The sequence below is a fragment of the Crinia signifera genome, chromosome 4 (genome assembly GCF_055691185.1).
Source record: "Crinia signifera chromosome 4, ASM5569118v1, whole genome shotgun sequence".
Classification (NCBI taxonomy): Eukaryota; Metazoa; Chordata; class Amphibia; order Anura; family Myobatrachidae; genus Crinia; species Crinia signifera.
The window spans coordinates 237874832-237945611 of record NC_139220.1 but is presented as its reverse complement, the minus strand read 5'-3'; the positions used below and the strand labels follow the sequence as shown (position 1 = coordinate 237945611).

The following is a 70780-nucleotide window of genomic DNA, read 5'->3' as shown; positions in this document are numbered from 1 at the left end:
GGGACATTGTGCAGACAGAAACAACTTGTGCCACAGACTAGTCACTCTAGAAGTCCAGGCAGAGGGTTTGTACCGCAATGGGCAGAGGTGTGTTCCTTTACCTCGCAACCATGTAAGGGGAGTCTATGTCCATTTTGGTCAGGCATGTCCAACCTTTGCCCACTAGCTGTTGTGAAAGTACACGACCCATCATGCCTTGTGTTAGGATCCACCTCCAGCGGATCTGTGTTATGCGCAGATTCACATATTCTGTGTGTAGTTTCATGTTCTCCCTGGGTTTATCTCAGCCTGTGTGTGTTTACTCGCTAGTGGCATCCAGTGGTCAGCCTGGGCCATTGCAGGTTACTTTCAGTACTGTGTGTTCTGGACTCAGGTGTCTTGATTAGGCTCCTAGCCTGCAGTGCACACCTTTAGGCAATGTGTAATCAGCACCACATTGTGCTCACTATATAAACCCTCTGGTTATTCAGGCCCATGCCGGTTATAGCTTTTGTACCTCAGGGTCTCTAGTGTTCCTGGTTCCAAGTCTCCGTTATTCCTGGTTCCTGTTCCCAGTCATCCTGCATCCTGTCGTTGTTTCCCAGCTGTGTCCTCCGTTCAGTCTCCTGTCCTCCCGGTGTCCGTGTGTCGTCCTTTATCCGTCTCCCGGTCCCTGCAGCTTCTGTTGGTCTGTGTGGGATCCCTTCTCCAGCGTGGTGCTTCCTTCGGCTGGTTCCCTGCCTTGTCCGCAGCATCTCAGCTCCAGCTAAGTTGACTAATCATTTGCTTATTGTGTCAGCGTATAGTGTATTGTTACACCTGTCAGCAGTACTCATTGTGTCAGCGTATCGTGTATTGTTACACCTGTCAGCAGTACTTATTGTGTCAGCATATAGTGTATTGTTACACCCGTCAGCAGTTCTTAGTGTGTCAGCATATCGTGTATTGTTACACCCGTCAGCAGTTCTTAGTGTGTCAGCATACTGTGTATGGTTACACCTGTTAAGCATTAGCACAGCGGGTTCCTGTTTAGAGTGCTATCCACTGGCACCCCTCTCCGCAGGGCAGGGTGGTCCTCGCCTCTTTGTTTGTTAGATAGGTTTCCCCTTGTTCATCACTGGCCTTGGCGTGTGTGTTGTCCTTAACATAAGACCAGGTGGCATCGAGGTGGGAGCCTGACTAACGGGCTCCCACGAACGCGGCTATTATTGGTGAAGCCTAGCACCCCGCACACACACGTCAACTCCATCTGAGTACAACGGAGGTAGGGCAGGCGAGGTTACTCCACTCCTAACATTATAACCGGCCATAACAGATAATTCTGGAGCTGAGTTCTGCCCTCTCAGTCCTGCAGTTTTCCTGTCTTGTCACAGTATCTGTTTTGTCACTGTCCTTGTCGAGCCACTTTTTGTCGTGTCATTGTTTGTTGTGTCTGGTCTGTAACCTTGCACGGCTATATCATGCAGGCCATGCAAGAAACTTTAGCGGCTCTAAATTTGGCATTTACTGCCTTTAAACCTGGGCGGTTAGAGGTTTTGCAGCAGTCCTTACTGCAGTTGCAAAAACTCCTCACAGAAATTTTTCTGATCCTCCCAGAGGTCACAGGGGTTCATTCAGCCCCTAATGGGACCCTGCCTAAGGAGGTATAAGGCAGCAAGTCCTCAGACCCAGAGGTTCAGGTAATGCATAGAAGTGTTCTACGGCCGAAGCTCCCATCGGAGGAGCGTCAGCGGCGTAGAGACTTTAATCTATGCTTATACTGTGGAGATTCAGGCCACTTTGTGCAAACTTGTGTTTTGCGCAACTCCAGTGGTGGCAACAGGGTGTTACCTCTGGCCAAGTCGGGGCAGGTTGTCAGATCTATGCCTGTCTACACTGTGGCAGAGGAGCGCTCTACTGAGTCTCCCAGCAAAAGCGCTCTGATTAATACGGTTGGTCCAAGTGCTGGGAGTCCCCATTTTGGGTTTAATAATCAGCAGAGGAGGTGCTCCCCGCATGATGGGATTTCTGTTCATATTAAGTCAGAGTTGCAAACCCTTAAAGGGAAAACCCAGGTGATTGACTCAGATGCCGGGGGCCCGGAGAGCCGGTCTGACGCCGGGGGCCCGCCGAGCCGGTCAGATGCCGGGGGCCCGCCGAGCAAGTCTGACGCCGGGGGCCCGCCGAGCAAGTCTGACGCCGGGGGCCCGCCGAGCAAGTCTGACGCCGGGGGCCCGCCGAGCAAGTCTGACGCCGGGGGCCCGCCGAGCAAGTCTGACGCCGGGGGCCCGCCGAGTTGGCCTGACGCCGGGGGCCCGCCGAGTTGGCCTGACGCCGGGGGCCCGCCGAGTTGGCCTGACGCCGGGGGCCCGCCGAGTTGGCCTGACGCCGGGGGCCCGCCGAGTTGGTCTGACGCCGGGGGCCCGCCGAGCCGGTCTGATGCCGGGGGCCCGGAGAGCCGGTCAGATGCCGGGGGCCCGGAGGCCGCAGCCCCGAGTGGGGGCCCGGAGGCCGCAGCCCCGAGTGGGGGCCCGAAGCCTCAGTTTGCAGCCCCAAGTGGGGGCCCGAAGCCTCAGTTTGCAGCCCCAAGTGGGGGCCCGAAGCCTCAGTTTGCAGCCCCAAGTGGGGGCCCGAAGCCTCAGTTTGCAGCCCCAAGTGGGGGCCCGAAGCCTCAGTTTGTAGCCCCAAGTGGGGGCCCGAAGCCTCAGTTTGTAGCCCCGAGTGGGGGCCCACAGCCACAGTTTGTAGCCCCGAGTGGGGGCCCGGAGGCCGCAGCCCCGAGTGGGGGCCCGGAGGCCGCAGCCCCGAGTGGGGGCCCGGAGGCCGCAGCCCCGAGTGGGGGCCCGGAGGCCGCAGCCCCGAGTGGGGGCCCGGAGGCCGCAGCCCCAGAAGGGGTTCAAGTTGGTGTTGCCCCAGAAGGGGTTCAAGTTGGTGTTGCCCCAGAAGGGGTTCAAGTTGGTGTTGCCCCAGAAGGGGTTCAAGTTGGTGTTGCCCCAGAAGGGGTTCAAGTTGGTGTTGCCCCAGAAGGGGTTCAAGTTGGTGTTGCCCCAGAAGGGGTTCAAGCCGGTGTCGCCCCAGAGGGGGTTCAAGCCGGTGTCGCCCCAGAGGGGGTTCAAGCCGGTGTCGCCCCAGAGGGGGTTCAAGCCGGTGTCGCCCCAGAGGGGGTTCAAGCCGGTGTCGCCCCAGAGGGGGTTCAAGCCGGTGTCGCCCCAGAGGGGGTTCAAGCCGGTGTCGCCCCAGAGGGGATTCAAGCCGGTGTCGCCCCAGATGGGGACTCTGTCCATCTAGTCCCTAAGAGGGATTCTGATTGTCCTGTCTCTGAGCAGAGTTCCAGCCATGTCGGTAACATGGAGGGACCATCTGTTGGTCTTTTTGTTGCTGCCCAGCCAAAGTTTCACTATAGTGCTGCCCACTTAGAAGTACGTCACAGTGGTGATCAGCCAGAGACTCATCATAGTGCTGCCCAACCAGAAAGACCATCAGACTTGGAAGAGGTCATAACCTCTAAGGGGGTCCCTAAAGTCTCAGCCTCAAGGGCCATAATTCCAGCTATACAGACCAGTCAGTTAGCTGATAATGAACTTACTGTTGATTCTTTGAACGATATCTCTACATCTCTAGTCTTTGATGGGGACTTAGCCCAATTTGTTGCACTCGCGAACCACTATGTCTCCATTATGGAGTCCAGACCATTTTTAGGTATCACTTCTGATAATATTGTGTCCTATATGATCTACTCCATCAGAGGGAAGCCTTCCAAATGGGCGTTCGAATTGATTAATTCTGAAGATCCCCTTCTTAAGGATTTCCGGGCATTTAGTGATGCTGTAGTGAAAAAATTTGGTCCCAATAAAAGTGGTTCAGATGCCTCTGGGCCGACCATCTTGTCTGCAGAGACTCCATGTTTAGGAGAGTCAATACAAAGGGCCCAGCCCATAGCTATTGCCTTGACTGCAGGATGTGCTTTTCTATCTTCCTTTCAGAGCCATTCAAAGAGAAGGAAAAAGAAGAATAAGCAATGACCTTTTGCTTTGTCCTGTTTGTCATATCTGTTTGTCTGGTTTTGTTGTGTCCGTAGGCCACCTTTGAGAGGGGGGCACTGTTACAAGCTGCAGTCACAGCTTGTTTCTGTTTGTTGGTTGATACCCCCATTCCAGGGTTTGGTATTCTCCATGTAGTGGAGAACCTGGTATTGGGGTCCCTTGACCCCTCTTCAAGGGGGGGGTACTGTTAGGATCCGCCTCCAGCGGATCTGTGTTATGCGCAGATTCACATATTCTGTGTGTAGTTTCATGTTCTCCCTGGGTTTATCTCAGCCTGTGTGTGTTTACTCGCTAGTGGCATCCAGTGGTCAGCCTGGGCCATTGCAGGTTACTTTCAGTACTGTGTGTTCTGGACTCAGGTGTCTTGATTAGGCTCCTAGCCTGCAGTGCACACCTTTAGGCAATGTGTAATCAGCACCACATTGTGCTCACTATATAAACCCTCTGGTTATTCAGGCCCATGCCGGTTATAGCTTTTGTACCTCAGGGTCTCTAGTGTTCCTGGTTCCCAGTCTCCGTTATTCCTGGTTCCTGTTCCCAGTCATCCTGCATCCTGTCGTTGTTTCCCAGCTGTGTCCTCCGTTCAGTCTCCTGTCCTCCCGGTGTCCGTGTGTCGTCCTTTATCCGTCTCCCGGTCCCTGCAGCTTCTGTTGGTCTGTGTGGGATCCCTTCTCCAGCGTGGTGCTTCCTTCGGCTGGTTCCCTGCCTTGTCCGCAGCATCTCAGCTCCAGCTAAGTTGACTAATCATTTGCTTATTGTGTCAGCGTATAGTGTATTGTTACACCTGTCAGCAGTACTCATTGTGTCAGCGTATCGTGTATTGTTACACCTGTCAGCAGTACTCATTGTGTCAGCGTATCGTGTATTGTTACACCTGTCAGCAGTACTCATTGTGTCAGCGTATCGTGTATTGTTACACCTGTCAGCAGTACTTATTGTGTCAGCATATAGTGTATTGTTACACCCGTCAGCAGTTCTTAGTGTGTCAGCATATCGTGTATTGTTACACCCGTCAGCAGTTCTTAGTGTGTCAGCATACTGTGTATGGGTACACCTGTTAAGCATTAGCACAGCGGGTTCCTGTTTAGAGTGCTATCCACTGGCACCCCTCTCCGCAGGGCAGGGTGGTCCTCGCCTCTTTGTTTGTTAGATAGGTTTCCCCTTGTTCATCACTGGCCTTGGCGTGTGTGTTGTCCTTAACATAAGACCAGGTGGCATCGAGGTGGGAGCCTGACTAACGGGCTCCCACGAACGCGGCTATTATTGGTGAAGCCAAGCACCCCGCACACACACGTCAACTCCATCTGAGTACAACGGAGGTAGGGCAGGCGAGGTTACTCCACTCCTAACACCTTGCCACAGTTTTGCGATTACAGAATGCTAAAATTATGGCAAGGCATGCTGGGATGTGTAGTTTCACAACAGCTGGAGGGCCAAGGTTGGGCATGCCTGATTTAGGTTATATTTGGAGGGGCCTCACTTGACTACTGGATTCATTTTCCGGCAAGACAGGGACAGTATCCACTATGGGAGTTGTGGGCTCATTTGGGGTATAAAAGGGACTGACATTGAATATCGTGTGGACCGGGACGTCTGGTGGTCTGGTCTCCGGATGCGGTAGAGTCTCTTTGCACGCTGGGTCCTCATGAATCTCCCATTCCAGGCTGCCAGAAGTCTCAGAGGCTGAACTGGCAGATCGTCTCAGTAGCATCTCACCGCTCCCAGGGGCGGCAGATGGGTCTGAGAGAGCGGAGGATGAGGAGAGTGGAGAGGCCCCCACGCCTGGAAGCAGGCGGCTCAGCAGAGGAAACGGGTGACCGATTCTTCGTTCATCTCCTCGATGTCCGAGAGGGGCTGGAACTGCATGTCTTCCTTAGCGAGCCTGCCACCAAAAAAAAGGAGTCCAGGTAGGATATGAGGTAAAATAAGAACATGTCCACGTCATCTCTACGTTCAGATTGAGTAATAAGTAGGTAATGAAGCGGAAATGCCCATAGCAACTGATTCTGAATGGTTGCTATGGGCACTGGTCTCTTTTTAAAGCTTTAAATAGTGGTGGTACTCACGCCATGTCAAATGTTGATCCCTGGAAGGAGGTTTGATGTTTCTGAAATAACGTGGCGTCGGTGTAGGGAGGACGGGGATCCGAATCATTCCAGTATCGATCCTTCACTAAGAGAGGGACATCCCCATACATCTCATCAACAGCCATCATGGACACCTAGAGGAAACGGGAAGCCGGAGTTACAGGTGCTCATGCGTGTGACTGCCATGTGTGGTAAGGGACACAATGGGCCATAATACAGTACAATATAATGCCAACACGAGAAACAAAAGAACGTGCAGAGTTGCTGCCATAGCTGGAGACCTATGGTGGAGGAAATGGAAAGCGGTGATGACCAGACCTTGCCTTGAATAGCACTATAGCAGTTACCATAGGTATCCCCAGAGCTTTCTCCACAGTACCGGAGCATGGATACAGGTATCAGTTAGTGCTGGGATGTAGCCTCTCCTGCACTTACCCCATCAGTCATGGTCCTATTACAGTGGTTCTAAAACTCGGTCCTCAGGACCCAACACAATTCACATTTTCCAGGTCATCCGACAGATGCATTCATAACCGACTGACACATTTTGAAAGATCCACAGGTGGAGCTAATTACATCACTTTATTCTGTGAGGAGACCTGCAAGACATGCGCTGTGTGGGGGGCCTGAGGACTGACTTTGAGAACATGTGTCCTATTAGAATACCAGCAGGATAGGGGCACATTTCGCATGGCTATTAATGACTATAGAGCTTGGACAGGGCAGTCCAAGCAGTGTGGGCCCCTGGGCAAAGCACTGGGGCCCTTACCCATTCTCCCCTCCTAGGGGTGGGGGGTGCTATCAGCAGCAGCTTTGATGTCCCACGGGTTGCAGTGGGTGCTCTATCTTCCATTCAACTTGTAGGACCTGGAGCAGTAACTTCTGCTAATTACTCCTTTACTGCACAGGTGGTGGGAGGGAGAACACTAACGTGTGGAAGGGGGCACTGCGCTGATTGAAGGGTCCCTTGTAAAATGACTTCCAGGGAGGTAAGGGGTGTTTTATACTCAGGGGAGGGTTGGATAATGGAGTGGGCTTAATAGTCGTCATTTTCCGGTGGAAGGGCAGCTTGTTTGACTGCAGATATCGCCATTATCTAGAAATATATTTCTTAGCCTTCAATAGTATAAAAACCTAGAGTCCCAACTTTCAGGAGGTGCTGGGAACTTGGGGATCAGAGATCAGGAGCCAGAACAATCCATTGACAAAATTATAAACTGTACACCAGACGTTTGGAGCTGGAGCAGGGACCGGCTGCTGGAAGGCTGATATCTCTGGTTCTGGGCATGATAGAGACAAGCCGTTAGTGTCGACAAAAAAGAGAAGAGTCCCAGTTTTCTAAGTCAGAGAGAACCTGAGAAATATGACTGGGAATTGCAATTAACAGGTGGGATGTGGACTGCTGCTTTGAAGTTGGATATCTCCAGTTCCCCAGGGTCGATTTTCAAAATTCTAGTATCCCTGGAAGAAGGGGGTCCTCAGTTATCAGCATAGGTCCCTTATACACCTGGGGCCCCTGGGCAAGTGCCCATTAAGCCCATATGAAAAGACGGCCCTGAGCGTGGAGACTTGGGTATGATGACATGAAAGGTTGGGGGTTGCTAAGAGCTACGTCATTATGAGGTGGGGTGCCTAGGACTGACCTAACTCCATTCACATGAATATTTTGGCACTAGATCCTGGGGCGAGTCCTCCAGTGACGGATGCAGGTTACACCGTGTTCTTGGGAAAAGTTCTTGCTACCTGGAAATTCCGGTCGATCAAGAAGTTGGTTTCAAAATCATCATCGTCGTCACCAAAGGGATTGATCAGCTGCTCAGCCACCTGGAGGGGGGAATATGGAGAACGGTCAATTGGATTTAGACATGGTGCACAACGGCCCCTTATGTAATTACCACCAGCTGCCGACACAGGTGTGATCCCGGTGACGTATCTTTATCGGCAATAAATTTAAAATGAAGATAAACAGTTTGGTCGTTCCAGAACATTTCTTTAATCGGCATGCGCAGAACTATTGCAAAGAACAGATTCATTATTACTCTGGAGCTTTAAACTGAACATTTAATTAATGGCAGCATAAAAAGTGTTGAAGGGTATCCAGGCACATTAACATCCCCACCTTGAGCCAGCCAGCATAGAAGAAGAACTGCAGCAGAGTGAATACAGGGACGTAGAGGTTCAGGTCGTGTCCGGTGTACCCCTTGGATGTATCCAGAAACTGCCGTCCAATCAGACAGGTGATAAAATAGCTGTACACCGCGATGGTCACCACCTAGTGGAGAGAGAAGAGATGACAACGCGACTCTGTGACCTGGTGTCAGAAAGGGAGTCTGCACTCTACAAACACACATGCCCACACACCCACTCCACAAGCAGGATCTCTGTGTTAGATGTATGAAGCAGTGAGAAGTAGGCGGGAGGAGAAGTTGGCCCATGGTGACCAATCAGCATTGAAGTAACATCTATAGTTTGCATAATATAAGATTATACAGAGCAGCTGATTGGTTGCCATGGGCTACTTCTCCCCTGGCTCACTTCTTTCTTATCACTGCTTCATACATCTACCCCCAAGTACTAATTATATATATATATATATATATATATATATATATATATATATATATATATATATATATATATATATAAATCTAAACAAAAGATTTGTAAAAGAGAAAGTTCTCTTTAGTGAGGGATCAGATAGAGGTAAGATTTATACAGCAAACATGACTGGAATCTCTGGGACAGGTGCTCATCTGACAGACTCTCTGTACAACCGCCGCCTGAGACCATCTTAGACCTCCTAAGGAGGAATCTCCAAATACATATCATTTTATAGTATCCTCCGAACCTTCCGAGATTAAAAAAAAAAAGGTACTTGTTTCCTAGCAGGGCGCCCACTAAGCTATTTCCTTAGTGGGTTATTCTGCGTAGTGAAATCGCATCGCACATCGCTTCGCATGGCTTTTTGTGGCTTGCGATGTGTGCGATGCGATCTCAGTAGTTAATTTAGTTCATTTATTCACTGCACCCTGAGTGAAATCACATCGCAGATGAGATGAGATCTCAGTAGTTCATATGGTAAAACACCTAAAACAGCACCGCTCTCCACATCACCCCGAAGCATGGCGAACGCAGCGGAACGCATCCTCCGACCTTTTCATACCCCCACTATCCACGTCGGCGTGGAGTTGATATTATATAGTGTGGCGAGACACCGAGCCCGAAGCATGGCGAGCGTATCGAGCCCCGCGGATTACTTTACATGTATTCCATGTCCCCTTGCTGCGCTCGCCACACTATATAAAATCAACTCACCGCTGATGTGGATAGTGGGTGTATGAAAATGTCGGAGGATGCGTTCCGCCGCCCCTCGCGGGGCTCGCCACGGGGTGACGTGGAGAGTGGTGCTGTTTTAGGTGTTTTACCATATGAACTACTGAGATCTCATCTCACGCCACAAAAAAGCGATGCGATTTCACTCCGGGTGCAGTGAATAAATTAACTAAATTAACTAGTGAGCGTACGTAGGAAATCTGGGCGCCCTGCTAGGAAACAAGTACCAAAAAAAAGTATAATATGCCCCGACACTGGACGCAATTATACATTGCTACCAACCACTAACTGTTCAGAGTCCTTACATAGAAGTTGAGTTCTGGGAATTGTTTTTTTATCCCAGCAACCTGTGTATAAGATTTCTATACGCTGACTGATAACACGCCCCCTTAGAAAAGCCAATCAGCTGCCGACCTGCTTGGCACTAGTGACGCCCTCCTTACCTGAGTGTAGACCAATGGGATGCTGATCCAGTCATAGTGGAAGAGCATGCTGCAGTTCCCCCGAAACGCTTTCAGTTCCTAGACACAGAGAGAGCAGCGGAGATAGGACATAACTGTAAATACGGTTCTCTTTAAGTCTCTGTAAATGGTCAGAAATACATCGAAAAGGAGAAATATTAACATTCATAAGCTGGGTTCACAGACCGTACACTAAACGCATGACCACCAGTAACCATATTATTGTGTATGCACTATATTAGATCGTTCGTGACCCCCATTGTTTTCTGTACATGTGGCTCATTCCGGACTATATTGACAATGACATTTACATTCCTGTATGTGGTCACTGAACGATATCATCTGTAAAAATCGTTTAGTGTGTAAGCACGATATTATTTGTCCTGGAGCTCTGGGGAGTTCAAGGGAAATTGTTAATGATATTATATCATTTACAACAGTGGTGAAACTTGTGAGTGGTTGGTGCAAAATAGCATTTGGGCTCCCACTCCAACCCAAGATTACAATATGCCACCCAGCAGTGGACGATCGGGAGAGGCAGAGGGTGACAGGGGGAGCAAGGTGGGTGACTGTTTAAAGGTGCGTACTGTTACCATATATAATTTTGTTTGCATAGAAATTGAATATTATTTTGATACTATAAAGTAATGTAGTGTAGCTATAAATTGAATATGTATATCATTCAAATGTTTACAGAATGTAGCAATATTTGTATTTAGGTAGTCTGTGCTGTAAGGCAGAATTGTGGGACAGTGTATATTAGACAGACTGTATTGACTCCAGCCATCTGGTTTCCTTTCTGGAGAATGTAGCTGCTAGTACATCATCCAAGTTACTTTGCAGGACAAACAAGACACTATTGTATTTTGACAACAGGAGTGTAAAATAGATTGATGCACAGGGAGAGACCAGAACAGGAGATCTCGCAAAGGAGATTACCACTAGAGTCCAGACAAGCAGGAGACCCTGTCACCATTAGCATCCATAAATTCAATAACGTCATGAGAACAGGGAACTTCAATTCATGTATTTGGGATATAAGGAGAGAGATAGAGTAGACATTCACTCTCACACACACTCACAGACACACACGGACAGTCAGCAAAAATCCAGTCAGAGAGTCAGGAGGAGAGATGTGAGAAAGAAGCAGGAGAAAGAATGGAATAAATAAGCAATGGGCAGGAGGTGAGGTGAATCATAGGTAGCTATACCCATGTAACTTGTAAGTATGTCATTTTATGTTAGTTTTGTAGCAATCTAAGTTTGTCAATTGTTTAATGTAATATAAGCAAGGAGGCGTGTATATATATAAATATATATATAATAGCATATACATCAATTACGGTGTTAATCTATTCTGTATGGTTTGTTTTGCCTATAAATAAAATCCTCCAATTGGAGCTAAAATTACAAGTCTCGAACTCTCATATTTGGGGAATCAAATTATGACAAGTACTCTGCATATTGTATTGTAAAGTCTATTAGAATATAATTGCAGATGTTAAATATATGTGTTATATCAATACAAGATATAATAAATATATTTTATATAATAATATCTCAATCTCAATAACTATTATTGGGCTAAGAGAGATATATGACCCCTAAAATAAAACTCTACAGTACACATTAGACGATAAAATCAACAATAAGCACAATAACGAGGAACGCTAATGATTTTTTCATGCAGACCATCTAAGATATATGTCCTACAATGCTAAAAATGTGCTCTCCCGAGGGTCCTGAGAGATGTCGTACATAGTCTGTATTGGAGGATATCGCTAGCGGGAGCCATGTTGCAGAATCCATCATGGGCGCTGCTCCACCTCCGCTCATCGCAGTTGGTATCAGCACGTGTGTATGCACTAGCCAATACAGACTACACAACACTTTTATTGGCAAGCTGCTCAATCAGAGGTAATGTCATTCAGGTGCCAACAGGGAGGGGTAAATCTGGTTAGGAAAAAAAACAGTTTGTATCCCAATTGCACACTGAATGAGAAATATACATATAATAATTAGAAAATACAGACTATCTCGCCAGGTCCCGTAACCAACAAGGTCGCTGGGTACACAGTATCGTCTATTACCCAGCTTAAGGCTGGGGGAAGCAGACGGTGACAATGGAAAGCAGAGGGAGCCAGTGGGTGACAGGGAGAGGCAGTGGGAAGGAGACTGACAGAAAACGGCAGGGAATAGGGTGGGGCACTGGGTGACAAGGAGAAGCAGAGGTTGATATACAGAGGAAGACCACAACAACGAAAGGAAAGAGGTAGAAGGTGAAGGCGGAGCAGTGGGTGACAAGTACAAGCACAATCTCCTGCATGGTGCGGAGAACAGGGTAAGGTAAGGTGCAGGTCCCTCAGACAGTGGGGTCCACCTCAAAATGGTCTGCGGAGGGCTCAGGGGTATAACTCATTGCTGGTCTGGGCAAAAGTGGGCCCCAATGCTATACACCTGCTACACCAATGGTAGTTCTGTCTCTGGTTTACAATTCATCTAATATGGACCCAACTATAGACTCCAAGGGTGCAGCACCCCCTTGTGGACAAATAGTAATTACCAAGTCACAGAGCTGAATATTTCTTTAATCGCTTGCTCTAGTAAAGTATATTCTGGAAAATGTAAATGTTGGTTGTAACACAGTTGGATGACACAGTTTTGTAACCTGTTTTATAATATTAGATCAGACTGCACGCACTATGGTTGATAAACTACAAGATGGCGCTATAGTACTGAATACCGGACACATGTTACTGCATAGTCACCAAGTATTAGTACATTCTCATTAGAGCAATGTGGAGCTTGTTGAACCTAAAAGGGAAAATGCTCTAATCCAGGGGTTCTCAACCCTAATCCTCAGGTACCACCAACAGGTCATGTTCTCAGGATGTCTTAGCGCTATCCACTCTACCTAAAGCGCAATTACCAAGTCCTTCAGCGAATACAAAATACAGTAGGTATCTCTTTGCGCTAATGAACAGATGCAGCAGGTTTATGACATAAAGGAAGGTCCACCAACCCTCCAAGATAAAAGACAATAGTAAATAGGGGGGGATATGTCAAAAGTCCAGCGCTTCTGAGATTTTAGACTTACACTAAAATTGTATAGGAAGTCCTCGAAATGTATAATTCTTATTGAAGGGGAAATTCAGACCAGCCGATGGAACTTCAAAAAAATCAGAGACCTCGAAATTCACACACACTTCCTGACTCAAATTCTCAAGTGGTCTAGGAAGAGATAAACAATCGTGCAACACCTTTTTTCAAAGGGGGGAACAATTTATTGGTACACTCACATTTTCCAGATAAAAACAAGCATAAAGTCACCAGCCGGTGACAATTGATGGGGAGGTTACACCCAGAGCTGTCCTTCTAACAATGGCAAAGAGGGTTCCGGAAACCTTTCAGCAAAGTACAGAAGCAGCAACAGGTATAGGGATTTACCAGACCTCCAGTACGCATAGACAGTGGTATTTCATCCAGCCACGGGAACACCAGCTTAATGCATTTCAGACCTTTGGGTCCTTCATCAGAAGCATGGTGTTTCCCGTGGCTGGCATAGTTTAAATAGCAAAAAACGGCGCGAAACGGAGCAGTTACGCTCCGCTACGTCTATCCCGGAAGCGGAAGTAACCGGGATTGTTTTAGTAATGGAACGCACGCTTTCTGCGTTCCATTTCATCTTCTGTGTGACGGATGTCCGGAGCGTCACTTCCGGCATCCGTCTGCGCAGCGTCAGGAATGGACACGCAGCTCCTGCGTTCCACCTGATTATTATTTGGCCTCGAAGTTATTGTTCCCACTTGGCGAAATAAGAATATTGAAACTCGCCTTGCCCAGTCCGAGATGAAATGGATTTTTAAACTCAATACTTTGGTGCCAAATGGTCTTAATAGTGATTTTGAACTTAAATGGTTTTTATAATTGTCTCTTTTTATATGAACTTGTTTTTAATTGTTTTAATTGTAATTTTATCAATTATACACTCTTCTTATCATTATTTATTTATATACTTTTATTTGATGATTGCACATATATACCCTGCTGATGGATTGTTCTTCTGCTCTGTTTTTTCATATATGGACGTTAAAACTTGGGACTATTGATACTTTGGAAAAACCCCATCAAAATGAAGGACGTTAATACTGGCAAAAAGATGTCAGGAATCCATCAAGAAAAGAAGAAATTTGTATTACAGTTTTCTGTTTTTACCTGTCTGAAGTAAAGGGCAAAGTGCAATATATTTATCCCTGAACAGGAAGTACTATTCCGGTGAATGGAGCGCAAATAATAATCAGGTGGAACGCAGGAGCTGCGTGTCCATTCCTGACGCTGCGCAGACGGATGCCGGAAGTGACGCTCCGGACATCCGTCACACAGAAGATGAAATGGAACGCAGAAAGCGTGCGTTCCATTACTAAAACAATCCTGGTTACTTCCGCTTCCGGGATAGACGTAGCGGAGCGTAACTGCTCCGTTTCGCGCCGTTTTTTGCTATTTAAACTATGCCAGCCACGGGAAACACCATGCTTCTGATGAAGGACCCAAAGGTCTGAAATGCATTAAGCTGGTGTTCCCGTGGCTGGATGAAATACCACTGTCTATGCGTACTGGAGGTCTGGTAAATCCCTATACCTGTTGCTGCTTCTGTACTTTGCTGAAAGGTTTCCGGAACCCTCTTTGCCATTGTTAGAAGGACAGCTCTGGGTGTAACCTCCCCATCAATTGTCACCGGCTGGTGACTTTATGCTTGTTTTTATCTGGAAAATGTGAGTGTACCAATAAATTGTTCCCCCCTTTGAAAAAAGGTGTTGCACGATTGTTTATCTCTTCCTAGACCACTTGAGAATTTGAGTCAGGAAGTGTGTGTGAATTTCGAGGTCTCTGATTTTTTTGAAGTTCCATCGGCTGGTCTGAATTTCCCCTTCAATAAGAATTATACATTTCGAGGACTTCCTATACAATTTTAGTGTAAGTCTAAAATCTCAGAAGCGCTGGACTTTTGACATATCCCCCCCTACCCAAGTCCTTCAGCGATAACAAGTTCTGGCCAATGCGGTTGAGAGGGAGGACCAATCAGAAGCTTCACTCAGAGACAGTGGCATCTGGTTGTCAACCTGCTCACACAAATCATCTGCAGGCAGATCAGAAGTGAGTAATGCATTGGGGTTTCCGGATTTGGCTATAATGAAGCATTTAGCCAGGTATAGCAGCCCTGGGTGTACCCAATGGTTGGACCTTACAGCTACACACTACAGAAATAAAAGGGAGAATGTATCATTATGTTACCACTAGATGGCAGTCTCTCACCTGTATGAGCATTTGATATGCGTGGTCATCGTGTACAAGAGGAGAAGGCAGGTGAGCCAGGGGGAGAGAAAAAGATGAGAGGAGTCTATTACTTGCTAATTTACATATTAAAACAGGCCGCTCTCCCCCCCTGGCATGGCTGCGGGACCTCAGCGGTATTTAGATTTTTTTCCCCAAAAGCAAGATGGTGAGGCTGTGAGCGGCGGGGGAGGCAGCGGCTAATTACAGATCAGTAGCCTGTCTGTCACTAGTACACAGACCACAAGACAAGAGTAGGTGAGCGCCGAGTGTCCGACAGCGATCAGCCTGGCGAGAGGGGAGGGGCGAGATGCGGCTGGAAGAGCAGACACGCTGCTGAACTCAGAACAGCGTGTCTGCTCTTCCAGCCATATCCCGCCCCCCGCCGCACTGATAGGCCTAGGCTGCAGGTTAGGGATGAACATCGGAAGCCAACCATCAAATGATGGCAGTGCTTCCACCATTGAAACTTTCAATGCGATGGTAACTAACCATCGCATCAAAAGTATTCGATGGTGAAAACTAGTTATATGACTAGCGCATGCGCAAAAGCCTGTATTGCCATTTGTAAGGTGGTAATTGGGTTTAGTGGCAGGGCCCAGGCTCTGAGCAGCATATTACTTTATCACTGGACATTGTGTGTATAATATACATACTGTATATAATATTCACACAATGCCCAATGATGAAGTAGTATATTCATTTTGTACACATTATTAACACTTTAACAGCAAGTAATCAAAATGTAATAAAATTAGATAAATTGTAAACTAACTCGCTTTAGGTTTCACTATTTTTTCCAGATAGGAAAATGTCTATTTATTAAGGCAAGTGTAACTACATACACAAATAATGGAGATGACGGTACAGTGGTTATCACATCATTTTTATGGTGAGATAAATATTGCAAAGAGCAGGGCCAGCTCTACCATTAGGCAGCTGCCTAGGGTGCCAGGATCTGTGGGGGCACCACTAATAATGCTACACACTAGGCGATTCTAGCTTCCATCATCAGCTATATGGTCGCTCAGTGACCATATTGCCGGTGATACCTAGTGACCTTCGCCGTGTGTGCGCTCCCACCGCAGCCCAGCGGTCGCTGGTCGCAGGAACTTGCTAGAATCGCTGGTCACCAGTAAAATACTGATAACAAGCAATTCAGTCGCTGAGCGACCAATCGCTAGCGACCAGGTCACGTAATATAAAAAATAGTTCACTATATATAAAAACAGTTAAGGTGCCCCTACACTGAGGCGATTTGGTCCGATTTTGGCCAATTGCGACCAATCGACCCGTTAAATTGGACCAAATCGCCTCTCCCTGACATGCCGTTAGGTCCCGTGTGCATCGGACCCGACCAGGTGGTCGGACCGGCAGGCCGTCCACCCGTTCCTCCTGGCGGTGAGGCGGGCCGGAAGCAGGGACGCATGCAATCTATCACAACGGATCGCATGCGTCCGTGCATGCAGGCTGACGTGTGTCCGTACACTGCTGCGAGGCGTTGCAGCAGTGTATGGGCACCTTTAGCTTGGTCGATTCCACTAGTACCCCAGGACTGTGTATATTGTTCCTCATTATATTGACAGAAACAGACAATCTCTGACCAACACTTCACTGATGATCATATAGTGGTTTCTGCCTGGTAATACTAATGCAGTTTATTAAAGAGTGTTGTACAGTATGTGAATGACATTCACAAATATCTGTAGCTAGTTGTATTGTGTACTTATTATTATTATTATAGCTTGCCTGAGCTGGTATAACATTCAGTGACTCCTCCTCTCTGAATCCTCCAGGCTTAAAGTGGGCATACATCAACCCGATTTGGACCTATTTCGGCCGATTGCGATCAATCGGCCCGATAAATCGGCCCAAATCGGTTCTTCATGACATGGGGTCGGGTCCGATGCGCGGTCCCGTGCGTATCGGACCCGGCCCCAGGGTTCGGACCGGCGGAACATGCGATGTAGGTCAGTCGGGGCGGTGAGGAGCAGTGGGGGCGGGCGGCTGGGGAGGAAGAAGCAGTGGGGCAGCAGCGCGTTACCAGATTGGGGCGGGCGGCGGTGACCATCAGTGACAGTGTCACTCTCCACTGTCCAGCGCTAGCGGGCGGGCAGCCGCGGCTATTACTTCTTTAAAATAACGTGTCAAATGACTGCCCGGCTAATGATTGGCTGAGATAGAGCACTCTCAGCCAATCAGCGGCCGCGAATAGCCGCGGCTGCCCACCCGCTAGCGCAGGACAGTGGAGAGTGACACTGTCACTGATGGTCACTGCCGCCCGCCCCATTCTGGTAACGCGCTGCTGCCCCCACTGCTTCTTCCTCCCCAGCCGCCCGCTCCCACTGCTCCTCACCGCCCTGCAGCTCCCTGATATTTTGTTTTACATGTGATAAATCGCATGCGATTTATCACATGTAAAAAATGGCACATCAAAGTCCTCATCGTAGGTGAGCCTCCCGGGGAGCTGCCGGGCGGCTCGGGGGAGAATAGGGTCCGACTTGTCCTTAGGACAAGTCGGCTCTATGTATGGGGGCCTTTAGTGTGTGTCTGTGAAATTTGCTGCTGTTTGAGTGACTGGTGCTGCAGGGTGAGGTTTGTGCTCTGATTGGCTCTCTGAGTCAGTGAGAGCCAATCAGAACTAGCAGTGGGCCCTGTTGCCTAGCAGCTACAGCAATCATAGAGAGGGAGGGAAGCAGAGAGAAAGTCAGACAGCCTCCAACGAACCTAGGAAGTTTCCCTGACACAGACACAGCAGCCAGGGGAGGCATATCTTTTGAGAATTACAAAAAATAAGCCACCATCGGTACACCATCGAATGATTAGCATTCGATGGTGACAAACATCGGAAGGTCACCATTAAATGGCAAAAACACTAACATCGAAAGAAAACATCGATGTTTCTGAAACATCGACCATCGATGTCCATCCCTACTGCAGGTGCCGCCGCGGGACAGCAGAATTAGCAGTGTGCGCCGCTCAACAGTTATGCGCCGCTGCCGCCCTAGGATAGAAGGCCACTGATCGGTCCCCTAGCTGCCGGAGCCTGCCACTGATGTTACCAGTGAGTAGTAGGGGAAGGGGGTTGGTGCTTTCTGTGTATGTGAGAGAGGTGTCAGGTGGGTGGATATGGTGCTGTGTGAGAAAGCTGTCACTGAGGAGGGGGTTCTGGTGCTGTGTGTGAGAGGTGTCGGGGGTTGGTGCTTTGTGTGTGTGTGTGGGGGGGGTCTGTGTGTGTGAGGTGTCAGTGTGTGTGTGTGGGGGGGGTCTGTGTGTGTGAGGTGTCAGTGTGTGTGTGGGGGTCTGTGTGTGAGGTGTCTGTGTGTGTGGGGGTCTGTGTGTGAGGTGTCAGTGTGTGTGGGGGGTCTGTGTGTGAGGTGTCAGTGTGTGTGGGGGGTCTGTGTGTGAGGTGTCAGTGTGTGGGGGGTGCTGTGTGTGAGGTGTCAGTGCAGGGATGTTGCTGTGTGAAAGAGGTGTCAGTGGGGGGTGCTGTGTGTGAGAGGTGTCAGTGGGGCGGTGGTGGTGCTGTGTGTGATAGGTGTCAGTGGGGGGTTTGGGGCTGTGTGTGATAGGTGTCAGTGGGGGGTTTGGTGCTTTGCGTGTGTGTGGGAGAGTTGTCAGTGGGGCAAGGGTTGGTGCTTTGTGTGTGGGAGGGTGCTGTGTGTGAGAGGTGTCAGTGTGGGGGGGGGGTGGTGTGTGTGAGAGGTGTCAGTGGGGGGGTGCTGTGTGTGAGAGGTGTCAGTGTGGGGGGGGTGCTGTGTGTGAGAGGTGTCAGTGTGGGGGGGGGGGGTGCTGTGTGTGAGAGGTGTCAGTGTGTGTGGGGGGGTGCTGTGTGTGAGAGGTGTCAGTGTGGGGGGGGGGTGCTGTGTGTGAGAGGTGTCAGTGTGGGGGGGTGCTGTGTGTGAGAGGTGTCAGTGTGGGGGGTGGTGCTGTTTGTGTGAGAGGTGTCAGTGGGTGGTTTGGTGCTTTGCGTGTGTGTGTGGGAGAGTTGACAGTGGGGCAGGGGTTGGTGCTTTGTGTGTGAGAGGATTCAAGATGGCTGCAGGTGGACTGCGGTGCATGCGCTGCTACCTGCAGCTCCTCTCATGTGCCTTTACAGAGCAGAGCACTTGAGCGACAGCTCACGGCTCTGCCTCAGATCCCCATGTCTCTTGTAGGCCATGCAGAGGTGTGTGTGTGGCTACGCTGTGTAAATTGGAAACAACATTGGTAGTTGTTCTTGTTCACAGTAATCGCGGGTGCTAGCATCTTCTGGAGCTAATGCGGATTAGGAAGCTCAGGAGGGTGTGAAGGCTGCATGAAAAGGATCCAGGGAACCGGAGTTCCCCGCTGGAGGTATCCAGAGCCCAAGTGCCATGACATGAGGTGAATGATGTCCAGTGTGTCTCCCCCCAAAGGCAGGTTTATTTCATCCTTTCAATGGAGGTCCAGGCTAGTAGCCACTACACCCCCCCTCACAGCCTAACCCTATCTATATAGACACCCAGCCGCAGCCTATCCATATACACACGCATAGCCTAACCCTCTCCATACACACACACACACCTGTACCCTAACCCTATCCATACACACAGCCGTAGCCTAACCCTGTCCATACACACATATAAACACAGCTACTGCCTCACCTTACACATATACACAAACACAGCTTAACCCTATTCATACACACACACATAGCTTAATCCTATTCATACACACCCAGCTGCAGCCTATCCCTATCAATACACACACCTGTAGCCTAACCCTGGTCATACACACACACACACAGACACACACACACACACACACACACACATATACACACACACAGCCACAGCCTAACCCTAACCCACATATATATACCCATAACTTAACCCTATTCATACACACACACCTGTGGCCTAACCCTGTCCATATACACACAGCTGCAGCCTAACCCTACACACACACCCACCCGCACCCATAGCTTAACCCTATTCATAACTGTGGTGGAGAAATCTCATGAGGGGTCGTGGTCAGCAGGGAGGGGAGAAGTGATATGAGGCAGGAGTAGCCCCTTCCCCTTGGCTGACCATGTCCCCTCATGAGATCCCAACCCCATTAGGGCTGCTTTGAGAAATTTCCCAGGCTGGTTTAAAATCCCAATCTGCCCCTGGGGCCAATCCGCCCCTGCCAGTACTCCTCTGTGCTACCTGTTACTTCTATGTGCTCATTATCCACAGACCATCTTACTCATTAAAACTGTCAGAGTACCAATTAGTTCCTGTTATACATATATGCTACTAGTCCACATGCCCTGTTATTTATTATTACTGCTACCTGATTACAATTCTACAGACTCTTAAGCCCCGTACACACGGGGGATATATCGCTGAGCGATATATCGCTCGCAATGAGCGATATATCGCTCAGTGTCCCATTTGCATCAGTGACCAGAGATGGTCGCTGATGAAAATGAAACTGCCGGGGGAGCCGCAGAGGGAATCAGCTGGTCGCAGGAGCATGTTCCTGCGACCAGCGATCACTACGGGGGAGAAAACGGGAGCACGCACCCGGCGATATATCCCCGGTGCACACTCCTATCGCGGGCAATATGGTCGCTCAGCGACCATATTTCCCGCTATATTAGACAAAATCGCCCCCCTGTGTACGCACCTTTACCCATAATTACTACCATAGTACTAATTAATACCCGGTGCTTATCTATACTTACAGTCTACAGAGCCTCCTACTAATCACTTCCAGAGGATTACATGATACATATTCCTCATCTATACTACCAGATTAGAGACTCACTAATTATTACAGACAGGGTACCACTAGTCCACAGATCCTTACTTATTATTACTACCAGAGTACCCAGATAGTGCTTGTTCCTCATCTATACCACCAGGTTAGAGACTCTCTTATTATCCCTACCAGTTCATATTTTCATTTTGCTCATTATTACTACTAGAATATGTTACGCGTGGCTGTCATTCCTTTATACCAGAGGTGGGGAACCTTTTTTTGCCAAGGGCCAATTGTATGGTGGAAAAATCCTTCGGGGGCCATATGTAAAAATTTCTCTTACAAATTGTCCTTCTGCAGCCGTCCCACGCTCCGGCGGATGCCGCTGAATAGGACTGACAGTCTCCGGTTGCTGTTAATTAAGAGGAAACTCGCAAGAACTACCGACCTCTCGCAAGAAGTCCCCTTGTACTTGACTCCCGGCAAAGCCACCGGGTGGGTAGGAGGGCCACTCAGACCGGCTACGGGGGCCGCATACGGCCCCCGGGCCTGAGGTTCCCCACCACTGCTTTATACTATCAGTCCAGAGCCAATTTTACTCATTATTGCTCTACCACCAGAGTTCCAAATACGGATTCAGTATTGAATCCCGGCGGTCGGGATCCCGGCGTTCAGAATCCCGACAGCCGAAATGCCGACAAGGGGGGGACGTGGATCGCCCCCCCTTGCGGGCTCGCTGCGCTCGCCACGCAGCGGGCCCGGTGCCTCGCTACGCTCGGCACACTAATTTATTCTCCCTCCAGGGGTGTCGTGGACGCCCCAGGAGGGAGAATATTTCGGCGGTCGGGATTCTGAACGCCGGGATCCCGACCGCCGGAATATTAACTGCATCCCCCAAATACAACCTGTTACTCATCTGTGCTACCAGATCCAAAACCCTTACTGTCTAAACCTGTGGAACACATTGGGGAAGGGGAGTGAAGAGTCTGCAGATTGCTGCATGTACATTCCCTGTTCTATACCCCCCCCCCCTCTGTGCATGGACTGCCTGCGGACCCCGCTGCATCTTGGATCCTTCGCCCTGTCACATGACCAGCCAGCACTGCTGAGAATTGTATCTTGCCACAATGTCCCGCAGAGATAACGGTTACTATGTTCATAGTCTTTGGGCTGATCCATTGTTTGAGGATTTGGTAGGGAACCCCATATTTGTTACTACCACTTTCCTCTTAACCCCTTATTTATGTGCTCTTTATTAACCCTTCTTACACTGTGGGCCTTGCTCCTCTCCCTCCTGTGTTGCCCGATTTCCCCCCCCCCCCCCCCATTTGCTTCATCAGGTGTCGGTGCTCATGGAAGAAGAGGAGTCTAATGAGCGAAAACAGAAACCTGAAGGAGCAGCAGGAACAGTCGGCAGAGGGCATGGGGACACCAGTGTTTGGCAAGAAGCTGCTTCTGCTGCAGAGTCAGATCGAGCAACTGCAGGAGGAAAACTACCGGTAATGGGAGAAGGGTGGGGCCTAACGGTCAAGAGGACCAGCGCTTGCTTTACGCATGGCTGTAGGAGCTTTGCGATCCGGTACATGTGGGGCTTGCTTGATGGCGTTTTTGCTGCCTATATGGGAACGTGTAAATTATAGGGATTATAGCAGTTGCAACATATTTTTATTAACCCCTTCAGTGGTAATCCAGGAAGCTTTCCAGGCTATGCTTCAGTGCTAGCACTTCCAGGATTGCCACTGTCTTTTCACCCTCCTTGGCTCTGGGCAGCACCGCTGAGCTGAGCGATGATCTCCTCTGCAGCGGCTGCCCGTCCCCGGCTCCTTCCTTCCTGACTGTTTGCGGCTTGACCTTGCTAACGTCACGCCATACACAGCCAGGTTGCTGGGGTAAGTTCCGGAAGGCGCTGCCCGGCCTCGGGACACTCATCGGTGGCTTTTTTTTTTCTTTTAGGGAGCCCCCTCCAAAAATCCTGCCCTGTGGGGAGCGCTCCCTAAACAAAAACAAACAATGACTGTAGGGGGTTAAATGTCCAGAATGAATGGCTGTCCATGTGCCCCCAGTGGCTTTGGATGATCTCTGTGAGAGGCCGCATAGAAGGTAACTTGTGATGTTTCTGGGCTTACTTCAGGCTGGAGAGCGCGAGAGATGACTACAGACAGCGATGTCAGGAACTGGATCGGGAGGTTCAGGATCTGCACATGCGTAACCAAGATCTAACCGGGCTGGCTCATGAGGCGCAGTCCCTCAGGGATGAGATGGACGTACTCAGGTGAGCAGTGGTCCAGGGAATGGGGCTCTCGGGCCTGGAATTGCAGAGAGATCACCTGCTTTATGACTTATTTATCCCTTGCCTGAGGTGTGGTCACAATTTGTAATTTAGTGAGACCAGATTGACTCTAGGCCAGTTGCAGTATCAGACTATGCACAGCAACACAGAGTATTTCAGGAGTTGAGCCAGCTGTACTTGTTGAAGTCTTGTATTTGTAAAATTAAACAGCAGAAGTGGAATGGATGCATCAAGAATCCAGAGGCTGAAAGTTGTATGGTAGAAGGAGCAGAGTCCCCAACAGAGTAGTGATATGAGGATGCAGCAAGAAGCCACAGGCTAAAGTCCCCCATACATTAGTTTGACTATTCCAAGTCGGACCTGATTTCTCCTGCACTTTTCCCCTCTAGGGGTCACACACGATTAGGCACTTGATGTGCCATGTTTTGAATGCGATTTATCATATGCAACTCCCGGGGAGCTGCAGGGGGAGAGGAGGACAAAGAGGCAGCGGACAGGGGATGCTGGTGAGCCAGGCAGGTGGAGCAGCGGACACAGATGCAGTGGGAGGGGGATGCCGGTGAGCCAGTGGGGGGTGGGTGAAGAACGGTGAGCTGGGCAGGGGGATCAGGGAGCTGCAAGGGGGAAAAAACACCCCAATACTAATTAATGGGCTGAATCAGCAATTGGCTGAGAGCAATCAGCCAATCACTGGCTGCCCATTCATTTGTATTGGTTTTTACTTTCCTTGCAGCTCCCTGATTGTCCTGCCCAGGCGTCCCCTGCCCGCTACCGCTGTGTTCGCTGCCTGCTTGTCACTGCACTTGCAGTGTCTCCCGCCCAGAGGCTGCACATAAGTTTTAGAAAGTGTTATGTGCAGCCGGCCTGACTCTGATCCGGTGCGCAGAGTTACATCAGAAGGAGCAGGGTACCCAGCAGCACATAGTAGTAATATGAGTGGGGAATAGTGGTGGCAGGTAGACTAAGAGCCAAACAGGTACTGTATGTACTAGAAGGGTCACAGAACTGAAAGAGACCACCTTCCCTGTCAGTTCCATGTGTTCTATACAAGGGCGTAGCTACCATAGGGGCAGGGGGGTGCAGCTGCTATGGGGCCCAAAGCTAAGAGGGGCCACCTTCCCTGTCAATTCCATGTGTTCTATACAAGGGCGTAGCTACTATAGGGGCAGGGGGTGCAGCTGCTATGGGGCCTAAAGCTAAGAGGGGCCACCTTCCATGTCTGTTACGTTTATAGTTATTTAGGTGTGTGTTTATTTTATTATACAATTTATTAAATGAATCGCCATAAAATTGGACACAACACAACAAAATACAGTAGCAGTAATATCACAATAAGTCAGATCCAGTTTATCAGACTAAAAGATAACCGTCAAAGGTAATAGAACCAAGAGAAGGTCGAGAGGGAGAAGATATAAGGAAAGAGAGAAAAAACAAAGTGTGTGGGGTGTGGGAGGGGGGGGGGGGGGAGAAGTCGGCATGGAGACCAGATCTTGCTAAATGTTTTGGAAGTATGTATTATGGCAGCCATATATTCCTTATCTGGTATGTTTAGAAGATTGAATATAACGGCCTGCATGGGGAATGTGGGGGATTTTTCCAGTTGTATAGTTACTTTCCAGACGATGCTGGTCTAGAGCGGTGAAGTGGTTAAATTGCCCCCCCCCCCCCCAAGAAAAAATTACATGTGGCTTGTGGATTGTAAGCTCCGCTGAGGCAGGATCTAAGGTGTACCCAGCTTAATTCTTATCCATGAAATGGGTGTAACTATAATTATAACCTTTCAAAAATAATTAACAGCTCTTCCAACACACCCATGAGGTGGCTGCCTAGTGTCGTTTTTTTTGTGGGGTGTCGCCAGTAGCCCTAATCCCCAGATGACATTGTAGTTCAGACCAAACTACAGACATGGAAAGTCGTGACTGCTTAGAGTCGGTTAGCAGAACTGTACCGGACAGGTGGAACACGGTACATCTCCGGAGAAGTAGTCGAGGACGGAGCAGGCAGCAGGTGCAACAGGTGTCTATTCTTTGTCATGCAGGTCGCCATTAACTGATGATATGGTATCTAGCTCCATTGGCACGTTGTGATAGCTTTTACCCCATTTAGGGCACACAAATTGAATGTCGTCAAAGAGGCTTTGGTCCATGTCAGTAATCGACTCTTTGTAGGCTTCGCTGTAAGACAGGGGACATTGTTGAGCTGTACCATGCACGTGTGCCTTGCACATGTGCGGTTTGAGTGGAGACGCTGTTTTTCCAGTCTCTACGTTTTGCCATGCAACTGAAGAGAAGTAGGGGTGTTCTCGCACGTTGCCGTTTACCCCGAGCCGGAGGGTCTGGTCCTTGCGCAGGAGTTGGGATATAATGTCCTTTGTTGCGGGATCAGTAATATATGCGTACGATGGTTCTTTCTTAAGGGTACTTCTCATGATCTTTTCCTTAACCTTTCCAGGAAAAGGGTGGGTTCCTAGGGTGAGCTTATATAATATCACACCGAATGCAAACCAGTCCACGCCTGCACTATATGATGCACCTAATAAAACTTCTGGAGCCTTATAGCCACGTGTCCCAACAATCATACTGTCCTTGGTTTCTCCATATACATTTAACATGGCCAGACCAAAGTCTGTGATCTTTACATGTCCACACTTTGTCAGCAAAACATTCTCAGGTTTTAGGTCTCTGTGGATTATTCCTCTGGAGTGCAGGAACTGCAATCCACAGACCAGTTCTGCGGCAATAAATTTTATCGCCAATGGGTTCAGCATGTTCCTGACCCCAAAATCAAAGAGGTCCCCTCCGCCAGCAAGTTCCATTACATAATAAAGATAGCTGTTTGTTTGGAAGGCTGCGTATCCACGGATCAGGAAAGGACTCTCATGTGCCACCTGAAGTACCTGACACTCGGTCATAACGTACTCACGTTCCAGTGATGCTCTCATCTTTGCACTTTGAATGAGTGCTCTTTTCTTTAGGATCTTAACTGCTACTCTTTTCTTATGAACAGAGTCTTTGGCAAGCATCACTTTGCCGTAACCTCCCTTTCCAAGAAGCGAGTGGAAAGTAAATGTTTCCACTGTTAAGGGGACAGTAACGCTCTCTTCTGCAGTTTGCTGACCTTCTGCAGTTTGCTGACCTGGTAGGGTGTCTGGTTGTCCTCTGCCAATTGTTGTTATAAATTGACTCTTTTTCTCTTTAATAAAACCAGCAAATCTATTCCAGTGTCTATGCCAAGCTACTTTGCCTAACTTCTTATCGCAACTCTTTTTCTCTGCCAAGTTTGTCTGGCCTGCCCAACGGCTTAATCCTTCCCCTGGATCTTCAGCAATGGACATGTTTCTCCTTTTTCTCACTTGCCAAAATCTGGGACATCTGCGACATGATTTAAGGAACTGATCTCTTTTCTTTGTCATAAAGGCTACCAATCTCTTCCAGCCTCTTTGTACACCTGCTACCATTGGCACATTTCTCATGTGTCTCACTCCCTGCTTTATTTTCCTGCTCACTTTCCTTCTCCTCTGCATTTTCTTTCCTTTCTTTATCCATGCTTTCTTTCTCTTGATAGGACCCATGTTATGTCCAAAGACAAGACTAGGGCTCTTAGAGAACAAACAAATTTGCACTATCGCAAAAACAAATTTGCACAAATCGCAACTGTGACCTCCAGTAAGAACTGTATATCACATCTGAGACTCTGTGTCTTCAGTAGTTGTGTGATGTCATCGGTAACTGTGATGTCACAATGGAGCATAGTTCTAAAGGTCACCTACATTATGCCAGCTGATATGAGGTGTTTTTTTTTTTCTTTACAAATTCTAAAACTTATTTTCACCAGTTATGATATTAACTATTAGAAAACCTAAATGTGTTCTTTAATATTGCCAATGTTTTCCACCAGTCCTACAAGGAGTTATTTGCTCAATGTAGCTTATATCTATCTAGTGCTTAGTGCTGCTTCAGTAATCCGGAAGCCCTAACTTGGCTTAATGGGGACAACCGATAATGTGGCAGATGTATTAAGCCTGGAGAAGAGATAAAGTGGAGATCAGATAAAAGGAGATAAAGCACCAGCCAGTCAAATCCCAACTGTCATTTTCAAACACAGACTGAGAGTTATATAGTAGAAGGTAGAAGCTTCCCAACTGGCAGAGTAGGAATAAAAGGCTCTTGTTGGTTGATGTTGATGAAGTTTGTTCTGGGAGAATGGGATAAATGTACAGATATGCCCTGCTTCATCTTTTCCCCAGCTGCGACTATTCAATATACCCGCGATAGTAGTTCCCATGAACGGGTTAATGTGTTGCGCTCGTACCTACATCCCAAAGGGAAAGAATGGTTGCTTATGCACGGCATCAAAGACCCATGCGGCCTCCAACAGTTACATGCTTCAATGGGCATGGCCTAGATTATGCCGGACTCCTCTGTATGCAGCTATTGAACGCTTTACATGGCTGGATCAGTCCCAGGGATGTACTAAGTGCCTAGTGAGAGTATAAGCCACATCCTTACATCGCTTGTTATTGTGGTGCGCATGTCTCACGACACTGTGTACATACAATTAATAAACAGCTGCTGTCCCAATATAGTGTTCATTCTAGCACCTTTTTGAAACGTGTGCAGTTCCGCTTTCTTGCCTGTGGGGGCGCTGTCTGCTGTGGTGCTTCTAGTGGAGTCTAGTCTGTATGAAGAAAACCACAGCAGGTGATGCCACCACAGGCAGGAAAAGGAACTGCACATGTTTTGAAAGGTGCAGGTTGCTAGAATGAACACTGCCAAAACTGCTGGGAAAAGAAACTCTTCAATTGTGGAATCTGAACGAATGTAAGGTTCCTACATGCTACGGTAATAGGATAGAGCATCTAGGCGGACATCTAGAGGATGATGCACAGTGGGAGGTATTGTACGGTGTATCTGGTGTGCGGGAGGGCGGACATCTAGAGGATGATGCGCAGTGGGAGGTAATGTACGGTGTATCTGGTGTGCGGGAGGGCGGACATCTATAGGATGATGCACAACAGTGGGAGGTATTGTACAGTGTATCTGGTGTGCGGGAGGGCGGACATCTAGAGGACCATGGACAGTGGGAGGTATTGTACGGTGTATCTGGTGAGCGGGAGGGCGGACATCTAGAGGATGATGCACAGTGGGAGGTATTGTACGGTGTATCTGGTGAGCGGGAGGGCGGACATCTAGAGGATGATGCACAGTGGGAGGTACTGTACGGTGTATCTGGTGAGCGGGAGGGCGGACATCTAGAGGATGATGCACAGTGGGAGGTACTTTACGGTGTATCTGGTGTGCGGGAGTGCGGACATCTAGAGGATGATGCACAGTGGGAGGTACTGTACGGTGTATCTGGTGAGCGGGAGGGCGGACATCTAGAGGATGATGCACAGTGGGAGGTATTGTACGGTGTATCTGGTGAGCGGGAGGGCGGACATCTAGAGGATGATGCACAGTGGGAGGTACTGTACGGTGTATCTGGTGTGCGGGAGGGCGGACATCTAGAGGATGATGCACAGTGGGAGGTATTGAACGGTGTATCTGGTGTGCGGGAGGGCGGACATCTAGAGCAGGCATTCCCAACCACGGTCCTCAAGGCACACCAACAGTGCAGGTTTTAGTGATATCCAGGCTTCAGCACAGATGGTTTAATCAGAATCACTTAGGTACTAATTAAGTCACCTGTGCTCAAGCCTGGATATCACTAAAACCTGCACTGTTGGTGTGCCTTGAGGACCGTGGTTGGGAATGCCTGATCTAGAGGATGATGCACAGCGGGATGTATTGTACGGTGTATCTGGTGTGCGGGAGGGCGGACATCTAGGGGATGATGCACAGTGGGAGGTAATGTACGGTGTATCTGGTGTGCAGCCACTGTGTGCATACCCAGTTAGTGTGCGCCTATGGAGACTTGCGCCCTTCCGTGTGTGGAGTGATGGGACGTGGGGAAGGGAGGGAGCAATATGGGGGAGTATCTGTGACCAACGAATAAAATATTGCGTTCAAGCTCAAGTTTAAGCCCCAGCAGCAGCACCAACACACAGGAGGGGAGGAGGAGGCGCGGCAGAGGGGAGGGAGCCGGGCAGCGCTGAAACAAGCTGAGTTCAGCGATGAACTCAGCAGCGCTGCCTGGCCCTAAACACTGGGAATCCCTAGAATTTTCCAGGCTTGCCAGTCTGGGCGTTAAAGCATAGCCCGGAAAATTCTCGGGATTACCAGCGAAGGGGTTAATGGAACTTCCATCTTAGTAAATAAACCACTTAACCCTTAACTGTGGTGTCCCAGAGCCTCCCCCTATGTATATATACTGTACACAATGCATTGGGGAACCTCATCTGCTGACGTTAATGTTCTAGCAAACTCCAAATTAGCGGGATGGCAGGAACTGTAGTGACCAGGTGCAGGCGCTGAGCCATAACTCAGAGTAACTACAACCCAACGAATCTCCAGAAAACTTCCCTTGTTCAAAGTGGTGATGCAAGTGCCATTATAACATCTACACTGACTCCCTGGAGTGTATTACTGTGGGAAAGGTTTATTCAGAGCTTAACTGGCTGGATAATATAGAAGCCAATACTGTAATAGTCCTGTGGACAAACGTGTTCTGTACTTTATCTCCATATTACAGTAATACGAGCATGGTTTGGCGGGGTGTTTGCACTTTAGGCACCTGTAATCAGCACAACGGCTGTATGCAGCACCATTGGGGTAATACTGTACTGTTGTACCAAATGGAAGGCATTGCCCATTTTCAGAAGAAGGAGGGAGCAGTTGGCAGAGAGTAACCCACCAGGGACTTCTAGATGAATATGAGTCAGTCTCTACAGTCTGTGGAGATAAAAATAAGTTTCCCATAACTCATCCCCAGATCTTTTTGCCAATAATATAAAAAAAACGGTACTTTTAGGATTTCTACTACAGCGGGGATTGATTTAGTAGCTGGAGGCAATTCTAGGCATATGGAGCTGGAAGGGACAACCACATCTTGTCCAGGTCCAAAGCATCACTTAGGATAATGTAACGGGGCAGATCTATGGACCTCGGCCCCGCCGGACCTGCCAGTGCAGCCTAGTCACCGCTAAGCCATCTGGTTTATACAGTATCTCCGCTTCGTTTCCTGCCCTCTTTGGTATATGACTCTCAGTTCCTCATTGATGGGAAGAGGAAGGATTTAAAATTTTCCACCTTTTCTGTTTGCCCATTGATAGTCTCTTATACAGCCCGTTATCCTTGGGAGCAGCAGCAGGGGTCTGATAGAAGTAGATGCCCCCCTGAATACAGTGTCCAAGGATGCAGCAGTGGATCTCCTGTGACACCATTGGCCAGTTGCTTGACAAATGAGGCCACGCAAGCTGACCGCTGCCGCTCCAAACTGGAGGCCAGGAAATCTGTCTTCCTGGCTGTGGCCATCACTGCATCCAACTGACGGCAATTACTGACAGTCTGCACCCGTAGCGCGTCCAACATCGCGGGACCTTTACTGCACATGCTCAGTACAAGTCCTGTGGATAAATGGGCTAAAGATAAAAGCCAGACATGGACCAAGCTTGAGCTTACATTCCAGGTTACATGCAGATTGCAGACATTTCCATAACCTGTATCCTAATACCATATTTTGTAAGGGTAACACACATCACAAAGTCACGATTACCCTTATGTCCATGTTTATAGCACCTGCTGCCTCGTGGATAAATATTTTCGGCACACATTGTGCCATGAATACTGTGGTCAGAACAGCCCACAGAAATACACGGTCAGGGAGGCCAAGGTCAAACAGGACACATCCAGGGGTCCACTGACTGTCACGTGGGCACAGTCCTTGAGGAGCGTGAATGTGGAGCTGAGCTGGCTGTAGCCGCGTCCATGTCTGGTCTCTTGCTGCAATAGTCTCTGAGAATTCACGCAAGTACCGCTACAGACACATACAGCAGAGAGAGAGAGTGAGAGATACAAGTACCAGCCAACCAGCTCCTAACTGCCATGTTACAGGCTGTGTTCAAAAGATGAGATTTCAGAGTTAAGTGGTTGGCAGTTTAGGTTTTTGTATATTCTGTTTTTATTGAAATTAACAGAGAGTTAACAATGTATCCATGCAGTATAAGAATACGGTTATTTCTCTCTCTCGACGCAGCGAGAAGGCAAAGTAACATCAGTTTACATTCCGAGTAAGTGAAGGGTCTGCGAACTCTTCCAATGGTTGCTAAATAGACACTGTAAACCTGAGACATCGAAAGAGGGAAAGTGAGGCTAGAAAGGAAAGTGCATGAGAGAGCCGCTTCCGTACTATAGTTCTCTCTGTTGGTAACTTATATAACAGGAAAAGAGGGGCGGGAAGAGAAGCAGGGGGGGGGACAGAGAAAAAAGGGGGGGGGGTAGGTGAGGGGGATGGTGAGTGGAGGGGGAGGGGATCTGACCTCTCCCGGGTGACCCAGGATGGGTACTTGTAGGTATCAATAATATTAGTGAGTCTCTACTAAGCTAGTTGCTGGAATGCGTGATCTTTATAATCTTGTGTTGTTTTATAGTCCAGCCATGGAAGCCAGGTGGCAGTGAATTCAGTGTGTTTATCAACTGCAGATAAGAGCATGTCCTCCATGGACATGTAGTACTCGATTCTACTGAACCAAGATCTCCGTGTAGGGGGGATTGTAGATTTCCATAAGATCGGTACGCATGCTCTCGCCGCGTTGCTCAGGTGCTTAAGCAAGGATGTTTTATATGAGGAGATCGGGATAGTAGAAAGGTTTAGTAACCAGAAGGCTGGACTGCTAGGGAGGGGCGTGTGGATAATTTTTTGCGATGTCTCGACGACATCCGTCCAGAAACCCGTGATGAGCGGGCAATCCCACCATATGTGGATGAAGGTGCCTGTGGCCTGCCTACATCTCCAGCAAATATCAGAGATGCTTGGGTTCATCTTATGTAATAGAGATGGGTGTCTATACCAGCGCATTATGATTTTATATTGCGTTTCTCTAATTTGAATGCAGGTTGAGCTAGTGTGAGCTTTCAAAAAGATGCTTTCCCACTCTCTATCGGAGATGGTGAGACCTAGATCCCGTTCCCAAGCCCGTGTGAATGATGTCAGTATGTTGGTATTTGAGTTGTGGAGAAGTTTATATAATAGTGAAATTGTGTGGATAGGGTTACTCGCAGCAACGCATAGCTTTTCAAATGCGGTTAATTCTCTAGTGGAGGGGGGTAGCCTGGAGCCTGTTTGTAAGTAGTGCCGAACTTGGAGGTATTTCCAAAAATCTTTGGTTGGGACCTCCCATTTAGATTGGATCTCCGAGAATGAGCGGATGCCTGAGTTGCTCGCCATCTGGCCCACCCTAAACAGTCCCTCCAGAGCCCATTGAGAGAAGTCAGGAATGTTTAACCCTGGTTGGAATTCCGGGTTGTAGATGAAAGAGGTCAGTGGGCTGAATTCTGAGGAGATGAGAGGGTTTCTCCTTAAAGATTTCCAGATTGCAAGTGTTGTTGGAATAGTTGGGTGGGAGGGTGGGGGTTTGTTCAGTTTAGGGAGCCATGGGAAGATCTCAGGGTACTGTTGGGCACATATTCCCTCAAGCCCTACCCACTGTTTGGAGGTCCTGCTTCTCGTCCAATCTAGGACTCTATTTAAATGGATAGCATAGTAGTAGTCTTTAATATCTGGTAGTTTGAAGCCGCCTGTCTGGGTGTTTCTCGACAGTACTTCACGTTTTATTCTTGGTGCTTTACGCAGCCAAATAAATTGCTGCGTTAGTTTTTTTATGGTTCTAAACCACTCTTCCGGGATTTGGATGGGTAGTGTTTGGAGGACATAAAGCAGTTTTGGAAGGGAGTTCATTTTGATGATATTCATTCTACCTAACCATGATAATTGTTTATTTTGCCAGTTATTATAATCTATACGGAGGGATTTGAGAAGGGGGTGATAGTTTAGTTAATACAGTCAGGCGAGGTCACTGGGTAGTTTGATCCCCAGGTAGGTGATATGAGATTGCTGCCATGTAAGGGGAAATGAGGATTTTAATTGAGGGATTGTTGCCGGGGGGACAGATATATTGAGGACACTTGACTTGGACATATTGATCTTAAAGTTAGATAGGGTGCTAAAGCGGTCTAACTCTTTTATAAAGTGGGAGAGTGAGGATTCTGGATGTGTGACTATTGCTAGTAAGTCATCCGCGAATAGTGCTAGCTTGTACTCTTCCTCTCCGATCCGCACCCCGGTGATATGGTTATTTGATCTTACTGCTCTGGCTAGTCCTTCCATACATAGGACAAATATTAGTGGGGACAAGGGGCACCCCTGTCTTGTGCCATTGCTGATAGGGAAGGGATCGGAGAGGAATCCATTTGTCCTGACTCTCGCCACTGGTCGGTGGTATAAAGCTAAAATTCTCTGTAGTGTTAGTGGGCCCAAGCCGACATGCTCCAGTACAGCTCTCATAAATACCCAACTCACCCTGTCAAAGGCCTTCTCCGCATCCGTGGAGACTAGAACGGTTGGGATTCGGTGCTGAGAGGCCAGGTAAATCAGGTTGAGCACTTTAGTAGTGTTATCCTTCGCTTCTCTGCCAGGGACAAAGCCTACTTGGTCGTTGTGAATCAGCGAAGGTAACAATTTATTTAGCCTGTTAGCCATCAATTTGGCGAATAGCTTGATGTCGACGTTAAGGAGGGAGATAGGCCTGTAACTGGAGCATATCGAAGGGTCCTTCCCTGGCTTAGGGATGATGGTTATATGTGCCTCTAGTGATTGCTCGGAAAAGTGTGTATCTGCAGAGATGGTGTTAAAAGCCTGAAGCAGGTTGGGGAGCAGAATGGGTTTGAAGGTTTTGTAATATGAGGCAGTAAGACCGTCGGGGCCTGGGCTTTTACCTAATGGCAATGCTGAAATGGCCAGTTCCAATTCTAACTGAGAGAATGGTGCATCTAGCGTGTCGCTATCAGAGGAAGATATTTTGGGGAAAGCCACGGAGGATAAATAGTCCTTAGCTTGGAGCGTCTCGTGAAGATGTTCTGTCGGTGTAGGGGAGTTTCGTAAATTATAAAGTGATGAGTAATACTTCCTAAAGCAAGCCGCTATCTCTGGGGTTTTAAAGCAATGGGTGCCTGAATCCTTTTTAATCATATTGATAAAAGATGCTGCTCTTTGGGCTTTGGTCGCTTGTGCAAGGAGTCGGCCCGGCTTATTCCCCCATTGGTAGTATTTGCCCTTGCGTTTGCGTAGTTGGAGTTTAGTTCGTTCGGAGAGGAGATTATTCAGGTCTGAGCGAGCCTCTGCAAGTTTAATCATAGTGTCAGGTCTGCCGCTAGTTTTATGCGAGGTTTCAAATTGTTGGATAGTGTTTAAGAGGGTATTAATCCTGGCTGCTTTCTGTTTTTTAATTAGTGTACCTAGTTGGATTAGTCTGCCCCTAATTACACATTTGTGTGCTTCCCAGAGGGTTACAGCTGAGACATCCTTTGTGTTATTAAGTTCAAAGTACTCCGTTAATGCTTTCTTAATTTCGGAATTGCAGTAAATATCCTGCAGTAGTGATTCATTCAGCCTCCAAGTCCATTGGCCCTGAGTATGCTGTGGGATTTCTAGGGTCATGGAGATTGGGGCATGGTCTGACCATGTGATGGAGCCTACCGATGCATCAAGTAAAGAGGGGAGGTGTCTATGGCTAAGAAATAGATAATCAATGCGGGAGTATGTTTGGTGTGGGTGGGAATAAAATGAATAATCTCTGCCTGTTGGATTGAGTGTGCGCCATGAGTCAGCTAGTTGGAGCTCGTGTAGGATTTTCTTGATTTTCCGATACTTGCTGAGGGAGGATCGATGTGAGCCAGTGGATGTGTCCATAGCCGGGTCCACAGACCAATTAAAGTCACCCCCAACAACTATCGTGCCCTCAAAGAAGGAGTCTAATCTGGCAAGCTGTGTTTGAAAGAAGGTGCACTGATCCTGATTGGGGGCATAAACCACAACTAGTGTATAGGGTATTGTAGCTATTTTGCATTTAAGGAGAAGGATTCTTCCCGGGACCAGTCTCTGGACGGAGACGTCGGACAGTTGAAGGCGTTTGGAGAGCAGGATCGCCACTCCTTTAGATTTACTATTCGGGGTGTTACAGTAGTAAACATGAGGGTAGCGGGGGCAAGAAATAGATGGGTGGTGAGAGGATGTACTGAAATGCGTTTCTTGGATTAGTGCAATATCTGCCCTCTCTGCCCACAGGGTTCTAAGTAAGCTGGATCGTTTTTCCGGGGTGTTTAGGCCCCTGGCGTTTATGTAGAGGATTTTTAATTTACCTGTCGCAGCCATGTAGTACCATGAGGGGTAAGTCAGCATGTCCAGGGTCCCAGGGGAGGTCAGGTGGGGAGTGGGGAGGGGGGAAGGTGGGGAGGGGATAGAAAGGAAGAGGGTATGAGAACATAAACAACATCAACAATAACAATGAAAAAATTCCCGCTGTGGGACTACTGGTCGCTTGTGGCGCCAGTGACCCAGGTGACATTTTGTCTAGTGCGGGTAAAGGGGGGTGAGGGAGTCACCAAACTGCAACTATTGAAATTTCTATATAAACATTAGGAAAGTAAAACACAGACTAGAGTCTAGGCTATGGGACAATTTGGGCTATGGCATATGTATTCTAAGAAAAGAAAAAAAAAAACCCCATTAAATATCTGTTTACCTACTATCTAGGGAGAAACGTTAATTAACACAACAATAAGGTCTACCAGACCCTTTTGCCTAAACTTGTGATTCCTAGATAGGAGATCTGGTATAATACTTGTGGGTCATGGAAGTGAACTACTGTAAGGGTGTGTTATATTCACCAGTCCATGTCCTAGATTTGGAAATGAGGCCGGTCTCCTCCCGGTTCAGTCTCTGAGTGTTCAGGTGTGGTCATCGGCGGGTAGCGGAGAGCGTTGACCCTGGTTTTTCTTGGTGTGGCGTACTTCTTGCCAGGGTGGCTCCTGCGTCGGTCGTCTTAGGGGGGGCAATTCTGGGTGTGGAAACTCCCAGCTGGTGATGTCAAGGTTTGGGAGACCCAGTGACTTGCAGAATGCAGGGAGATCTGAGAAGGAGGACAAGGAATGGATCTTTCCTGCAAGGGTCACCTGAAGGTTGAAGGGGAAGCCCTATTTGTACTTCAATTGGCGTTTTCGAAGTTCTGTAGTGAGGGGTCTCAGCGCCTTCCTTTGCTGAAGAGTATGCCATGATAGGTCTTGGTATATTTCAATTGCGGTGCCATTGAAGTCCACTCCTTCTAGTTGGCGCAATTTGCGCACAATGGCCTCTTTCTGCGCGTAGTAGTGCATGCGGCAGATCACGTCTCGCGGTCGATCTGCTGGGGAGCCTCTCGGTCTGAGTGCCCGATGTGCCCTGTCTAGAAGAATTTTCTCAGATGGGTCGTTTCCCAAAATTTCGTTGAAAACTTTGGTTAGGGCATCTGGCAGTTGTTCTTGTGATACTTCTTCGGGGAGGCCTCTTATGCGGAGGTTGTTCCTTCTTCCTCTGTTGTCCTGATCCGTCAGGTGCATATGGAGGGAGCGGATTTCTTTGGCCTGGAGGGAAACAGTTTCCGAGAGAGCGTTGCAGAACTTGTATAGTTCATCTTGGCAGGCTTCTACTGAGGCAGTGCGATGCGAGAGTTGTGATAGGTCCTGCCTGACGGAATCCAGCTCTTTGCGGATGGTTTCTTGAATATCTTGTTTGGTTGGGAGTGTCCTCATATAAGATAAGGCATCTCTGATTTCGGCTAGATCTGTAGCCATTTGTGAAGCTTGGGTGTCTGGGGGTGGGATGGAGGGTATTGGGGTAGATGAATCGTCTGTGTGCATGGATGAGGTAGGATGATTGGCCTGTAGATAGGATCTCATCCCGGGTTGGGACATACTTTCAGAAGGAGGAGGTGAACTTCTTTTCTTTTTTGGTGCGACCTTTTTGCCTTTGACCATAATAAACTAGAGTATAAAGGAGAAAGGGCTCATGTGGGTGTGGAGGAGTGTTGAGCTCTAATCTGCGTCGGAGTGCTTCGTTGCAGCTATCAGGGACTCCCCATGGCCTGGTGTCAGCAAGGCATTCTTAACTTAGGACCAGTCAACCTGGTGTCATCCTCCCATCGTTGATCCGTCCACCCGGATTTTACTTTGAGTCCGAGGTCAGAGTAGTTGTCTGGGTTCTTTTGGATTGTGAATGAGGAAGGATGCTTGTTTCTCCCCTGCGCAAGTGTGAGCACAGGGTGTCTGGTGTTTGCAGCTTTGCTAGATATATATGCTGTTATTAAGTGATCCAGCAGGGGGAGCTTCAGTGTCAGCAACCACTGGTCTGCTACATAGATTGAGATAGCACAGGTAGGGATGTGCTTTGCAGGTTTTGTTAAGCTTTTGTCCCAGTAGGTTGTTCAGCAGGGGCTAGATCCTAGCTAGATAACAGGGGCCACAGGTGGTCTTGCAAGAGAGCAGAGGTGGAGAGTAGGATGCAGGGGCTGCTCCTCCTGCTGCTGTGCCCTCAGGCTCCTTTTACTGATGCAGGGGGCTTCCAATATGGCCGCCGCTGCAGGCTGTGTCCGTGTGATGCAAGCGTACCCCTCAAGCCCCGGGTCCCCAGGGACCTACCAGTGCACCCTGTGGGGGTGAGGGCCCTCCCCACTCCCACCGCTCCCCTCCGGTGTGGCCTGTTTGGCCGTGTGTATGCAGGGAAGCCGGCTTCTAGCGGACGCCACAACCAAGATGGCGGCCGCGGCGTCTGTGTGCAGGGGGAATCGCTTCTCCCCGCTCTGTCTCTGTGCCACTCACGCTGTGCGGAGGTGCTCCGGAGGGTAGGGGCGCACTGCCCGGACGCCTGGGTGCAGAGTGCTGTGCAGCAGGGAGCCTCCGGTGGCCGTTGTCCGCGATGTCCGGGTCCTGGAGCTCAGCAGCCGGGTGACGGAGCCCACTCCAGTCCGCGGCTTTAGGGTAGGTGAAGGCCTCAAGCTGGATACTGGGATTACTCCCTCCTTAGGCTTCGCAGGACCCTCGGGTTAGGTGTGAGGGTGCCTGCGAGGTGTGGGGAGCCTGGGATGGAATTATGCTGGCCGGATAGTTATATTTTAAGGGGTTTTAGCTGTGTGAATGTGGGAGCTCATGCAAAGCGTGTCCTGCTCCTTTCACAGCCAGGCCACGCCCCCGGTTGGCAGTTTAGGTGTGTGTGTGTGTGTGTGTACCACACACTGGGCCTGATTCAGACTTGATCAATGCTGTGCAAATTTGCAGAACCCTGTGATCGGATATCCTCTCCCCAACAGAGTGACATCCCGCCCTGTGCAGGTCTACGGATGGATCGCTGAACTGAAAACCAGTCCACAACTTGCTCATCATGACATGATTTCCCCGGTCTGTGCACGCATGCGTAACCCTGTCCCTTCCACTAGTCTGCCACAGAGACAGGCTGATCGAGGCCAGAGGTGACAACACAGACCCTTCCTGACAAGCCTAGGAATGCCTGCGGGTTTTCCTGACACTCTCAGTAAAGGCCGGTCACCACTCCCAAATGCCAGATTCCCGCCAGTCACGTGAAGGGAATGTGATTTTGCCCTTTGGGGTTGAACAGTGCAAAACACGGATTTACACAACAGTAGAAAAATAGCTTTAATAATAAAATGTAGGGTGACATTCTATGCTTGCACATAAATGCGCATGTTTTTTTTAGCGCACCACATCGCCGCAAATCGCACTTTTACAAATCGCACTTTTCAGTCATAATTCGCATATTTAATGTGATGCGTTTTGGAGGCTGAAAAGTGCGAATAGGTGCGATTTGCGGCGAAGTGGTGCGCTTTTAAGTAACAAAATAGTGCGAATTCTTCCGCCGGTCATGTGCGATTTTTGGACCAACCGGAGTGTGATATACAAAACTGTCTCCGCATGAGTAAGAACCCCCCAACCTATTGGCCCACCTGTGTCCCCTCCATTATGCATCACACCCCCTATATAAAGGGTCATTGGCGCCATTTCACTCTTTGATAGGAAGTAAGGAGCATGGAGAGGAGCAGTGGCAGTGTGCGTTCAGGAACAGGTGTTGGTGGCAGAGTGAGGAGTGGCAGAGGGAGCAGTGGCAGAGTGAGGAGTGGCAGAGGGAGCAGTGGCAGAGGGAGCAGTGGCAGAGGGAGCAGTGGCAGAGGGAGCAGTGGCAGCAGCCAGACAAGTGTGAGAGGCAGCAGTGTGGCAGGCAGCATGGCCACAGCAAGGGCAGCCTCACACCAGGCCCTGGGCGTCCAGCCCCAGCAGGAGGAGGTGGAGGATCCGCTGGCATCCCCATCCTACAGCCAAGACCTTGATCATACCCCACACCAGCTGCAGGAGGGCCACATGTCAGAGGTGGAGGCAGATGGTGGTGAGGAGGAGGAAGACACTGCCATGGAGGAGGGCTACATGGCTGGTGTTGAAAATGAGGAGGAGGAGGAGGTTGAAGCTGGCCGCACCAAAAGTGGCAGAAAGGTGCGTTTTTCCTATGAAGAAAATGCAGCACTTGTCCGGGCTATCCTGCCAGTGTTTGAGCGTTTGCTTGGCAAATCTCACCACAAGACCACTGCACAGCGCAAAAGGGCTATGTGGAAGGACATCACCCAGGCGGTGAACGCTGTGAGTCAGCACAAGCGCCTGGTCCGCAATGTGAAAAAGAGATTCAACGACATCAAAATTGACGTAGACGTGTCCCCGCACGTGCGGTGCCCTAATCCCAATGTGTGTGCAGTCTATAGCTCCCAGCACGCGAGGGAATGCTGAGAGTCTATAGAAAGCCAACTTGTGGTCCTGCCACTCCTGCTCAGAACTGGGGAATCTGATGTATGTCCGCCACAACTTCTTTAAAGCAAGTAACACTTGAGTGAAATGCTTAGAGAAAGTGGCCTGTGATACCCCCAAGGCCCATGAGGTCACAGACTGAGTGGAGCCTGTGGCCAAATAGTAGAGGGCACACATTAATTTGTGCAGCCCAGACACTGCATAGTTGCCTTCCCCAAAAGGGTCCAAATCCTCTCTCACCTGCTCATATAAGTCCAACAGGTTAATGCGGTTCAGCCTAAACATCCCCACAACCTGCTGATCCGAGAGGGAGTCCAGGTAGAGCCGAGCACGATACATACGTGGGGTACGCAGTAGTCGGGGGGCTACCTGGATCTGGCGCGCAGCTTCCTCCCTCCTGCGCAGCTCCTCCAAATGGGCCACATCACAAATCATCAACTCCAAACCACTCTGCAAAATCTCCATGTTTCAAACCCTCACAGGTGTCCTAAATGCTGTTGGGGTTTATGTAGGGGTGTTTGTGAGTGAAAATGAGGGCACCTGTGTTGAAATTAACCATGTGTGCACTTGACCAAAATGAGTTCTGTGCAAATTCGCCAAACAGAACCTGGTCTGAAATAAGTGCGATAATTAGACACCTAAAAAGTGCGATTTGCGAAAACGCATTGCATTAAATAAGCGATTTGTATACTTTCCTATACGAAAACATCTGGATGCGATATAAATGCGAAATAATCTCGCACTTTTGTTCCGCATACCTTAACGCACATATTATGCGATTTCAGCCCCTTAGCGCATCCCATTAAATTGGCGATTTCAGGGAAAAATGCGATATCGCCATTTTGTGGTCTAATTAACGCCAAAAAAAGCAGATCTCATCCCATAGAATGTCACCCGTAATGTTAAAAACTCCCTAGCCTGAAAGCAGACTAGCTTGTTATTTTATGTGCAAAATACATAATAATATATACAGGTAGAGCAGGCCTAGAAGCGGCTTTGGCACAGGGTGAGGGCGAGGTGGGGGGACATTGTGCAGACAGAAACAACTTGTGCCACAGACTAGTCACTCTAGAAGTCCAGGCAGAGGGTTTGTACCGCAATGGGCAGAGGTGTGTTCCTTTACCTCGCAACCATGTAAGGGGAGTCTATGTCCATTTTGGTCAGGCATGTCCAACCTTTGCCCACTAGCTGTTGTGAAGGTACACGACCCATCATGCCTTGCCACAGTTTTGCGATTACAGAATGCTAAAATTATGGCAAGGCATGCTGGGATGTGTAGTTTCACAACAGCTGGAGGGCCAAGGTTGGGCATGCCTGATTTAGGTTATATTTGGAGGGGCCTCACTTGACTACTGGATTCATTTTCCGGCAAGACAGGGACAGTATCCACTATGGGAGTTGTGGGCTCATTTGGGGTATAAAAGGGACTGACATTGAATATCGTGTGGACCGGGACGTCTGGTGGTCTGGTCTCCGGATGCGGTAGAGTCTCTTTGCACGCTGGGTCCTCATGAATCTCCCATTCCAGGCTGCCAGAAGTCTCAGAGGCTGAACTGGCAGATCGTCTCAGTAGCATCTCACCGCTCCCAGGGGCGGCAGATGGGTCTGAGAGAGCGGAGGATGAGGAGAGTGGAGAGGCCCCCACGCCTGGAAGCAGGCGGCTCAGCAGAGGAAACGGGTGACCGATTCTTCGTTCATCTCCTCGATGTCCGAGAGGGGCTGGAACTGCATGTCTTCCTTAGCGAGCCTGCCACCAAAAAAAAGGAGTCCAGGTAGGATATGAGGTAAAATAAGAACATGTCCACGTCATCTCTACGTTCAGATTGAGTAATAAGTAGGTAATGAAGCGGAAATGCCCATAGCAACTGATTCTGAATGGTTGCTATGGGCACTGGTCTCTTTTTAAAGCTTTAAATAGTGGTGGTACTCACGCCATGTCAAATGTTGATCCCTGGAAGGAGGTTTGATGTTTCTGAAATAACGTGGCGTCGGTGTAGGGAGGACGGGGATCCGAATCATTCCAGTATCGATCCTTCACTAAGAGAGGGACATCCCCATACATCTCATCAACAGCCATCATGGACACCTAGAGGAAACGGGAAGCCGGAGTTACAGGTGCTCATGCGTGTGACTGCCATGTGTGGTAAGGGACACAATGGGCCATAATACAGTACAATATAATGCCAACACGAGAAACAAAAGAACGTGCAGAGTTGCTGCCATAGCTGGAGACCTATGGTGGAGGAAATGGAAAGCGGTGATGACCAGACCTTGCCTTGAATAGCACTATAGCAGTTACCATAGGTATCCCCAGAGCTTTCTCCACAGTACCGGAGCATGGATACAGGTATCAGTTAGTGCTGGGATGTAGCCTCTCCTGCACTTACCCCATCAGTCATGGTCCTATTACAGTGGTTCTCAAACTCGGTCCTCAGGACCCAACACAATTCACATTTTCCAGGTCATCCGACAGATGAATTCATAACCGACTGACACATTTTGAAAGATCCACAGGTGGAGCTAATTACATCACTTTATTCTGTGAGGAGACCTGCAAGACATGCGTTGTGTGGGGGGGCCTGAGGACTTTGAGAACATGTGTCCTATTAGAATACCAGCAGGATAGGGGCACATTTCGCATGGCTATTAATGACTATAGAGCTTGGACAGGGCAGTCCAAGCAGTGTGGGCCCCTGGGCAAAGCACTGGGGCCCTTACCCATTCTCCCCTCCTAGGGGTGGGGGGTGCTATCAGCAGCAGCTTTGATGTCCCACGGGTTGCAGTGGGTGCTCTATCTTCCATTCAACATGTAGGACCTGGAGCAGTAACTTCTGCTAATTACTCCTTTACTGCACAGGTGGTGGGAGGGAGAACACTAACGTGTGGAAGGGGGCACTGCGCTGATTGAAGGGTCCCTTGTAAAATGACTTCCAGGGAGGTAAGGGGTGTTTTATACTCAGGGGAGGGTTGGATAATGGAGTGGGCTTAATATTCGTCATTTTCCGGTGGAAGGGCAGCTTGTTTGACTGCAGATATCGCCATTATCTAGAAATATATTTCTTAGCCTTCAATAGTATAAAAACCTAGAGTCCCAACTTTCAGGAGGTGCTGGGAACTTGGGGATCAGAGATCAGGAGCCAGAACAATCCATTGACAAAATTATAAACTGTACACCAGACGTTTGGAGCTGGAGCAGGGACCGGCTGCTGGAAGGCTGATATCTCTGGTTCTGGGCATGATAGAGACAAGCCGCTAGTGTCGACAGAAAGAGGAGAGTCCCAGTTTTCTAAGTCAGAGACAACCTGAGAAATATGACTGGGAATTGCAATTAACAGGTGGGATGTGTTAGAGGCATCCTGGATGGAATACAAGCATAATAATATACAGACGGAGTAAGAATCCCCCTCATTGTTTTGGCAGGCCTCCAAATCTGTATTAAGAGGAAACATTATCTCCTACACATCTAAACATAAAAAAGATGCCCAAAAACTATATTTAGATGCCCAGGAGGGATTAACCGAAGCGTATCAAACATTCCAGAATCACCCAACATTGGCCAACAAAGCTAAATATAATGAAAAAAAGAATCTATTTGATGCCCTACTAACCCAACTGGAGTCTAAAATCACATTCCTGTCACAGGCCAGATTCCATAGATTTGGTAATAGATCAGGCAGGTTGTTATCTAATTTATTGAAAGGCCAGCATCCCCCTAGTGTCATCCAGGCACTTAAGACAGTAGATGGTACAGTGGTACACTCTGGACAGCAGATCACTGACACACTTCATAAGTTCTATGAGACATTGTATGCTCCACTTTCAGTAGGGGATCAGCGAGGGGAGACTTTCTGGGAGTCGCTTACACATCCAATCCTAGATCCAGACTCCTCAAATTCTCTACTGACACCTATAACGGAGGAAGAGGTATTAGCTACGATTAAGGCACTTAAAATTGGGTAAATCCCCAGGCCCGGATGGATTATCTAATGAATATTATAAATTACTGGCACCTAAAATTGTAAAACCCCTGTCCATCTTTTATAATTCCATACTACAAGGAACACCTCCTCCATTATACTTTAATTCGTCCCTCCTTAAAATTATACATAAACCTGGTAGAGACCCCGGGATCCTACCGACCCATATCCCTCCAAAACTCAGACTACAAAATTTTTACAAAAATATTAGCGGACAGACTCAAGCTTAAGCTTCCCTCGCTGGTACACCTTAATCAAACAGGATTTGTTTGGGGCCGTCACTCGGTCCTTAACGTCCGTAAGGCCCTCACAGTCATGCAGTGGGTGGAGTCCGCTGGGGAGCCCGACCATTATGCTTTGCTTTCATTAGATGCTGAGAAAGCTTTCGATTTAGTCACATGGGAACATTTGTATGATACCATGGAGAGGTTTGGGCTCCCGGGGGACTTCATCCGCACTATAAGTTATTGTACTCAGGCTCGAGATCCCATATCTTAACGAACAACTTTTTATCGGACCCGGTATCTGTCACACGTAGCCTCGACGGAGCGCGGCGGGTACAGTACTCACCCGTCCGCGCCCGCCGCCGGCTAGCGTGTGCAGGCTCCGGTCTGCGGTGTGCGGGTAGCGGCAGCTCTGGGTAGGGATGGCAGCAGGGGAGCGTCGGGTAGCGGTGTCTTTGCAGATAGTGGTGCCGGGAGGCCGGCGTCGCCATCTTGGTTGAGGGCAGGAGACAGATTGGCCCAGAGTGGAGGTTCCCTCCTCATCCTGCGCTGACAGCCAATGGCAGCCGTCCCCTGGGGATATAAGGGATCTGCCTAGGCTGTTCAGTGTCAGTGCAATGAGTCTTTGGAGTCATTCACAACTCCTAGCTGATTCCCGGATCCTGGCTCTTTCTCTCCTGACTCTGGTGCCTTGCTCCCTGCATCTTGCTACAAGGAAGTTTTCTCCTGACACCAATGCTGCAAGTCCTACCTAGTGCTTGTTCCTGCTTGTGTCCCAGAATTACCCTGCACAGCATTCCGCTGTCCTCCTTCATACAACTCATTCATTCCATCATCTTTCAGTCATCCAGGACCAATTCTTCTGTCATCAAATCAACCTCTTTCCGGATCTTCCTCTATGTACTCTGGCTCATCAAATACACGTTTCCAGATTTACCTGCTCGTTATTAATATTGTGCTGGACTCTATTTAATTTATCCCAACTGTCACTTAAAGAAGTATTTGAGTGAAGTTTATCATTTATGAAATCTGTTATTAAACCTGCACGTTTCAATCCTACTCCTCCTGGTCCGTCTCCGGCTTCTGTGCACCACACGACTCCATCCAGCCCTTTAGCCGTGACAGTTTGCACTGACCCGATGGAATCGGGTGAAGCACAGGCCTCCATGACAGATGTTCTTCAAGGCATCATGGCTCGCTTGGAACAGGTAGAGGCTACTCAGCGTCAAGTGGCTCAATTTCTCCAGACCTTGTCACCACCTCAGGCGGCTCCCCCAGTTTCGGCAGCACCAACCTCCGGAGCTTCAACCTCTGCTGCTCCTCCTGGGCCAGCTGCTCCTCACCATCTACAGCTATCAACCCCCAGTAAATATGACGGGTCCCCGAGGGGGTGTCGAGGATTCCTGAATCAATGTGACGTCCATTTTACCCTCCAGCCTTCCAATTTCCCCTCTCCCAAGACTCGGGTGGCTTACATCGTGTCCCTACTGGCGGGTCCAGCCCTGGAGTGGGTGTCCCCCCTTTGGGAGCGTGCGGATCCCATCCTTAACAACTATGAAGAATTTGTGGCCTCCTTCCGTCGCATCTTCGACGAGCCTGGCAGAGTGTACTCCGCAGCCACGGAGATCCTAAGGATTCGTCAGGGCAGTCGCCCAGTGGGACAATATGTCGTACAATTTCAAACCCTGGCTTCCGAACTCAGATGGAACGAAGAGGCTCTCGTTTCTGCCTTCTGGAACGGCCTAGCCGGGCGCATCAAGGACGAGTTAGCAACTCGCGATTCTCCTTCCACCCTGGCTGAACTCATTTCATTATGTAACAAGGTCGATCTGCGACTCCAAGAACGCCAACTTGAGAGGAATCGCTCTGATCGCCTTCGCCCTCGATTCCCTTCCAATGTCGCACCAGCTTCCAAACCAACCCCGCCTCTTGCGGTGTCAACAGATGAGCCCATGCAAATCAACCGCTCCCGTCTTTCTCTCGAAGAGAAGTCCCGAAGACGGCGAGAGAATCTGTGCATGTACTGTGGTTCCTCAGCTCACTTATTGGCTTCCTGCCCGCTGCGGCCGGGAAACGACCGCTCCTAATCTCCCCGAGGGAGGTCCGATTAGGAGTCTTGCTTCCATCTCCCTCTTCTTCTGATTCCACCATTCCGGTTACCCTTGTGTGTCCCCAAGGGAGAAAAAGAGTTCAGGCCCTATTGGACTCTGGAGCAGCGGGAAACTTCCTTTCTTCCTCTTTTGTCACCCAACATGCCCTGCCTGTACAACCCCTGGATCACTCGCTGGTCCTCACTGCAGTGGATGGGAGTCGAATTCGTAGTGGACAAATCACCCATCAGACCACCCCGGTGACACTGCTCATAGGAGCTCTACATCAAGAGACCCTCGAATTTTTCATTCTTCCACAGTCCTCACACCAAATGGTCCTGGGCCTTCCCTGGCTCTCCAAACATAACCCACACATGGATTGGACCAATATGGAGGTCAAGGCCTGGGGAACAGATTGCCAGTCTACTTGCATTCCTCAGATCCTTCCGGTCTACCAGACCCATCCACAACGTGAGGGTAACTGTCCTTCATCCTCTTCAGCTCCACCCTTGTCGATACCCGCACCATATCGTTCATTTACAGATGTCTTCAGTAAAGGTGGTGCCGACACCCTGCCTCCTCACCGTCCTTGGGACTGCCCGATAGAGCTGGTGGCCGGAAAATTCCCTCCTCGTGGCCGCATCTATCCCCTGTCGCTACCCGAGACTGAGGCCATGTCCTCGTACATTCAAGAGAACTTAAACAAAGGTTTCATTCAACCATCTACTTCTCCGGCCGGGGCCGGGTTTTTCTTTGTGAAAAAGAAGGATGGCGGTCTTCGGCCATGTATCGACTATAGGGGCCTGAACGACATCACCATTAAAAACCGCTATCCCTTACCCCTTATCGCAGAACTATTCGACAAGATCAGAGGGGCAGTAATCTTTACTAAATTGGACCTGCGAGGGGCCTACAATTTGATCCGGATCCGTCCAGGTGACGAGTGGAAGACGGCTTTTAATACGCGCGACGGTCACTATGAATACCTGGTGATGCCCTTCGGCCTTTGTAACGCCCCTGCCGTCTTCCAGCAGTTTGTAAATGATATCTTTCGGGACTTGCTGTACCACTCCATCGTAGTCTATCTAGACGATATACTCATCTTCTCTCCGAATCTTCAACTTCACAGACAGACAGTGTCCGAAGTCCTACGACGTCTTCGCCAAAATCAACTGTTCTGCAAGTTGGAGAAGTGCGTTTTTGAGGTCACGTCCATTCCATTCTATCGTCACATTCTCTCCGCCACTGGGATAGAGATGGACCCAGAGAAGGTGAGAGCCATCCAAGACTGGGCAGCCCCCACAACACTCAAAGGAATTCAGAGATTCCTAGGGTTCTCAAACTATTACCGGCGATTTATCCGGAACTTCTCTACTATCGCTGCTCCCCTCACTGCTCTCACTTGCAAGGGAGCTGATCCAAGCCGATGGTTGCCAGAAGCATCCTCTGCCTTCCAGCAGTTAAAGAGAGCATTCATGACGGCACCAATCCTCCTCCAACCAGACCTCAACAAGCCCTTCATTCTCGAGGTGGACGCATCCTCGGAAGGGATCGGGGCCATCTTGTCACAAAAAGGTGAGGATCAAGAATTACACCCTTGTGCCTTCCTCTCCAAAAAATTCCTCCCGGCAGAGAGGAATTACCCCATCGGGGAACAGGAGTTGCTTGCAGTCAAAACTGCGTTAGAGGAGTGGCGCTACCTTCTGGAGGGGGCGCGACATAAGATCACCGTGTATTCAGACCACAAAAATCTGTCCTTTCTCAAACAAGCTCAGTGCCTTACTGCCCGCCAAGCCCGTTGGGCCATGTTCTTTGAACGCTTTGATTTCCAACTTAAATTCCGATCTGGAACCACGAATACTAAGGCGGACGCTCTATCCCGCTCCTTTGAGACGACCTCTGACTTAGAGACACCTCCTCGTCCAATCCTCGATCCGGTGGTCTTCGCCCAAGTAACCGTACAGCCATCTCCTCCTCCAGGTAAAACGTTCGTTCCCCCCGAACTCCGCAAGAAAATATTGTCATGGGCACACTCTTCCCGCTTCGCAGGGCACGCAGGAGCACAAAAGACCTTGATGTTCCTGTCACGTTCTTATTGGTGGCCAACCATCCGCCACGACGTAACCAACTTCGTCGCCTCTTGTGTAAAATGTGCTCAGCATAAGGTGCCCAGAACAACTCCTGCTGGTCCTCTCCGCCCTCTAACCATTCCCACAGAACCATGGACCCATCTGTCAATGGACTTCATTTGCGAACTACCTCCCTCAAAAGGTCATACTGCAATCTGGGTAGTGGTTGACCGATTCTCTAAAATGGTCCATTTCGTCCCACTAAAAGGTCTCCCCTCTGCTCCTGTACTGGCTCAGCTATTTATCTCAACCATTTTTAAACTTCACGGACTGCCCAAAGAGATTGTATCCGACCGCGGAGTACAGTTCGTTGCAAAGTTCTGGAGAGCTCTCTGTGCCGCGGTACAGGTCAAACTCAAGTTTTCCACTGCCTTTCATCCCCAGACCAACGGCCAGACAGAACGGGTGAATCAAGACTTGGAGGCCTTTATCCGACTGTTTGTCTCGTCTTCCCAAGATGACTGGGTGGATCTTCTCCCGTGGGCAGAATATATGCATAACAACTCCTATCACTCTTCCTCCGGAACCACCCCCTTCTTTACAGTATTCGGCAAACATCCACGATCTCCAGATTTCTCAGAATTATCCTCTTCCAAAGTTCCTGCAGCAACCACTTCATTACAACGCTTTGCTAAAATCTGGTCGGATGTCCACACCGCTCTCCTTAAATCTTCCGCCCGATACAAGAGGATGGCAGACAGGAAAAGAAGGGCAGCGCCCAGATTAAAAGTCGGAGACCGGGTATGGCTGTCTACCCGCCATATACGCCTCCGTCTGCCCTCTATGAAGCTGGCTCCCCGGTTCATTGGACCATACCCTATCACCCAAGTCATTAATCCGGTCGCTTATAGACTTCAACTTCCTCCTTCTCTAAGGATTTCCAATTCCTTCCATGTGTCCCTCCTCAAGCCTTTAAGGTTGAACTCTTATCAAAAGAAGATTCCCAAACCGCCCAAGATTAACTCTGAAAGTGGGGCTGAATTCGAGGTAAGACGCATTATAGACTCTCGTTGCCGCAATTCTCGTACCCAGTATCTGGTGGAATGGGTTGGGTTTGGTCCCGAAGAGAACTCTTGGGTGGATTCCATTGATTTGCATGCTCCGAAACTGATAAAGCAATTTCTCCAGAGAAATCCTCACAAGGCCCATAGGGGCCCTGGGGTCACCCTGAAAAGGGGGGGTACTGTCACACGTAGCCGCAATGGAGCGCGGCGGGTACAGTACTCACCCGTCCGCGCCCGCCGCTGGCTAGCGTGTGCAGGCTCCGGTCTGCGGTGTGCGGGTAGCGGCAGCTCTGGGTAGGGATGGCAGCAGGGGAGCGTCGGGTAGCGGTGTCTTTGCAGATAGTGGTGCCGGGAGGCCGGCGTCGCCATCTTGGTTGAGGGCAGGAGACAGATTGGCCCAGAGTGGAGGTTCCCTCCTCATCCTGCGCTGACAGCCAATGGCAGCCGTCCCCTGGGAATATAAGGGATCTGCCTAGGCTGTTCAGTGTCAGTGCAATGAGTCTTTGGAGTCATTCACAACTCCTAGCTGATTCCCGGATCCTGGCTCTTTCTCTCCTGACTCTGGTGCCTTGCTCCCTGCATCTTGCTACAAGGAAGTTTTCTCCTGACACCAATGCTGCAAGTCCTACCTAGTGCTTGTTCCTGCTTGTGTCCCAGAATTACCCTGCACAGCATTCCGCTGTCCTCCTTCATACAACTCATTCATTCCATCATCTTTCAGTCATCCGGATCCATTTCTTCTGTCATCAAATCAACCTCTTTCCGGATCTTCCTCTATGTACTCTGGCTCATCAAATACACGTTTCCAGATTTACCTGCTCGTTATTAATATTGTGCTGGACTCTATTTAATTTATCCCAACTGTCACTTAAAGAAGTATTTGAGTGAAGTTTATCATTTATGAAATCTGTTATTAAACCTGCACGTTTCAATCCTACTCCTCCTGGTCCGTCTCCGGCTTCTGTGCACCACACGACTCCATCCAGCCCTTTAGCCGTGACAGTATCATTATATCGAGGCACCAGGCAGGGTTGTCCCTTGTCGCCCCTACTATTTGCACTCACAGTCGAACCACTAGCAATAGCTCTGAGAGCTTCGAGCGAATTTACTGGAGTAAAGGTGAATAATATGGAGGTCAAGCTTAGCCTCTTTGCGGACGACATCCTTTTATTTATACTGTAGCCAATCCCACGACTTCGATCCCCGCCATACAAGAGATTGTATCTCGTTTCTCTACCTTCTTGGGGTTTAGGGTGAATTATGATAAATTCCGTTTACTGCCACTGAACTCCTCCTCAGCATATTTTAATTCTCCCTCCTTCACTTCACAGTTTGCCATCTGTCCACATTCGCTTAAATACTTGGGAGTTCAAATCCCTATAAAGCTAGATGACCTTTATAATATAAATATTAATCCCTCTTACTTGTCAATTGAAAAACTTTTGAATGGCTGGATGGGGTTGCCTCTGTCTCTAGCGGGCAGGATAGTTGTAATTAAAAATATAGCCTTTCCCAAATTATCCTACCTCATTCAGATGTTGCCACTGCAGCTCAGAAAGGGAGATCTGCAAAAATTCAAATCGTTGTTTCTTAAGTTTGCCTGGGCGGGAAAGGGGGCACGTGTACCGTATACTAGATTAAAGCTTAACAAGGCTGATGGAGGTTTTGGCATGCCCGACATACAATCATTTGCTCTGGCAGCGCATTTCAGATATATTACGGACTGGTTCACAGCTAGGTCAGAATATACCTCCCCCTCTCTTGAAAAACAATTATTCCATCCTTACTCACCAGCAGCGTTATTACATGCCCCAACAAGACTAATACCTAAACCAATCAGAGATTTAGTCCTATTTAAAGACACTTACAGGTCCTGGAGGCAAATTAATAAAATATTGCACAGAGAATATACTTCATCCCCATTTACAACCTTATGGGGGAACCCCCAGTTCCTCCCGGGACTTGAGAATGCAGAGTTCCGTGGCTGGAGAGACAAAGGTATATCTAATGTTCGTACATTATTCGACCCGGGTGGCTCAATGCGCCCATACTCTGAACTGGTAGAAAAATTTGATCTACCCAACAGACAATTTTACATGTACCTTCAGTCGAGACACTTTGTACAATCTCAACCACCCTCCATGAGTTTGACCACTCAGACAGATCCAATTGTATCTTTGCTACGTCCGGAATATGTATTGGGATATCGGATCAAATATTTATATTCAGAACTTATTGTGGCAGGGAAGGATCTACAACTTCAGAGACTTCACACTAGATGGCTTCTGGATGTTCCTGACCTTCCAGAGCCAACTACTCTATATAACAAATTGTCATTCACCATGAGGCATTTGCAGTCGGCTGCTTTACAAGAAACCCATTCCAAATTTATAAATAGAGCATACATGGCCCCAGCGCAGAGGGCGCACTATGTCCCCACTGATACTGGGGCGTGTTACAAATGTCAAAAATCCAATGCCTCTTACTTTCATAACTTTTGGGAGTGTAGGAAAATTAGATACTTCTGGGACAAAGTGATCAGTTATATAAATAGCATCTATTCGCTGAAACTTCGAAAGCACCCGACTGCATGCCTATTCCTATGTTTTCAGGTCTGGGACCTCGGCCCCAAGAAACCACAGATCATACCTGTTTTGTCCATTATTCTAACTCTAGCCAAAAAATTGATCCTTACACACTGGATCCATGGATTTGGCCCCTCTATTACTGAGCTAAAAAAATCCATTATGAATACCCTGTTTTATGAAAGGCAAGCAATGAGATCAGACCTCGAGAAAGGGGCTCCACGCTTTTATAAAAAATGGGAAACCTATATATTGAGTCTTGAACATCAGGTTCAACTACAAATACAAAAAATGTTTGAGTCCACCACCTGGTTTCTTCTCCGACAGATTTAGATTTCATCCCTTCCTAATGAGATGTTTGTCTGACTCAGAGAGATCTATTTGTTGAGAAGTGATAGATTATGTGAAGAGAATTGTATTCTATACTTGAAAAATTATTTTAGGTTCTGTCTTGTGTCTCCCCCCCCCCCCCCCCCCTCTCCTCCCTTTTCTTCCCTTACCCACTTGTTACTATTTTTAGAGTGATGCATAGAATAATGCTATTCTGTTAAAACTGATATACAGAAACATTAAAATTTCATATTTTATAATTTTTATTTTTTATATGGAAAATATGTATACCAGACTACTTGAAAACTTGTCACACAATTGTATACATCTATTTCTGCTATATTTTACTTGTATTGTTCTATATTGCTCTATTCTGCAAAACAATAAAAATTGTTTAAAAAAAAACAAACAGGTGGGATGTGGACTTCTGCTTTGAAGTTAGATATCTCCAGTTCCCCAGGGTCGATTTTCAAAATTCTAGTATCCCTGGAAGAAGGGGGTCCTCAGTTATCAGCATAGGTCCCTTATACACCTGGGGCCCCTGGGCAAGTGCCCATTAAGCCCATATGAAAAGACGGCCCTGAGCGTGGAGACTTGGGTATGATGACATGAAAGTTTGGGGGTTGCTAAGAGCTACGTCATTATGAGGTGGGGTGCCTAGGACTGACCTAACTCCATTCACATGAATATTTTGGCACTAGATCTTGGGGCGAGTCCTCCAGTGACGGATGCAGGTTACACCGTGTTCTTGGGAAAAGTTCTTACTACCTGGAAATTCCGGTCGATCAAGAAGTTGGTTTCAAAATCATCATCGTCGTCACCAAAGGGATTGATCAGCTGCTCAGCCACCTGGAGGGGGGAATATGGAGAACGGTCAATTGGATTTAGACATGGTGCACAACGGCCCCTTATGTAATTACCACCAGCTGCCGACACAGGTGTGATCCCGGTGACGTATCTTTATCGGCAATAAATTTAAAATGAAGATAAACAGTTTGGTCGTTCCAGAACATTTCTTTATTCGGCATGCGCAGAACTATTGCAAAGAACAGATTCATTATTACTCTGGAGCTTTAAACTGAACATTTAATTAATGGCACCATAAAAAGTGTTGAAGGGTATCCAGGCACATTAACATCCCCACCTTGAGCCAGCCAGCATAGAAGAAGAACTGCAGCAGAGTGAATACAGGGACGTAGAGGTTCAGGTCGTGTCCGGTGTACCCCTTGGATGTATCCAGAAACTGCCGTCCAATCAGACAGGTGATAAAATAGCTGTACACCGCGATGGTCACCACCTAGTGGAGAGAGAAGAGATGACAACGCGACTCTGTGACCTGGTGTCAGAAAGGGAGTCTGCACCCTACAAACACACATGCCCACACACCCACTCCACAAGCAGGATCTCTGTGTTAGATGTATGAAGCAGTGAGAAGTAGGCGGGAGGAGAAGTTGGCCCATGGTGACCAATCAGCATTGAAGTAACATCTATAGTTTGCATAATATAAGATTATACAGAGCAGCTGATTGGTTGCCATGGGCTACTTCTCCCCTGGCTCACTTCTTTCTTATCACTGCTTCATACATCTACCCCCAAGTACTAATTATATATATATATATAAATCTAAACAAAAGATTTGTAAAAGAGAAAGTTCTCTTTAGTGAGGGATCAGATAGAGGTAAGATTTATACAGCAAACATGACTGGAATCTCTGGGACAGGTGCTCATCTGACAGACTCTCTGTACAACCGCCGCCTGAGACCATCTTAGACCTCCTAAGGAGGAATCTCCAAATACATATCATTTTATAGTATCCTCCGAATCTTCCGAGATTAAAAACAAAAAAGGTACTTGTTTCCTAGCAGGGCGCCCACTAAGCTATTTCCTTAGTGGGTTATTCTGCGTAGTGAAATCGCATCGCACATTTTTGTGGCTTGCGATGTATGCGATGCGATCTCAGTAGTTAATTTAGTTCATTTATTCACTGCACCCTGAGTGAAATCACATCGCAGATGAGATGAGATCTCAGTAGTTCATATGGTAAAACACCTAAAACAGCACCACTCTCCACATCACCCCGAAGCATGGCGAACGCAGCGGAACGCATCCTCCGACCTTTTCATACCCCCACTATCCACGTCGGCGTGGAGTTGATATTATATAGTGTGGCGAGACACCAAGCCCGAAGCATGGCGAGCGTATCGAGCCCCGCGGATTACTTTACATGTATTCCACGTCCCCTTGCTGCGCTCGCCACACTATATAAAATCAACTCACCGCTGATGTGGATAGTGGGTGTATGAAAATGTTGGAGGATGCGTTCCGCCGCCCCTCGCAGGGCTCGCCACGGGGTGACGTGGAGAGTGGTGATGTTTTAGGTGTTTTACCATATGAACTACTGAGATCTCATCTCACGCCACAAAAAAGCGATGCGATTTCACTCAGGGTGCAGTGAATAAATTAACTAAATTAACTAGTGAGCGTACGTAGGAAATCTGGGCGCCCTGCTAGGAAACAAGTACCAAAAAAAAGTATAATATGCCCTGACACTGGACGCAATTATACATTGCTACCAACCACTAACTGTTCAGAGTCCTTACATAGAAGTTGAGTTCTGGGAATTGTTTTTTTATCCCAGCAACCTGTGTATAAGATATCTATACGCTGACTGATAACACGCCCCCTTAGAAGAGCCAATCAGCTGCCGACCTGCTGGGCACTAGTGACGCCCTCCTTACCTGAGTGTAGACCAATGGGATGCTGATCCAGTCATAGTGGAAGAGCATGCTGCAGTTCCCCCGAAACGCATTCAGTTCCTAGACACAGAGAGAGCAGTGGAGATAGGACATAACTGTAAATACGGTTCTCTTTAAGTCTCTGTAAATGGTCAGAAATACATCGAAAAGGAGAAATATTAACATTCATAAGCTGGGTTCACAGACCTTACACTAAACGCATGACCACCGGTAACCATATTATTGTGTATGCACTATATTAGATCGTTCGTGACCCCCATTGTTTTCTGTACATGTGGCTCATTCCGGACTATATTGACAATGACATTTGCATTCCTGTATGTGGTCACTGAACGATATCATCTGTAAAAATCGTTTAGTGTGTAAGCACGATATTATTTGTCCTGGAGCTCTGGGGAGTTCAAGGGAAATTGTTATTGATATTATATCATTTACAACAGTGGTGGAACTTGTGAGTGGTTGGTGCAAAATAGCATTTGGGCTCCCACTCCAACCCAAGATTACAATATGCCACCCAGCAGTGGACGATCGGGAGAGGCAGAGGGTGACAGGGGGAGCAAGGTGGGTGACTGTTTAAAGGTGCGTACACATTAGACGATAAAATCAACAATAAGCACAATAACAAGGAACGCTAATGATTTTTTCATGCAGACCATCTAAGATATATGTCCTACAATGCTAAAAATGTGCTCTCCCGAGGGTCCTGAGAGATGTCGTACATAGTCTGTATTGGAGGATATCGCTAGCGGGAGCCATGTTGCAGAATCCATCATGGGCGCTGCTCCACCTCCGCTCATCGCAGTTGGTATCAGCATGTGTGTATGCACTAGCCAATACAGACTACACAACACTTTTATTGGCAAGCTGCTCAATCAGAGGTAATGTCATTCAGGTGCCAACAGGGAGGGGTCAATCTGGTTAGGAAAAAAAACAGTTTGTATCCCAATTGCACACTGAATGAGAAATATACATATAATAATCAGATAATACAGAGATCTTGGTTGCATATATCTGCAGATATAGGGCTAAGCCCCCAGGCCGTACGTCAAGGCATCTCTGTCACTGGGGGTCTCTAACACTGGGTATGGGTCTGGGGTGTCGGCCCCCAATATGCCGGCATAGGCTGACTACTCCAGGGCAGCACACAAATAAAAATTAGTAGGTGTTAAATAAGAAGCACATAAGTGCTATGTAAGGAGGTGAAGGTGTGGTTAAAATAATACATACAATGTGATAGGAAAAAACATAAATGTTAATAAAGTGTTAGGGTGTGCTGACCTGGAGCAGACCAGCCATACCAACAAAGAGGGAATCACACTCCCAAACCCATCCCATGCACAATAACAAATTTTTGGGCCTAATAGCCCAGTGCAAGGCCACATGATAATGGCTTACAACATCTGAGAGCCAGCTTACCTGGAGATGCCCCTGGCTTCTCCAATGGCACTCAGGTGTCAGCAATCCCTCCTAATGCTGACCCATCTATGCCTCTCTCAACTACACAACACTTTTATTGGCAAGCTGCTCAATCAGAGGTAATGTCATTCAGGTGCCAACAGGGAGGGGTAAATCTGGTTAGGAAAAAAAACAGTTTGTATCCCAATTGCACACTGAATGAGAAATATACATATAATAATCAGAAAATACAGACTATCTCGCCAGGTCCCGTAACCAACAAGGTCGCTGGGTACACAGTATCGTCTAGTACCCAGCTTAAGGCTGGGGGAAGCAGACGGTGACAGTGGAAAGCAGAGGGAGCCAGTGGGTGACAGGGAGAGGCAGTGGGAAGGAGACTGACAGAAAACGGCAGGGAATAGGGTGGGGCACTGGGTGACAAGGAGAAGCAGAGGTTGATATACAGAGGAAGACCACAACAACGAAAGGAAAGAGGTAGAAGGTGAAGGCGGAGCAGTGGGTGACAAGTACAAGCACAATCTCCTGCATGGTGCGGAGAACAGGGTAAGGTAAGGTGCAGGTCCCTCAGACAGTGGGGTCCACCTCAAAATGGTCTGCGGAGGGCTCAGGGGTATAACTCATTGCTGGTCTGGGCAAAAGTGGGCCCCAATGCTATACACCTGCTACACCAATGAAAGTTCTGTCTCTGGTTTACAATTCATCTAATATGGACCCAACTATAGACTCCAAGGGTGCAGCACCCCCTTGTGGACAAATAGTAATTACCAAGTCACAGAGCTGAATATTTCTTTAATCGCTTGCTCTAGTAAAGTATATTCTGGAAAATGTAAATGTTGGTTGTAACACAGTTGGATGACACAGTTTTGTAACCTGTTTTATAATATTAGATCAGACTGCACGCACTATGGTTGATAAACTACAAGATGGCGCTATAGTACTGAATACCGGACACATGTTACTGCATAGTCACCAAGTATTAGTACATTCTCATTAGAGCAATGTGGAGCTTGTTGAACCTAAAAGGGAAAATGCTCTAATCCAGGGGTTCTCAACCCTAATCCTCAGGTACCACCAACAGGTCATGTTCTCAGGATGTCTTAGCGCTATCCACTCTACCTAAAGCGCAATTACCAAGTCCCTCAGCGATAACAAGTTCTGGCCAATGCGGTTGAGAGGGAGGACCAATCAGAAGCTTCACTCAGAGACAGTGGCATCTGGTTGGCCAACCTGCTCACACAAATCATCTGCAGGCAGATCAGAAGTGAGTAATGCATTGGGGTTTCCGGATTTGGCTATAATGAAGCATTTAGCCAGGTATAGCAGCCCTGGGTGTACCCAATGGTTGGACCTTACAGCTACACACTACAGAAATAAAAGGGAGAATGTATCATTATGTTACCACTAGATGGCAGTCTCTCACCTGTATAAGCATTTGATATGCGTGGTCATCGTGTACAAGAGGAGAAGGCAGGTGAGCCAGGGGGAGAGAAAAAGATGAGAGGAGTCTATTACTTGCTAATTTAACCCCCTCCTCCACCACCACCAGAGGGTACTTTGCCCACTCTCTCCCCCCAACACCGGGCACCTTGCAACACCTCAGAACACTGGGTACTTTGCCCTGCTCAACCCCAGTAAGACCTGTACACCGCCCTCAGGAGACTTTATTGAGGCCAAGCCAGGGGGGGAGAGCGGCCTGGCGGGCAACCGGGCCATTTCCCGGTGGGCTGGCCCATAACATATTAAAACAGGCCGCTCTCCCCCCCTGGCATGGCCGCGGGACCTCAGCGGTATTTAGATTTTTTTCCCAAAAGCAAGATGGTGAGGCTGTGAGCGGCGGGGGAGGCAGCGGCTAATTACAGATCAGTAGCCTGTCTGTCACTAGTACACAGACCACAAGACCAGAGTAGGTGAGCGCCGAGTGTCCGACAGCGATCAGCCTGGCGAGAGGGGAGGGGCGAGATGCGGCTGGAAGAGCAGACACGCTGCTGAACTCAGAACAGCGTGTCTGCTCTTCCAGCCATATCCCGCCCCCCGCCGCACTGATAGGCCTAGGCTGCAGGTTAGGGATGAACATCGGAAGCCAACCATCAAATGATGGCAGTGCTTCCACCATTGAAACTTTCAATGCGATGGTAACTAACCATCGCATCAAAAGTATTCGATGGTGAAAACTAGTTATATGACTAGCGCATGCGCAAAAGCCTGTATTGCCATTTGTAAGGTGGTAATTGGGTTTAGTGGCAGGGCCCAGGCTCTGAGCAGCATATTACTTTATCACTGGACATTGTGTGTATAATATACATACTGTATATAATATTCACACAATGCCCAATGATGAAGTAGTATATTCATTTTGTACACATTATTAACACTTTAACAGCAAGTAATCAAAATGTAATAAAATTAGATAAATTGTAAACTAACTCGCTTTAGGTTTCACTATTTTTTCCAGATAGGAAAATGTCTATTTATTAAGGCAAGTGTAACTACATACACAAATAATGGAGATGACGGTACAGTGGTTATCACATCATTTTTATGGTGAGATAAATATTGCAAAGAGCAGGGCCAGCTCTACCATTAGGCAGCTGCCTAGGGTGCCAGGATCTGTGGGGGCACCACTAATAATGCTACACACTAGGCGATTCTAGCTTCCATCATCAGCTATATGGTCGCTCAGTGACCATATTGCCGGTGATACCTAGTGACCTTCGCCGTGTGTGCGCTCCCACCGCAGCCCAGCGGTCGCTGGTCGCAGGAACTTGCTAGAATCGCTGGTCACCAGTAAAATACTGATAACAAGCAATTCAGTCGCTGAGCGACCAATCGCTAGCGACCAGGTCACGTAATATAAAAAATAGTTCACTATATATAAAAACAGTTAAGGTGCCCCTACACTGAGGCGATTTGGTCCGATTTTGGCCAATTGCGACCAATCGACCCGTTAAATTGGACCAAATCGCCTCTCCCTGACATGCCGTTGGGTCCCGTGCGCATCGGACCCGACCAGGTGGTCGGACCGGCAGGCCGTCCACCCGTTCCTCCTGGCGGTGAGGCGGGCCGGAAGCAGGGACGCATGCAATCTATCACAACGGATCGCATGCGTCCGTGCATGCAGGCTGTCGTGTGTCCGTACACTGCTGCGAGGCGTTGCAGCAGTGTATGAGCACCTTTAGCTTGGTCGATTCCACTGGTACCCCAGGACTGTGTATATTGTTCCTCATTATATTGACAGAAACAGACAATCTCTGACCAACACTTCACTGATGATCATATAGTGGTTTCTGCCTGGTAATACTAATGCAGTTTATTAATGAGTGTTGTATGTGAATGACATTCACAAATATCTGTAGCTAGTTGTATTGTGTACTTATTATTATAATTATAGCTTGCCTGAGCTGGTATAACATTCAGTGACTCCTCCTCTCTGAATCCTCCAGAGCTTAGTGTGTGTCTGTGAAATTTGCTGCTGTTTGAGTGACTGGTGCTGCAGGGTGAGGTTTGTGCTCTGATTGGCTCTCTGAGTCAGTGAGAGCCAATCAGAACTAGCAGTGGGCCCTGTTGCCTAGCAGCTACAGCAATCATAGAGAGGGAGGGAAGCAGAGAGAAAGTCATAGAGATGGGCAAAACGGGTCTCTGAGCGGACCCGGGTCGACCCGGGTCGGTCAGTGAAAAGAACGGATCCTTTGGACGGATCTACGGCTCAGTTCGTGAAAAAAAGACAGTTATTTATGGTTTGCGTTAGTGTACCATACCTCCCAACATGACCCTTTCCAGGAGGGACACAATGCTCTGTTTCTGGACTTCCCTCTTAATGTTTGATTGTTATTACCTGTGTGGAAACACCTTTCTTACCAATTTACCTGTTTAGAACAGGTAATAGCAATCATTCGTTAAGAGGGAAGTCCAGAAACAGCAGTCGTAGGTCAGAGATGGGGAACCTTTGGCCCTCCAGCTGTTGTTGGACTACACATCCCAGCATGCCCTGCTACAATTTGCTATTTGGCCATGATAAAATTGTTGCAGGGAATGCTGGGATGTGTAGTCCAACAACAGCTGGGGCCAAAGGTTCTCTAACCCTGACCTAGGTGGTGCACTTAACATAGATAGTTCTCAGTATTAGCCCGTAGAATCTATGGTTTTACACACAGGGGAAATTGACTAATAATTGAATAGCCCTGCGTGGTAAACACAGTAGATAATTGAATATTGAATACGTTGAGTTTGCCCCCTTATATATCTCAGGGTCCCTTCCTGTGGGGCTACCGGTCTCTGTACTACTACTACAATTAGCCTGTAGCCCCTCCCCTTGAATATCTCCCCAATAGGCCCTCAGCATTTCAGGCATAAACGCCGCCGGATACGGCAGTAGGGGGAGGTGGAGTCTGACATTCTGTGGCTCACTGTACAAATCAGGCCTCCCTCTTGAAGACCCCTTTTCATTGCCAGTTTTGGGAGGGAGGAGGGGGTCCCTATGATATAAAAATAAAAGTGTCTACTTACCCATTAAATACAACCATTTCCCTCATGCCTACCTATATACTTGTACAATGACAAATACAGGGAATAATCCTTTGTGAGGTGGTGTCCTGGGGTATTGATCATATTGGGGCAATTTATCAATTTTGAGGGACAGGGCTCCGAAAGGAGCCCGTCCCTGCAAAGCCCTAACCAGGAAGCCGGGGGGTCGGACCCCCGTTGACCCCTCTCATCCGAGCCGGGCAGTGCGATGTGTAGGCATAGACTACAATGGGCTATCGCCATCTCAGAATGGCGGTAGCCCAGGGGTGCGAAGCCGGGCTGCCCAATGTTGATACATCGGGCAGCTTCGCATCCCCCATAGAAACCTATGGGGATGCGGCCGGCGGCGCTGAAAGGGGGATCGCAGCAGGGATCGGAGATTCCTGCTGCGGTTCCCCGATGATACATTTAGGGGATACTGGCTTACTAGAGTAGAAGATACCATGTCTCTGGTACATGTACAGCTGCTAGCCAGGGAGTACACGGAGGGTGTCAGAAGGAGAAGATGAGCTTACAGCGGGATGCGGCTCCTTAAAGCGTTCTGTACATTGCACATTTTAGAGAAATGTAATGACATCATCTCCAAGCGCCAGGCCCACGGTGATCCCCGCCAGGACCACTGATCGCCGTGCTGGGGACAGCCCAGCACCAAGGTAAGCTGCTGGGCTGCCCCCAGCCCCCGTGCACCCCTCCAGCCATCGTCCTTGAGGTGAATGGATGCCTCACACCGGCATCCATTCACCTCCTCCGCTGCTGTCTGCTGAATATAGCAGACAGCAGCGCAGGCTGTCTGTGCCCCCCTGTCCAACCTGCGGATGCTGCGGTCCCCCATTGATGTAAATGGGAGCCGGGTCGGATGACCCAGTGTACCCATTTACACCGACTGCCCTCTACCCAGGTCATAGTCATGTTCTACCCAGGTCAGGACCTGGGGAAACGGTCGTTTGGTCGACTGAACTAGGTCGACATTAGGTCAACAACATTAGGTCGACATGCTGAAAGGTCGATGTGGTTTTAGGTCGACATGGAACAAGGTCGACGTGGTTAGTAGTAGTAGTACGTTTATTTATAAGGCGCCGCAAAGTGTCCGCAGCGCCGTACATAGCAAACAAAAACAAATGACAAGGTAACATACAGGGTGTGTTGAAAAAGTCGACGTGGTTACAGGTCGACGTGGTTTTTCGTCGACATGGAACAAGGTCTACATGGTTATAGGTCAACATGAGGAAGGTCGACAGGTCATAAGGTCGACATGGGGATTTTCACTGTTTTTTGAGCCGACATGTGCCGACAGGCGGTATTTCATGCCCTACCATCCACTAGGGCATGGAGTGAGATTATAATAGTGTGGCAAGCGAAGTGAGCCACTGTGCCCGAAGCATTGCGAGCGATGCGAGGGTCCGATTTCACTTCCAACTGTGTTGACATTCAGGTCAAAAAACAGGCTATGCTTCAGTGCTAGCACTTCCAGGATTGCCACTGTCTTTTCACCCTCCTTGGCTCTGGGCAGCACCGCTGAGCTGAGCGATGATCTCCTCTGCAGCGGCTGCCCGTCCCCGGCTCCTTCCTTCCTGGCTGTTTGCGGCTTGACCTTGCTAACGTCACGCCATACACAGCCAGGTTGCTGGGGTAAGTTCCGGAAGGCGCTGCCCAGCCTCGGGACACTCATCGGTGGCTTTTTTTTTCTTTTACTGAGCCCCCTCCAAAAATCCTGCCCTGTGGGGAGCGCTCCCTAAACAAAAACAAACAATGACTGTAGGGGGTTAAATGTCCAGAATGAATGGCTGTCCATGTGCCCCCAGTGGCTTTGGATGATCTCTGTGAGAGGCCGCATAGAAGGTAACTTGTGATGTTTCTGGGCTTACTTCAGGCTGGAGAGCGCGAGAGATGACTACAGACAGCGATGTCAGGAACTGGATCGGGAGGTTCAGGATCTGCACATGCGTAACCAAGATCCAACCGGGCTGGCTCATGAGGCGCAGTCCCTCAGGGATGAGATGGACGTACTCAGGTGAGCAGTGGTCCAGGGAATGGGGCTCTCGGGCCTGGAATTGCAGAGAGATCACCTGCTTTATGACTTATTTATCCCTTGCCTGAGGTGTGGTCACAATTTGTAATTTAGTGAGACCAGATTGACTCTAGGCCAGTTGCAGTATCAGACTATGCACAGCAACACAGAGTATTTCAGGAGTTGAGCCAGCTGTACTTGTTGAAGTCTTGTATTTGTAAAATTAAACAGCAGGAGTGGAATGGATGCATCAAGAATCCAGAGGCTGAAAGTTGTATGGTAGAAGGAGCAGAGTCCCCAACAGAGTAGTGATATGAGGATGCAGCAAGAAGCCACAGGCTAAAGTCCCCCATACATTAGTTCGACTATTCCAAGTCGGACCTGATTTCTCCTGCACTTTTCCCCTGGAGGGGTCACACACGATTAGGCACTTGATGTGCCATGTTTTGAATGCGATTTATCATATGCAACTCCCGGGGAGCTGCAGGGGGAGAGGAGGACAAAGAGGCAGCGGACAGGGGATGCTGGTGAGCCAGGCAGGTGGAGCAGCGGACACAGATGCAGTGGGAGGGGGATGCCGGTGAGCCGGTGGGGGAAGAACGGTGAGCTGGGCAGGGGGATCAGGGAGCTGCAAGGGGGAAAAAACACCCCAATACTAATTAATGGGCTGAATCAAATGAATCAGCAATTGGCTGAGAGCAATCAGCCAATCACTGGCTGCCCATTCATTTGTATTGGTTTTTACTTTCCTTGCAGCTCCTTGATTGTCCTGCCCTGGCGTCCCCTGCCCGCTACCGCTGTGTTCGCTGCCTGCTTGTCACTGCACTTGCAGTGTCTCCCGCCCAGAGGCTGCACATAAGTTTTAGAAAGTGTTATGTGCAGCCGGCCTGACTCTGATCCGGTGCGCAGAGTTACATCAGAAGGAGCAGGGTACCCAGCAGCACATAGTAGTAATATGAGTGGGGAATAGTGGTGGCAGGTAGACTGAGAGCCAAACAGGTACTGTATGTACTAGAAGGGTCACAGAACTGAAAGAGACCACCTTCCCTGTCAGTTCCATGTGTTCTATACAAGGGCGTAGTTACCATAGGGGCAGGTGGGTGCAGCTGCTATGGGGCCCAAAGCTAAGAGGGGCCACCTTCCCTGTCAATTCCATGTGTTCTATACAAGGGCGTAGCTACTATAGGGGCAGGGGGTGCAGCTGCTATGGGGCCTAAAGCTAAGAGGGGCCACCTTCCATGTCTGTTACGTTTATAGTTATTTAGGTGTGTGTTTATTTTATTATACAATTTATTAAATGAATCGCCATAAAATTCGACACAACACAACAAAATACAGTAGCAGTAATATCACAATAAGTCAGATCCAGTTTATCAGACTAAAAGATAACCGTCAAAGGCAATAGAACCAAGAGAAGGTCGAGAAGGAGAAGACATAAGGAAAGAGAGAAAAAACAAAGTGTGTGGGGTGTGGGAGGGGGGGGGGGGGGGGGGAGAAGTCGGCATGGAGACCAGATCTTGCTAAATGTTTTGGAAGTATGTATTATGGCAGCCATATATTCCTTATCTGGTATGTTTAGAAGATTGAATATAACTGCCTGCATGGGGAATGTGGGGGATTTTTCCAGTTGTATAGTTACTTTCCAGACGATGCTGGTCTAGAGCGGTGAAGTGGTTAAATTGCCCCCCCCCCCCCAAGAAAAAATTACATGTGGCTTGTGGATTGTAAGCTCCGCTGAGGCAGGATCTAAGGTGTACCAAGCTTAATTCTTATCCATGAAATGGGTGTAACTATAATTATAACCTTTCAAAAATAATTAACAGCTCTTCCAACACACCCATGAGGTGGCTGCCTAGTGTCGTTTTTTTTGTGGGGTGTCGCCAATAGCCCTAATCCCCAGATGACATTGTAGTTCAGACCAAACTACAGACATGGAAAGTCGTGACTGCTTAGAGTCGGTTAGCAGAACTGTACCGGACAGGTGGAACACGGTACATCTCCGGAGAAGTAGTCGAGGACGGAGCAGGCAGCAGGTGCAACAGGTGTCTATTCTTTGTCATGCAGGTCGCCATTAACTGATGATATGGTATCTAGCTCCATTGGCACGTTGTGATAGCTTTTACCCCATTTAGGGCACACAAATTGAATGTCGTCAAAGAGGCTTTGGTCCATGTCAGTAATCGACTCTTTGTAGGCTTCGCTGTAAGACAGGGGACATTGTTGAGTTGTACCATGCACGTGTGCCTTGCACATGTGCGGTTTGAGTGGAGACGCTGTTTTTCCAGTCTCTACGTTTTGCCATGCAACTGAAGAGAAGTAGGGGTGTTCTCGCACGTTGCCGTTTACCCCGAGCCGGAGGGTCTGGTCCTTGCGCAGGAGTTGGGATATAATGTCCTTTGTTGAGGGATCAGTAATATATGCGTACGATGGTTCTTTCTTAAGGGTACTTCTCATGATCTTTTCCTTAAACTTTCCAGGAAAAGGGTGGGTTCCTAGGGTGAGCTTATATAATATCACACCGAATGCAAACCAGTCCACGCCTGCACTATATGATGCACCTAATAAAACTTCTGGAGCCTTATAGCCACGTGTCCCAACAATCATACTGTCCTTGGTTTCTCCATATACATTTAACATGGCCAGACCAAAGTCTGTGATCTTTACATGTCCACACTTTGTCAGCAAAACATTCTCAGGTTTTAGGTCTCTGTGGATTATTCCTCTGGAGTGCAGGAACTGCAATCCACAGACCAGTTCTGCGGCAATAAATTTTATGGCCAATGGGTTCAGCATGTTCCTGACCCCAAAATCAAAGAGGTCCCCTCCGCCAGCAAGTTCCATTACATAATAAAGATAGCTGTTTGTTTGGAAGGCTGCGTATCCACGGATCAGGAAAGGACTCTCATGTGCCACCTGAAGTACCTGACACTCGGTCATAACGTACTCACGTTCCAGTGATGCTCTCATCTTTGCACTTTGAATGAGTGCTCTTTTCTTTAGGATCTTAACTGCTACTCTTTTCTTATGAACAGAGTCTTTGGCAAGCATCACTTTGCCGTAACCTCCCTTTCCAAGAAGCGAGTGGAAAGTAAATGTTTCCACTGTTAAGGGGACAGTAACGCTCTCTTCTGCAGTTTGCTGACCTTCTGCAGTTTGCTGACCTTCTGAGGTTTGCTGACCTTCTGCAGTTTGCTGACCTGGTAGGGTGTCTGGTTGTCCTCTGCCAATTGCTGTTATAAATTGACTCTTTTTCTCTTTAATAAAACCAGCAAATCTATTCCAGTGTCTATGCCAAGCTACTTTGCCTAACTTCTTATCGCAACTCTTTTTCTCTGCCAAGTTTGTCTGGCCTGCCCAACGGCTTAATCCTTCCCCTGGATCTTCAGCAATGGACATGTTTCTCCTTTTTCTCACTTGCCAAAATCTGGGACATCTGCGACATGATTTAAGGAACTGATCTCTTTTCTTTGTCATAAAGGCTACCAATCTCTTCCAGCCTCTTTGTACACCTGCTACCATTGGCACATTTCTCATGTGTCTCACTCCCTGCTTTATTTTCCTGCTCACTTTCCTTCTCCTCTGCATTTTCTTTCCTTTCTTTATCCATGCTTTCTTTCTCTTGATAGGACCCATGTTATGTCCAAAGACAAGACTAGGGGTGTTGGGGGAGGACTTCCGGTTCCGGCGGGGATGAAAGAGGTCGTGTGAACGGGAGCTCCGTGGCCGCCCCAGCATACTGCAGCTATCCCACCGTCACACATACCTCGAATACACGATCCCCCTCTGCCCGACACACTGCAGAAGCCACCGCGGTCCTCCGGAGTGATCACCGCGCGGCTGCAGGGCTTTCAAGCTGAGAGAGCTCCGGCAGCGGCGGCGGCGTGTGACGTCACCCGAAGTGCCGCGCGTCCAGCGAGCACAGCAACGGCACCTCACCAGCAGCCCCCTGACTATAAAATCTTGCCTCCATTGCTTCCACTGCCTATAAGAGCCCAGATGAAACGGCTCCTAAACCCCAGCAGCACTAAAGAAGACCAAAGCCAGCGCCCACAAAGGAGTAAGAGTGCTCCCAAAATGGCCGCTGCACAGACACCAGACCTGCAGCAGTTCTCCTTCAAAGACCGAGGAGACACAGTAAGTGCTGGGGGAACAGGTCCCATACTAGACTCTCAAATAGATATATTTGACCAAACACAAGGGCAGCCATCCTACCCACAGACAGCCCCACTCACTTATGCAGACATAGTGCGTGCAGTGCAAGAGACTGTGAACCCAATCATGGACACCCACACTGCTAAGATGACCCAAGCAGTGCAGGATATCAAGTCCCAAATTAAACAAATCGCTAAGAAAGTAAATACTAATGAACAGAGGCTAGGGGAGGTATTTGAGGATGTAGCTAAAATGAAGGCTCATACTGACTCCATGCAGAAAACCCAGTATCAACTGCTAAATAAAGTGGACAGTCTTGAAAATCAGTCAAGACGTAATAACCTCAGAATTTTGGGCCTCCCTGAGACGATAAAAGGACCGGCCCTCTACGCTTTTATCACCCAAACCCTACCTGAATTACTACACATCCAAGAACAATGTACGGGAATGATTGTGGAGAGGGCACACAGACTAGGACCACCGCGGGCTGACTCTGACTCCAGACCAAGACCAGTCATATTTAAAAGCCTAAACTTTCTTCACAAGGAAGCAATCTGGGCCGCATACCGCAAACAGAAGCGACTTCAATGGAACTCTAAGAACATTCTGATATTTCAGGATTATTCTGCTGAAGTCCTGCGTGCACGTAAAGAATTCTCCCCACTATGCACAAAACTAGTGCAAGACGGCAAGAAATTTGCCCTAATGTTTCCAGCTCGTCTACGATTATTTTATGGTAACTCTTATAAAGACTTTTCCACTGTCCAAGACGCAGACAAATTCCTTATGGAGGAGGCACAGGAAGCTTTCAACCCCTCCCCCCCAGATGAAGAGGAATAGCATCAAAAAAAAAAAAGCAGCACAAGATTAAAAGCAGCAAAAGCCTGAAAACCGTCGATTTGCCTTTACACTATGATTAAAATGGACGATGGACCCTGGTTCTATACACCATACACCCATTCATAGAACCAAAAGGCTAAAAAGATAGACTTCAGACCAAGTTCCTCCAAGACCCACTACGGCACGGTTATGTGCCGACTCTCAGGTTTTGAAATTTAGATTGTGTCAATTGAGGATGCATACCTAACGCTTGTTCCACAGGGCTTAAATGTGGACACAGTTATTGTTATATTCTTTCTTTAGTTAAAAGTTTATACAGGTGATAGCTAAAGCCGAAACGGCAGTTACATTTTAGTTAAGTAAGGCTGGGGCGAGCCACAACAGCTCAAGGTTAAGTTAAAAATACAGCGGAGGCTGGACACTAGGTCCAGCCACGGAGAACCAGACAGCCACTTGGCGATCTGGCTATCTGGAAGTCAGATAGGTTCAATTAAGGTAGGCACTGAGGTAGAGGTGATTGGAATAATCACATGGCTGCTTCTTACCCTTATCAGAAAACCTACAGTGCCTGCAGGTTTTGTTTTGTTTTCATATTTTCCTAATGTTTTACATTGTGCCCTTATGTGCTTCCCTTTTGTGTCATGTCCCCTCCGCCCCTCCCCCTGGTTGTATATGGAACATGAATACCCTATGTCGACCTCCAATGTACACTTTAAATTACATGATTTTTAGGGATCTAATTGCAATCCTCCCCCTCTTTCATAAAAGATGGCTCAGATAAGGATTGGTACATTTAATGTGCGCGGCTTTCACCTGCCCTCTAAAAGGAAAAAAATATTACAATATTTAAATAAATTGAAGGTCGACATAGCATTCCTCCAGGAAACTCATCTATCCCCCACAGAAATGCTGAAACTAAATACACTAGGATGGTCTTTATTGACCTCAGCGCCATACAACACAAAATCCCGAGGAGTGGCTATAATGGTAAAGAAAAGTATACCCGTGACCATACACTCTACTAAGAGTGATCCTGAGGGTAGATATGCAATAGTAGACGTGACAATACATGCTGTTCGATATGCCTTATGTAATGTATATGCACCCAATGTTTTCTCTGCTGATTTTTTTAGGAAAATTGTTAAACTTATGATCCCATTCTCAGACAAACCCATAATTTTAGCAGGAGACTTCAATACTGTATCCTCTGCTTATCTAGACAGAACCCCCCATGCCCCGAGTAGGAGATCCGCTCCAAAGCTGGGTATTCCCCTCTTACTAACGCAGTTGCACCTAACAGACATATGGCGAGCGCAACACCCCTTGGAAAAGGAATATTCATGTCATTCACAGGTACATGATACACTATCCCGAATTGATAGTATTCTAATTTCAACCACACTGTTCCCAAGAACCAGAGATTCTGGAATAGAGCCCATTTGCCTATCAGATCACGCAACATGTTGGGTCGACATGGACTCACAGGTAGATAGGGGCCCATATATCCAATGGAGATATCCAGCTAGTCTGGCCAACTCCAAAAAGTTTAAAGAAATGGTAGAACACACTTGGACAGTATATGCCTATGAAAATACAGAAATGGCAACAAATGCTTGCCAAACATTTTGGCAGGCCTCTAAGACGGTCTTAAGGGGCGAAATAATTTCGTACTGCGCGAAAAATAACAAAGAATTATCCAAATTATATTTAGATACTCAGACAGAGCTAACTAAAGCATATCAACAGTTTAAACAAAACCCCACTGAGACAAATAAAAATCTATATTTACATCACAAACAACTATTTGATAATTTATTGTCCCAACAGGAAGTAAGGCGCTCCTTCTTAACGCATAGCCGCTACCATAATTTAGGCAATAAATCTAACAAATTATTGACAGGAATACTTAAAGGTCAATTCCCCCCAACAATAATCACTGCCCTGACTGATTCTCAGGGGAAACTGCAAAGTTCAGGTCGATCCATAGCAAACACCCTCCATGACTTCTACTCCGCACTATATGCAGATCCCTTAATAGATGAGAATGCCAGCAAGGCCTTTTGGGATTCAGTGTCGGTCCCAATGCTTTCAGCAGAGGACACGCACCCACTCATAAAACCAATCACTGAGGAGGAAATACTAAATATAATTAAAAATCTAAAATTAAACAAGTCACCCGGCCCCGATGGATTAACAAACGAGTACTACAAGTTATTAGCCCCAAAAATAGTAAGCTCATTAGCGATTATGTTTAACTCATTTTTAAAAGGTACCCCCCTACCCCAATACTTTAATGCAGCCATCATAAAGATTCTATTAAAACCAGGTAGAGACCCAACACAACCAGCCTCTTATAGGCCAATTTCCCTGTTAAACACAGACTACAAAATATATACCAAAATCCTAGCAGACCGCTTAAAATTGTTACTACCAACTATAATTCATGTAGATCAAACGGGATTCATTTGGGGCAGGCACTCGACAGTCAATGTGAGAAAGGTGCTGACCGCAATGCAATGGGTACAAACCAATAAAACAACCGAACCACAGGCCTTACTCTCATTAGACGCTGAAAAAGCGTTCGATCTAGTGACCTGGGACCACCTCTACAAAACATTAAACCGCTTTGGAATTCCGGCAGAATATGTTTTAGCAATCAAAGCGTTGTATTGCGATGCATCATCCCAAATATTAGCTAATAGTTACCTTTCCCCGACTTTCCCAATACGGAGGGGTACCCGACAGGGCTGCCCCCTCTCACCAT

The 70780-nt window shown here is 48.2% G+C and overlaps 3 protein-coding genes across 5 annotated transcripts; 1 reads left to right on the top strand and 2 right to left on the bottom strand.

Annotated features, from left to right (window-relative positions):
• Positions 1 to 5374: 5374 nt before the first annotated feature.
• On the bottom strand, positions 5375 to 9924 carry LOC146075138 (bestrophin-2a-like). The gene is made up of 5 exons (XM_083184070.1): positions 9865 to 9924; positions 8208 to 8360; positions 7832 to 7912; positions 6068 to 6222; positions 5375 to 5883 (listed from the first exon to the last, which is right to left on the bottom strand). Exons 1-5 carry the CDS (start codon positions 9910 to 9912, stop codon positions 5799 to 5801), a joined length of 522 nt encoding a protein of 173 aa, XP_083040196.1. The 5' UTR covers positions 9913 to 9924; the 3' UTR covers positions 5375 to 5798.
• Positions 9925 to 17889: 7965 nt separating this feature from the next.
• Positions 17890 to 38861, top strand: LOC146075137 (protein Hook homolog 2-like). Of its 3 annotated transcripts, none has more exons than XM_083184067.1 (5): positions 17890 to 18277; positions 19443 to 19578; positions 22263 to 22421; positions 23054 to 23194; positions 38455 to 38861. In XM_083184067.1, exons 2-5 carry the CDS (start codon positions 19511 to 19513, stop codon positions 38462 to 38464), a joined length of 378 nt encoding a protein of 125 aa, XP_083040193.1. In that variant the 5' UTR covers positions 17890 to 18277; positions 19443 to 19510; the 3' UTR covers positions 38465 to 38861. The 3 variants fall into 3 exon arrangements, with proteins under 3 accessions (XP_083040193.1, XP_083040194.1, XP_083040195.1); XM_083184068.1 differs by lacking the exon at positions 38455 to 38861 and adding an exon at positions 27154 to 27805 and having other exon boundaries at positions 17891 to 18277; XM_083184069.1 differs by lacking the exon at positions 38455 to 38861 and having other exon boundaries at positions 17892 to 18277; positions 23054 to 23433.
• Positions 38862 to 41222: 2361 nt separating this feature from the next.
• Positions 41223 to 55136, bottom strand: LOC146075136 (bestrophin-2a-like). The gene is made up of 5 exons (XM_083184066.1): positions 55062 to 55136; positions 53468 to 53620; positions 53092 to 53172; positions 41916 to 42070; positions 41223 to 41731 (listed from the first exon to the last, which is right to left on the bottom strand). The coding sequence occupies exons 1-5, from the start codon at positions 55107 to 55109 to the stop codon at positions 41647 to 41649; spliced, it is 522 nt and encodes a 173-aa protein (XP_083040192.1). The 5' UTR covers positions 55110 to 55136; the 3' UTR covers positions 41223 to 41646.
• Positions 55137 to 70780: the final 15644 nt, after the last annotated feature.

What these genes read in the sequence shown, in the direction of transcription:
- LOC146075136 (XM_083184066.1), bottom strand. Translation starts at nt 55,109, where the DNA reads ATGCTCTTCCACTATGACTGGATCAGCATCCCATTGGTCTACACTCAG. An exon ending in TGATCGACCGGAATTTCCAG is followed by an intron (nt 42,071 to 53,091) that starts GTAGTAAGAACT and finishes CGTTTCCTCTAG; the next exon opens with GTGTCCATGATGGCTGTTGA. An exon ending in GGATCAACATTTGACATGGC is followed by an intron (nt 41,732 to 41,915) that starts GTGAGTACCACC and finishes TTTTGGTGGCAG; the next exon opens with GCTCGCTAAGGAAGACATGC.
- LOC146075138 (XM_083184070.1), bottom strand. Translation starts at nt 9,912, where the DNA reads ATGCTCTTCCACTATGACTGGATCAGCATCCCATTGGTCTACACTCAG. An exon ending in TGATCGACCGGAATTTCCAG is followed by an intron (nt 6,223 to 7,831) that starts GTAGCAAGAACT and finishes CGTTTCCTCTAG; the next exon opens with GTGTCCATGATGGCTGTTGA. An exon ending in GGATCAACATTTGACATGGC is followed by an intron (nt 5,884 to 6,067) that starts GTGAGTACCACC and finishes TTTTGGTGGCAG; the next exon opens with GCTCGCTAAGGAAGACATGC.
- LOC146075137 (XM_083184067.1), top strand. Translation starts at nt 19,511, where the DNA reads ATGAAAAGGATCCAGGGAACCGGAGTTCCCCGCTGGAGGTATCCAGAG. An exon ending in CCCAAGTGCCATGACATGAG is followed by an intron (nt 19,579 to 22,262) that starts GTGAATGATGTC and finishes TTGCTTCATCAG; the next exon opens with GTGTCGGTGCTCATGGAAGA. An exon ending in CTGCAGGAGGAAAACTACCG is followed by an intron (nt 22,422 to 23,053) that starts GTAATGGGAGAA and finishes GGCTTACTTCAG; the next exon opens with GCTGGAGAGCGCGAGAGATG.